Source organism: Talpa europaea (assembly GCF_964194135.1).
Source record: "Talpa europaea genome assembly, chromosome: 6".
NCBI lineage: Eukaryota > Metazoa > Chordata > Mammalia > Eulipotyphla > Talpidae > Talpa > Talpa europaea.
Genome location: NC_140072.1, coordinates 2,356,297 through 2,418,056, shown reverse-complemented (window position 1 = coordinate 2,418,056; position 61,760 = coordinate 2,356,297). Strand labels below are relative to the sequence as shown.

At 55.1% G+C, this 61,760-nt stretch overlaps 1 protein-coding gene across 2 annotated transcripts; it reads left to right on the top strand.

Moving 5' to 3' along the window:
• Positions 1 to 7,634: 7,634 nt before the first annotated feature.
• On the top strand, positions 7,635 to 59,996 carry MBOAT2 (membrane bound glycerophospholipid O-acyltransferase 2; the record flags this gene model as incomplete). 2 transcript variants are annotated; one of them, XM_084235160.1, is made up of 13 exons in its annotated part: positions 7,635 to 7,709; positions 32,730 to 32,875; positions 33,200 to 33,277; positions 41,747 to 41,842; positions 45,126 to 45,181; positions 46,951 to 47,005; positions 48,670 to 48,853; positions 51,921 to 52,113; positions 53,908 to 54,011; positions 54,936 to 55,000; positions 56,298 to 56,430; positions 58,288 to 58,439; positions 59,654 to 59,996. In XM_084235160.1, 13 exons carry the CDS (start codon positions 7,635 to 7,637, stop codon positions 59,877 to 59,879), a joined length of 1,563 nt encoding a protein of 520 aa, XP_084091286.1. In that variant the 3' UTR covers positions 59,880 to 59,996. The 2 variants fall into 2 exon arrangements, with proteins under 2 accessions (XP_084091286.1, XP_084091287.1); XM_084235161.1 differs by lacking the exon at positions 41,747 to 41,842.
• Between the last annotated feature and the right edge of the window lie 1,764 nt (positions 59,997 to 61,760).

Here is a 61,760-nt window from a genome sequence, read left to right as displayed (position 1 = left end):
TTTTCTCAGTGTTTCTCAACCTTTTCTCTTTTTGTTATTACTTCCTGATGAGTCTTTTTAAGCATTTATTCCCCTAATTCCACCACCATAAAAATTTAATGCTACAGAGAGACAACAGATCTCTTAACTGCTTTTTAAAATTTTCCCCTGGACAACCTTGCTAATGTTTGTCTATAATTACTTTGTCATCATCGGATACCTCATATACAAAGATATGCATATTATTTATAGGTCTTGATCTAGATAATCTTCTGTAAAACTGACCATGGAGGGCCTCCCCTGGTGGTGCAGCGGTTGAGCGCAGCGCCGTGAAGCTGTCCGCAGCCTCTGCAGTGCTGGCTCCATCTCCGGTGAGGGTCCCACATGGCGAGCAGACCTCTCCAGTTGCACCCGCTGCTCCCCTCAGCAGTGTGTTTCGTCAGTCTGCCTGTTCTGTTCCCCACTCTGTCTCTGGTGTATCCTCTCACCCTCCCGTGCATCTGGCCTGTACCCCGATTCTCGTATAAATAAATAAATAAATCTTTAAAAAAAAAAAACTGACCATGGAAGTAAATGTAAATTCCCAAATTCTCTTCCATTAAGTGCTGTGTTGCTTGAATAAGGTGTTTGCTGGTTCTGGCTCTCGAATGCAGATCTCAAAGTGGGCGATTTCTGGTATTTATCTTTCTTTAATAAACACATACAATCAGTAAGAACTTACCCTGGCAATTCATTTTGATTTCATTTGCATGATAAAATAGTTGTCATGGTTACTGTTATTACTTAGTGGATTTAGTTAATATTTGACATAGGAAAACTGTTATGGATTTATAATTTGTAAATTCGAAATTCACTTAATAAAACCTAGTTAAATTATTTGGTCTGGTATAAGAATCAGCACCTGTGGGTTAGTTCTGTATTTGCTTACTTACATGAAATTCTTAACCAAGTAAGAGTCTAGAGCAATGGTTCTAAATTTTAGTTCCTGCTTAGGAATTATCAACAGAGACTGGATAAATGCAGATTCCAGGGCCCTGACCTAGAAATTCTGATTCTTTATGCATTTTGTATTTTCCAGGAATCTGGACTTTAAACCAGTCCCCTGAGAGATCTGGTAAGAGGGAACCTGAACGTGGAACCCCCTCAAATACATTGATTTGTGGGTTTGGATCAGATATGCTTGAGTTGATTTTCTTTTTCCTTTAATTTACTTCTCAATGACACTCAAGCAGCTCCACAAGGAACAATTTTAAGTGCTCTCTCAGATAAGTATCCAGGGACCAGTAGCCGAATATATTTCACACAAAGAGTTGAGTAGTTCCATCAACCTCCTGGCTCCTGTCCTCGAATAATGTGAGACCATTTCATTGCTAACCAGCTGGATGATAACCAAAAAAAAAGATAAATATTTGTGGATTCGGAGATGGTATTTAAGGTAATATTGTACAAAAGAATGAAGTTTAATAGTGCCTGGAATTTTCTAAATCATCAATCAGAATAATAAATTTAAATGTATCATAAAGTAATGCTCCAAATTATAAATTACACATTCATTTGCTTAGTGATGACCCATGAAATCCTTATATAAATTACTGTTTGTCATTCTTTTTAAGTCCCTTTTCTACTGTGTAGGTTGTAAAGGCTCAGAATAGATGCCAACAGTTAGGAAGCAAAGCAATCTAATTGCCACAGCGTGTTCCACATTGAAGAGGAAGAAAAAGTTGAGAATGAGTTGTCACCTTATCTGTTTCTGTAACTACAGAGTTCTGTTAATCCTTTCAGGTGAGGAAGATGGGGCTATAAGAAAACATTTACATTGATGTCCTCTTTTTTTTTTAAAGATTTATTTATTTATGGGGTATAAGCCAGAGGTGTGCTGGGTGAGAGGACTCACCAGAGACAGAGTGGGGAACAGAACAGGCAGATTGACTGAAATCCACTGCTGAGGGGAGCAGCAGAGAGACAGGAGAGGTTTGCTGCGCCCTGTGGGTTGCTCCCTGGCTGGGGATCGAACTAATGCAGTGGCTGTGGACAGCTTGAGCTTGCATCTTAACCCCTTGCACCACCAGGGAGTGTCCTCTTTACACTCCAAATCTTAGCCCTGGGTGGTTTTCTTTTCCTCTGAGCTTGGAGAGATAAGCTGATGAAAGCAAGCCCTTGTTAATACCTCCTTTTACCTGTAGTAATTGGATGTGTGCACCACAAGCCTGAGCCTCTATAATAACTCTGGTGAGGATAGTAGAGGTGGTGGGGGTTAATATTCCCTGCTCACAATGCAACAGCATGTGGTGAGTTATCTGAAGGGCACACATCATTATTACTCCCATTTCACAGATGAGAAGGTTGAGGCTCAAGGAGGTTCAGTTGCCCAAAATCAAATAACCAAGAAGTAGTTTCAAACTCAGACTACATGGTACGGGGGGCCCAACTTCTTAGCACTTTCTAGAATTCTCCCCTCCCAATCCCCCTCCAAGGTTGGGGATACTATTTCAAATGAAGACTCCAAGAAAGGAACTTCCCCTGGTGATTCTGTCCACCTGACTTAATCCTCATCATGGACACGGTAACCCGTCACTTGTAAATCTAATAATACAATTGGTTTAAGCTGCCTTGAGAACATTTGGAAATCTCTTTCATTATGGATTTCCCCATAATTTTAATGTGTTGTGATTTTAATAAGCTCTGTGCTGTGATGCACAATATTTTAAGCCTCAATCAAAATTTACTCACAAAAACCCACAGAAGAGGGGATAACTACCTGCTTTCAAATGGAGAACAGATTACAAGACAATTTAACAAAATCGAAACTAGGCCATTATCTGATGATAAGGACATTCCTTAGCAGGCACCTCATGTTTACCCAGAAGTGTCACCGCTGGTCTGGAAGAGCAAGTCCTCTGGCCCTGGGACCGTGGGGACCTGGCAGCCCCAGCCTGTCTGCAGTGACAGCTCCCATTGTTAATCCTTGGCTGCTTAGGACTCTGGCTTTGTATCTGTGGACCAAACCCGGCCTCAGAAAAATGATGTTAATGGAGGAAAGGCTTAAGCAGAAAATACCTACAACAAAATACATACATTGTGGGCATATTTACCCACAAAGTGGGAAATTTTCTGAGAACAGCAGGCTTCTGGGGCTCCCCAGAACTCTTTGATGGGCGAGAGAATCACCAGTGGTTTTCTTTTTGTTCCGGAGTTGGCCACAGCGGAGGCTGGCTAGATCCTCCCTCCAGCAGACGGGCTCTTCAGGAGACAAGTGCTATGCGGCCATGTTTAAGGACAGACTCTTCTCATGACTGTAAACAGAAATAGCCTCAACTATGGGTTAGAACTGGGAAAAAATGAGGCCGCCTTCACTGAGCGCAGCACTGCGAGCCCTGGATGTGCTCGGCCCTATTGGGGACAGCGACGAAAGCCGGGGGGGGGGGCATGGTGACTGCATTTAGGATGTTTCATAATTTGGACGCAGATGCCATTTTGCAAACACATGGAGTCGGGAGACTTTGCCTACTTTGCTTTTCTGCTGCAGGGTCCGAGGGCTTGGGATGGGATGCATCCGCATAAGGCACTGAGGCACGTGCTTTTCAATTTCATGAGTAAAGCCAAATAAATCCATGAGGAAAATGAAATGCTTCTCCAAGGTGCCCAGACACAGCACAGAAACCAGCACAAGTCGCTGAGAAATAACAGGCATGCTCAAGAAGCAAGGCTGACTCCAGGTGTTCGAAGGTAGAGGTAGTGGTGACAACAGCAAGCGGCGGGCGAGCAGCGCAGCCTCCTAACTGACCCGCAGTGGGCACCAGCTGGCCCCTCTGAGCCAAGGAGACCCAGGCGGAGCGCAGGCTCGGGGAGACAGCTTACAGCTTTGGAGGAAGAGGGGTCGGGGACCATTGGAACATTTAATTTTTAATGTCCTCGCCTGTAGCTAATGAAACCGAAGAGCGGCAACGGGTTCAGTGTCCCAGAACTGGCCGGTAACTGAACTGGATGTCACGCAGGTCTCCTGTTTCCTGTCTCTGTGACTCTCCCTCGGTCTGTTTTCCAACGTCCTGGATGAACCATCTGAGGTCTTACAGGGCAACTTTGTGAATTTCATTTTGCGGTGGCAGGTTAGCGTTAGCTTGTAGGTGCTGGGAGATGCCAGCCAGTGAGCTGTGCTCTTAGCATGTGCCTCGTCCGATGCCTTTCATCATGAAAGCTGCCCCAAGCTAGATGGGCAGAGAAGAGGCAATATAATTGCCCGAGAGCTCTAAGTTTCATGACACACGCTGTGTTAATGAAACAAACGCCGGCTGGCAGATGATTCCTTTCTCCTGAGTGGTTTATTCAGAGTTAAAAATAAGTTGGGAAGGAAAAATTTCATTTTTTTCAATCTTTAATTGCCATAGCCATTTAGGAGGCAAGAATAATGAGGCCACAGGACAAGAAACGGGGAGACGGGCATTTCATTCTGCCTGAACTGTGCTCAGAGCTGCTAGGATTTGGTGCAGTGAGTTACTGGGTAAAGCATGGCTACACAGGAACCCTACTTCCTAGCTTTTATTTGTAAAACTAATATCTTTAAAAATACTTACTCTCACGCTCATAGTCACATTTCTCCCAGGTAGGTAGGATGAGCGGGGGTATCTGTATCCACGTTTAACAGTATGGATGAGAAACGTATGGGACCGACAAATGATGCACATTTCTCAAGTTCCTATTTCCAGAAAAATTCAGGGACTAAAATTCAGGTTTTTTGACTTCCAGTTCAGTTTCTTTCTCGGGACATGATCTTTTAGTTTACCATTAAAATAAAGGTTCCTCTTTAGTCATTTTCTTCTTCTAACAGTCACTGTCTGTTTTGGGTACAGGATTTACTCTTTTGCTGATGAGCATCCTTACTCTTCATAGCATTGCACACAAGTCCTTGAGCATAACAAGCACTGGGTAAATGTTTCTAAGAATTAAGAACATGTGAAGCACCTTTAGAGGACCGACATTATTTCAGGTAGGACGATGGGGTGTTATACATCGTGTTCTATCCCTGCCCCTGGATCACTGTTTAAGAGCTTCTGATCTAATTAGCAGATACCTGTCTGAAGGCCTGCATCCAATCTACACCGTCGTCACAGAGCTTTTAGCTTACAACACGGGTCTCTGTTCCTTCATTACAGACAAGACGTGGTATCTCTAACTACATTTCCATTTTATACTTCTTGGATGGTAAGCAATTGTTTTAAAGAACCAGCATGGTTCTGAGCTCTTTACATAGGTAAGCTTTTATAACCTCATAATCCATGCACTTGGTGCTATCCTAATGCTCATTTTTACACACGAAGAAACTGAGGCTTCAAAAGATTAAAGTACCTTACCCAAGGTCTTGCAGCTAAGCGACAGAGGCAGCCAAAAACTTAGGCGTGTCTGACTCCAGAATCTAAACTATTATTACTACCACACTGTATTTGACCTACAGCTTTTTGACTCTCACAGCCAAATTTTCCAAGTTTTCTAAAATCCTTCCCATTCTAGACAGTAATTTCACCTAGTCCCCGCCAGTGGAGACGATGTTCTGTCCCACTAAAATAAAAATTCACTCGAAGGAAACTCCTTTTTGTAGACCTCACTTTGTCCCAGTGCTGGGATTGCTGCTTCAAGTTGTGATGTATTCCCAACACCCGTGTTTGAAGTTTGTAAAACGGCACTTGCATTTTTCATTCGGTTTGTATGCCCAGCCACCTGCATGCTTTCCTGTGCATCCCCAAAGTCGGGCAAAGGAAAAGCATTTCTCAGATGACCTTAAGAGAGACTCCAGACTACTGGCCCACGCGTGTTAATGAGTGACTGGCGGCCAGGTTTGCTAATTGACCACAACCTCCCGCTGAAGCACCACCGGGGCAGGGGTGTGTGTGTGTGTGTGTGTGCATGTGTGTGTGTGTGTGTGGGGGGCAACAAAGGTGCTGGCTTTTAAACTTTTCCCTTTGCTGTTATTCAGCAAGGATTGAGAATCTACCAAATCAGAGAATGCCAGGTAGGAAGGGACCGAACTGACAAATCAACTCCCTCCTTTCCAGAGACCCCTGGGGTCCCAAGTGAGGGAAGCCCCCCTAAACATGCTGTCTGGCCTTCATCAAGTAATTCCACCACTGATGATGAGGACGTCAGGAGGGGCTGCAAGCGCCAGGAGGGGAAAGGCCGCCTGTTTACAGAGGAAACCGAAGGGAGGTTACTTGGGTCTCCATCCGTTGCTGTTTGTTAGCGCGGCACCCGGGCCAGCTCAGTTTCCTGGCTTGGCTGAGGCTGGTGGCGGTTCCTGTCCCGGCGGGTTGCGGGGACTGGGTTGGCATCCCTATAGAGCAAGTAGGTCCCCATTAGTCAACACTCCATTTTGTGTGTTTGGTTTCCCAACGTCAACTGGGGTCTGAAAGATGTCAGGTGCTGTTACATACCCGGAGAGCGGGCGACACCCCCCCAAGGTACATAGTACCCATGTTCTACTCTGTCATCACTGTGTCACCTGCCTGCACTGTGACATGAAACTCATCGCAGGTGCGTGCGTGGAAGAACCGTTTATGCAGGGCGGGGGACCTGAGCTTCAGGCACCCCACGGGGCGTCTTGGGACACACTCCGGGAAAGTTCAGGTGACTGCTCTGGAAGCAGTGTGTAAGGCAGCAGAGCAAGAGGCGAAACCCCTGCCTCCAAGAGTTACCGCCCCCCCAAATTCCAGACTGTTCAATCACTGAACTTTGAGTTTCCCTGCCAGTCTCCGCCAGCGGTTCTCCCCGAGTCTGCTGACCCCAAGCGGACACCTGCTGACCCTGACACCTGCCAAGCCTAAGCTGACACCTGCCGACACCTGCTGACCCTGACACCTGCCGACCCCTAGCTGACACCTGCATTTTCCAGGAACTCGAAGGGCTGCCGTGTCTTAGGCGCCGCAGGGGAGTGGGCGCGCGTGAGCCGGGCCAGCGCGAGCGCGGGGGGCGGGGGGCAGCGGCCTCCCCCCCGCAAGCGGCGCCCGGAGCCCGGCAGGTGCGGCGCCTGCTCCCCGCGGGCGCCGCGTCCCGGCCTGAGGGCCCCGGGGCCGGGGGCGGCGGGCACGGAGGACGCGAGCCGGCTCAGGCCCGGGCCTCTCCGCGGCGACCCCGGGGCCGGCGCCCGCTCCTGGGGTCCCTTTTGGGGGGCAGGTCCCCACAGGCGCTGTCCGGCTCCCCAGCGACCGCTCGACGGCGCCGCCCACGCCGCTCGCCCGGCCGGGGGCACCACGCGCCCCCTCGCCGCCCGGCCCCCCGGCGGGGTGAGGGAGCCCGGCCCCCCGCCCGCCAGCCGCCGCTCGCCGCCCCGGAGCCGGCGCGGGGGGCGGGGCGCGGCGGGCCGGCGCCGGCTGATTGGCTGCGGGCTCGGGGCGCCGCGCCGCCATTGGGCCGCCGGGCTGTCTGGCGGAGGGCGCGGGCTGGGGAGGGGGCGGCTGGAAGCTGCTGGAAGTCGGGGGGCGGGGCGCGCGGGCGCGGGCGGGGGCGCGCGGGCGCGGGGGCGCGAGCGGGCGCGGGGGGCGGGCCCCGCCGGCCCCCGCCCCCGGCCCCGCCCCGGCCCCGCCCCGCGCTCCGACCGCGGGGGCCAGGCGGGCGCGCCGGCCGCATCCCCATCCCGGCCGGCGGCGCGCAGCGGGGGCGCCGGCGCCATGGCCCCCTCCAGCACCACGGGCTCCACCCTGCTGCAGCCGCTCAGCGCCGCCGTGCGCCTGCCCATCGACCAGGTACCGCCGCCCGCGCCGCCCCCCGCCTGCCCTCGCGCGGGGCCGGGCCGGGCCGGGGGGCCGGGGCCGCCCTGGACGCGGGGCCGCCCCCGGCCCGCGCCCCCCGCGCCCCCCGCCCCCGCCGCCGGGGCTCCGGCATCGACGGCCCGGCCCGGCCCGGCCCAGCGGCGTGCGCGCCCGGGGCGGCGGGCGCGGGGCCGGGAGAGCGCGCGGGGGCCCCGCCGGCCGGCCCCGGCCCCTGCCCGGCGCGCGCCCCCTGCGCCCCGGGCGGCCCGAGGGCCGGGGCGGGCGGTGGGCGGCGGGGCCGGGGCGGGGGCCGGGCCGGGCCGGGCCGGGCGGGGGGCGCGAGCGCGGCCGCGGGGCGGCAACAGTTGGGAGCGCGGCGGGAGGAGGCGGAGCTGGTGCCCCGCGCCCGGCCGGGCAGTGCCACCCGGCGCCGCGCGCCCCGGCTCGCCCCCGCGCCGGCGGTGCGCCCTGCGGGGCCGGGGGCCGCGGGGCCGGGGGGGGGGGGCCACGCCGGTTCTGCTCGGGAGGGAAAGTTTAGGAGTCCCGGCGCGCCGGGCGGGGGGGTGGGGCCCAACGGCCGTGCCCGCCCGGTGCCCCGAGCCGCCGCCGCGAGGCTGTCCGGGGTGCCCTGTCCGGGGTGCCCTGTCCGGGGTGCCCGCGGAGGGTCCCCGCCGGGCCGCCCCGCCCCCGGGAGGTGTGCCGTCCGCTGCCGAGGCCTCTGTGACGCAGGGCGCCCCGTCCCCCCAGGTGCCCCCAGGTGCCCCCAGGCCCCGCGACCGAGGCCGCCAGCGGGACCGTCCAGGACGCCGCGCTTGGCTGCCCGAGAAGCCCGCGCCCCGGGCGCCACGGCGCGTGCCCCGCTCGGACCCGAATTCCTTTTTAAAAAAAAAGATTTATTTATTTACGCAGCAGGAACCGGGCGCCTGAAGGCCTCGCCTGCCCTTTGCGCATAACTTCTGGCTCCCGGGCAAGGCCTGCCCCGCGGGCCCGGGCAGCGGCCTGATCCTGGAGGAGAATGGTCCCTCCGGCCAGGGATGCTTCCCCGTGAGACGCTGTGTTACTCGCCGTGACTTGGGGTCCTCCCTCCCCTCAGCCGTGGCTGGTTCTCACTTTTCCGAGCTGCCGTCCAGGTAGACCTTCGAGTGGATCGCACCCCCGACTTCAGCAGGTTGCTGCCAGGGCGCAGCCAAGGGGGGCTGGTGTCTGTTCAGAGATTTTTTGCTGATGAGTAGCGAGGGGGAGCCTTACTGCACCTTTGCGTTCATTTTCGGGAGGCAGGTGTGTTGGTCTCTCCCCCCACCTGGCTGGACTATCTTCTTTCCTAGGCTGCTGCTGCCTTTTAGCTTATGTAAAGCTTGTAACTTTAAAGTGACAAACATCTCAGCCATCCGGAGGAAGTTCTTTTCAGAGCTGAAATAACCGGGCGGCAAGGCCAGCTGACAGGACTTCGCATTTCCACCGTCCTCTGTTCCGCAGGCCCTGACATGTGCCTGGACAACCCCTTTCTCTTGGGGCAGCTGCCTTTGAACAGTCACCTGTGTCGTGTTTTGATTTGTTTGCTCTCCTGCAAGCCGTCTTCGGGGTGTTGACACCACAGGAGCCCTAACTTTTTTTAGTGATAATAAATTCTTTACTCAAGGCACCAAAAATATTGAATTTTTTTGTTGGTAAAGCTCTTGGAATAACCTTAAAAAAAAAACTCATATTGTAAAATTGGATGCATAAGTAGTCATTTAGCCATTATTTTAAAATTGAGCAGAATAGAAAGTAATTTTTGTAACCTAGAAATCGTTTCTGGTTGAAAGCCTGGGAATTGGTTGTAATCAAGTGGTGTGATTTAACAGGAGAAAGACGAATCCCGAAATGAAAAGTGTGAAAATATAACTTGTTATATGTGAATTTGGTCTGTGCTAATTAACAACGTTTTGGAAATTCAGGAAGTTAGAAAAGCGGTTGTTTGATGTCAGAGGAGGAGAAGGACCGTGGGGCTGGACAACCCGCTTCTCTGTCTTACGGGGTGTAGCGTGCAGGAGTGGGGAGGACGGGCAGGGAGGACGGGGCCGGCCTGGGGCAGAGGCGCGTGCTCTGGGGAGGCCAGCGAGGCGAGAGGCAGAAGATCTTCTTCCTTAGGGCTCCGGTGGTTTTATCTTTCCTCAGAAATCCAGTGACCTTGTGGTAACCGTAGTATTTGTTCAGGAGACTTTAAATTGAGATAAAAATAGAAAATCTAGTATCCAGCGAGGTGAAGTATTGCTTTGAGGTAGGCGATAGCTGGCGTCTGGAGCTCCCCTCTGGGCCTCGCGCAGGGCCGCGGTGTCCGGGGAGCCGCGGAGGGGTGGAGGCTGGGTGGTGGTGGGAGGGCCTGGACACGGTCAGCTCCTGCAGAAGCCCTGGCCCGGGCGTGCCGTCCAGTGCCCTCAGGTGGCCGAGACCCTGCTGTGTTCTTTGGTAGCTGCTGATGTGGTGAATTTTTTAAAAGACCCCAAAGTGAGTTCCAAGTCAGAGAAAATACTAATTACCTGTACCAGATCAACCTCTTTTTCTGTTTTGTTTCTACCCCGTCTCCTCCTGCACTGGCCGTCATTTGCTTTCTCTAGGCGTTCTAAGAGGCTGCAGCTCCTGCCCAGCCCCCTTCTGTCTCCTGTCCCCCCTGAACCATTTTCTTATTTCCCACGATGCTGTGGTGACCGTGAGGCTGGAGGTGCATTTCCCTGTGATGGGTGCCCAGGATGGCAACCTTGGCAGAGGGCCAGTTGGGGACGAGAGGTCTGTGCACGCACCAGCTGTCCTGAGCGTGGCCCCTGTCCTGTTGGGGGCAGGGGAGGGCCACGAGGGAGACCCAGGACATCTGAAAGGTTGGGAGGAGGGAGAAAAAACTGGGTGGGGGCCAGCCTGCAACCTGTTAGGTTACTAATCCTGCAAAGTCAGGTCGTAATTATAATGTAACACCTTCTAGTTCCACATCTCTTCCACATGCCTGGTATTATTTAATTGAATCCTTACAACAACTTATGTAGTCAGGAAAAATTCAAGGCCTGAAGTGTTTTTGCTGCTGATATATATGTGTGTGTGTTTCTCCATGTGTGTATGTGTGTGTGTGTATATATATATATATGTTTTTTAAAGGATTTGAAGATTTATTTATTTTTTTATACAAGCACTGGGTACAGTCAGAAGCGCGGGAGGGTGAGAGGATTCACCAGAGCCAGAGCGGGGAGCAGAACAGGCAGAAGGACCGAAGTACACTGCTGAGGGGAGCAGCGGGCGGCAGGAGAGGTCTGCGCGCCATGTGGGACCCTCCTCCGGTGGCCGGGGAGCAGCCGGGGATCGAACCGGCGCTGCAGAGGCTGCGGGCAGCTTCGCAACCCAGCGCTAAACCTGCTGCGCCACCAGGGAGGCCATATATATATATACATATATATAAAGGGTTTATATATGCATACAAGAACTGGGGTGTAGGCCAGAGTTGCCGGGGCGGGGTGGGGGGGAGTGTGTGTGAGAGGATTCACCAGAGACAGAGTGGGGAGCAGAACAGGCAGACTGACTGAAACACTGCTGAGGGGAGCAGCGGGGAGACAGGAGAGGTCTGCCGCGCCATGTGGGTCAGCTCCCGGGCTGGGGACCAACTCAGGCTGCAGTGGCTGCCGATAGCTTGATAGCGCCGAGACTATCACCCCTGTGCCACCAGGGAGGCCTTTTTTCATGTATATTTTGAAGCTATAATATGAATAAAGTAAAAATGTATTTTATATATGGTATTAAGCACTTGAATAAAAGGTCAGCTTTAATCTATGATTTGACATGGCAAATACTTTCTGTAGATCGTCATTTAGATCTGGTTTGCCAGTAGTTTTTGGAGAGAAGAGAGAATGAATTCACCAGTCACTGAAGCGCTGGTGGGAATGGTTGGGATGGGGAAAACCGTGTGTTGTGTGTTGGAGAAAGCAGTGTGGAAGCTTCTAGAATCCTTGTTTTCTTTTGGGCCCATTTGTTGATTGACCCTCCCAGTGCCCCCCCCTGCTCCCTACCATGCAGACAACCAACCAAGGGCATTGTGGGGGGAGGGGCTGTTGAAAGCCAGAGCTGCTTTAATCCTCCTCCAGTTCCTTTTGCTGCTGAGCCCCATTTTACAGGGGGGGAGTGAGGAGGCCCTCTGAGAAAATGACGTAGGAGGAGCAGGTGGACGGCCACCAGATAGGCACATCAGGCATTTGTTTTCTTTTAAGTGGCATTGAGTGCGGGAGGGGTGGGACCTCAGTATATGGATGTGGAACCCCGTTTCGTCCCTGTCTCTTTATCCCAGAGTGAGCATAAGTCCTCATAGTGAGAGCCCCGAGAGCTGGGCCCCCCTGCTGGAGAGACTCCTTCTAAGAAGGAAGGCACGTGGGACGGGACATCTTGAGTCTGTATTTTAGACCTGTCAGTCAGCTAGTTTTGGACACGTCACTGTACAGAAAGGGGTGCCCTCCCGTGATAAACGTGCGTTGTGCTCAGTTTTAAAATTCCACAGTTCCGTGTTTCATTAACTGAAGAAGCCGCCCTCAATTCTCGGTTGGAGAGAACTAAGTGAACCCTCTGGGGAGGAAAGCAGACCAGTACATTTCGAAGAAGTTGTCAACAGTGAGAGCAGAAACCGTCCTTCTGCTTAATCAGAAGCAGCAGACAACACCCCTGGTGTGCTGGGGCTGCAGTGGGGGGCTATGTACCCCGCTTCCCTCGCCGTGGAGTTTGCATGGGAGCAGGGACAGGCTCGGGTTTCTGACCTGTCCTTGGGGCTCTTGGGCAAGTTACTGGATTTTTCTTTAAGCCCCAGTTTCCTCATCCGTGAAATGAAGGGAATGATACGTGGCGCCTCCTGTGGGGGGCTCAGGGCTCAGGGCCCCGCGGGAGGTGCTGACCCTGTGCACGTGGGACGTGGCCCCGTCTTTACACATTGTGAGCTCCTGCTGGACGGGGTTTCCGTCTGCGTGGCTGACATCTGTTCATCTGCCCTCCACGTCTAATCTGGAGCTCGGCCCTTCAGGAGGGGACGTGTGCCGCTCGGGCTCGGTCATGTGATTAAAGTCGGATTAACGTTGAGTTTTGAATTTGGAGTCCTAAAGTGGTTTTTCTGCTTCCTGGCTGCTCCAGGAGTTCTTTGTCCCGCTTTAAAAATGCTCCGGTGTTCTGACTGCCCCGCAAGCACAAGGAGCGCCATCTCTGTTGGCGTTGATTTTCAGGATGACTTTCCTGGAAATCATCAAAACCACAGGCAACAGGGGAGCAGGTGGGCCTGCCCGACGTCTGCGAGTGCGGCAGGTGCCTGGCCCTGGGCGGGCGCTTGGGCTGAGCTTTCCAGTGACCTGGTAAGTGCTTGTGTGGGGGTGTGGGGTGTGGGGGGAGCTGCTGTCTGAAGAGACAGGATGAGGGGTGGGGCGTGGGGCAGGCCTTAGCCAGGTGCCCTTCCTTCTGCCCTCGTCCATCCTGGCCTTCCCAGGCCCGCCTCTTGCGTGTTCATCTTTTTTCAACTCCCGTCTGATGTGGCTGTTTTCTTATTGGTACCACAGAAGTGTTTGGGATTTGGCTCTGTTCTGGCATTTGTATTTCGCTTACTGTTACGGGTATCAGGCAGGGTTCTGGTGGGAGATGGAGTGAAGTAGGTAACCAAGGAGGCTTTAGGTGATTTACTAAGATCGGGGCAGGTTTGTGGGCATCAATGAGGGATCATACTGCCCCTGGCGCCTGCGCCGCTGGGACTGGAGGAGCAGAGGGCATGGGAGCAGAGCCCCAAGGGGGACCAGGCCCCCGCGGGGGACCAGGCCGCAGGGGCTCCTCATTCTGCTGCCTGAGGGACACACCAGTTGTGGGCAGCTCCGCGTGCTCGCCCCGTCCTCTCTCTTCCGTGCCTGCATTTTGAAAGGGTTCTTTATTTCATCAGGTGTGGAAATGAAAATGGGGTGTAGCTTTTAAGTGTTTGCCTGAAACACTTAAAACAGTTAACGTGTCTCCTCCTTGGCAGGATGCAGTGCGGCTGCACCCTGGGCCTGTGACCTGGATCTGGAGAGTGACCCGCCATGTGCCCTGGCGGCCCTGGTGGGGAGCCAGTCTTGGCCTCGCCCGGCCTCAGGCACACAGGTGCCTCTTGCCGGGGAGACAGGCGACCCCCACGGTGTGGCAGGTTTGGCTCCTGCTCCTGTACCTCCTTCTCCAGTACAGACCCCAGTTTTTGAAGTCCCTGACTTGGACCAGTGCCCCAGCAGGAAGGTGGCAACCCCTCTCGGGTGGCGCTGCCGTGAGTTGCTCTAAACACAGCGTAACCGCAACTTCCCTGCCCTCCCCGCCGCCCCTGTGCCCGGGCGCTCGTCCGTCCATCCTTGGGCTGTTGTTCGGTTGTGATTTGGGTGTAGACATGTGGAGGGCCGAGGGGGTGTCTTCACTCTGCCGTCGCCTCGCTGGACCCCCGGGTGCATCTTTCTTAGAAAGGAGTTAGTGGGGACATTTGCCCCCTTTCGATGGCTGCTTGTTGGCGCCCTTCCAGCTCAGAGGCGGGCACAGCACCTCGGTCCTGGTCCAGGTGGTTTGGCAGCCCTCGTCGAGGAGGCCCTGGGGCTTCCTCCCGGCCCTCGCCACCGCCAGCTCCTGTGCACTCAGTTTCCTGCGGGCTCCACGTCCCTGAGGAACGGGGGCCTCCCCTCATGTTTGTGACCTGCTAGGCCCATCCGCGGCGTGGAGTGTGTTGGGGTAAGCGGGACTGTGATGAGGGGCGGGAACTGGCTCAGCCTCCGCTTGTCACTAGCTCTGTGGCCTTGACGCTGGCTGGCCTTCAGCGAGCTTGTTTCCTGCTCAGCTGGACGAGCAGGTGGCGGGCCCCGCCTTGCACAGCCTGGTCAGCACCGCAGAGGTGGTACAAGTTAGTCTGACAGCTGGTGTCGGTTGGCTCGCGGAGGTGGTGCAGGTTAGTTAGCTGAGGGGGGTGGTGCGGGTTGGGGCGGCACGTGGTGAATGTGCGGTCCTTGTGGGACATGGGCGAGGGCCGAGGTGCTTTTCCAGGCATGGTGGAGGACCGTGTTGTGTGAGCTTCCGCCGGTCCCTCAGGGTCCTCGCTGCCTGCTGGCCCGCCACCTGGCCCCATGTCACACGTGACTGCGTGTCAGTGTGCCAGATGTGCAGCTGTGAAGAGGATCGTGGCTGTGTCCAGTGGGGTGGTTTCCAGGCTTTCGGGAGCACAGCTGCTTGGGGGTTGGTCGCGGGGAGGCTCCTGGCCAGGGGGCCCGCAGACGGAGCTGCTGGCTCCTGGCTCCGAGGGTCCTGCTCCCGCAACACTCGGCTTTTCCACTCTCTCTCACTGTCCCGCACCTCCCGGACAGGAGGGCAGAGAGTGGGAGATTCGTGGTGACCCCCCTGGACCCTGCTTCCCGGCGTGCGCCCTGCACCGTCTCCCGCTGATCTGCTGGGGGAGGCCTTGGGAGTGGGCGTCTCTGCTGGTGAGGGCAGTGAAGGGCCGCCTGGCTCCTTCGGACACCTTTCTGACCTTTATTTCTTCAAGAGGGTTACTTAAAAGAAGTGCACAGCGTTGCAGAGTTGGCGGGGATGGGACTGAGGACTCCAGAGGGGACACAGTCTCCTTGGAGGTGCCTGTGCGCAGCTGGACGGCCGCACGTCGGGGCGGAGCTGAACCGAGAGCGACTGGGAAGAGGCGTGATCAGTGTCGTCAGGAGACGCCACGCCAAGAGCCTGTGGACTGCACCGCACCTTAGTCCACACGGCACAGGGCATTGCTGTCCTTTCCGGGGAGACCTCCAGAGAGCCTCTTGGGACCTGTCTTGTCTTGCAGGTCCCGACCAGCCAAGCCCGGGAGGCCTGGCTTCGGGAAGCAGCGGTGAGTGCCTCAGCACAGCCCCGACAGCTCAGGGCAGCGGTGCCCTGTGAGCTGTGGACAAGCAGAGCCAGAACACCTGGCCACCGCGGCCATGGGCCTCGCTCCCCGAGACGCCCACTGGGAGGGCTCGCGGCTCCTGCCTGGGCGGAGGACAGACGGAACCTCCTTTCTGTTTGAATCCCACAGAAATGGCTTTTAGTTTGGCAGGTTGTCTGTTCTAAAGGAGGTTGTGGAAGGTCAGAGTCGTGGCGCGAGTAATTGTACATGAACTTAAGATGCTCGGGGCCGCGTACATTAAAATAAACAGCTCCCTGATTACACACATAGGCCCAGAGGTCTCAACCTTTCATTTTATTTTTGAAACTAAATTATAGCTGGAATTACAAGACATGAGAGACACCCCGTGACACTCACCTTGCTGACGCGGAGGGGAGTGAGAGGCTCTGCCTTTTGCAAAGCTACTGGTTGCAAAACCACTTGTCTCCCGGGTGCTCAATAAGTAACTGGATTGAATGGATCTCAATTTACAGTATCAAGTTTCATAGATAAATGTGAAGACTTGCAGTTGAGTTCCAGAAATTAATTGCCTGGAAGGAGAGGCGCCGGAGCCCAGCATTTGGCTTTGTGAACAGCCCTGAGAGCTGCTGTTGATGACACAGCGTGGCTCATCTGACCAGGCCGTGGCTGGGGAAGCGGGGAACGCCTGTGTCAACCCTTGTTCCCCTGCCCTGCGGACCAGGCAGGGGCCAAGAGCGGGTGTCCCTGCAGATGCCGCGTGGGGACATCTGAGGTGGGGACAGCGTGGCCACGGGGCAACCCTGCTCACTCTACTGATGGTTTCTGGAGCTTATTTTTTAAGGGAAGTCACAAATCTGAATTTGTATGTTTCTTAATTTGAATGGACTTTTTTATTACTATTTCAGCTATATCATTTTTGTTGAGGAAGTGGGTTACAACGCTGCATGGTGACTTTGGGATACAGGTGCACACTTGCGCACAGGCCTGTGAGCACAGCACCCTCCGCCAGCACCCCGCAGTCCTGCACCTGCCGTGGGCCTCTCCTGCCCCCTACCCCGCTGGCAGTGCAGGGAAATCTGAATTATTGGTGCAAATAAGGTCTTCTACATTTATGGCTAAAATTCTCTTTTCTCTGTAAGCCTGAACAGCACACCCAGCCAGACTTAACTGATGGGCCACAGGCAGTGGGCAGCGACTCCGCTCCAGACTCAAGTTCCCCTTTCTGCTCTGAGACTCGAGGGCTGTTGACAAGCCAGGCTCTGACTCGAGCAGGATGGTCAGCACCGTCCAGGGCTGGACTGCAGCCTGCGCTGGTGGCGGTGCAGTTCTTACATTTCTTCAGTTAGTAATTTCATCCTTCAACGGCTGACAGTTTTAAATTAAAATTTATCTCACTCATTTTTTTCATCTTGGAAATAATCTTGAAAGATAACACTGCGTTAGAGTGGGGAGTTTGGAATGCCACACTACTATCATTTTATTCATTGTGCACATCCACTAGTGCAGTTATTAATTGGCTGCTGCTGTCAGGCTATTGTAGGGCATGTGACAAAGACCCGCTTCTAGCGAGTGGAGGGTAAAGTAGCGTCTGCAGGGCCTTGATGGCCTCATGAGCCCCTATCAATTCTTCTTTTTTTTTTTTTTCAAGTGTATGTTGACTTGTGTGATAATGCTCAGACTTTGGAGTCAAGTGCAGCCTGCAGTGTGCCCCTGGGCGTGTCCGCGTGCCCCTCCCCGGCCGGTCTCCGCCCCGCCGGCACAGCTGCTCCCGCGGGCCGCACGCCAGGGGCAGCCGCCACCGGCCGTCTGGGGCCCAAGTCTCGCCGAGGGGCAATGGCTGGAGTCCGTGCCCTTGGAGATAGCAGAGGGGCCCTGTTCCAAGGTTATACTCGTGGTCCTATAATGGCATCCCTATCCGTTTCCTAGCGCAGGAGAGTGTCTCTTCTGTTCTTGGAAAATACCTTTAAAGCCTCCTAGCAAAGAAAAATCTTGGTAAATTGACCTCACAACATTGAGATTTGAATGATAAACTAATCAGAACAGAAGAGTAGAATTTTGGGTGTTCTCTAAGTTCATTACAATTTTCAGTGTGAATGGGAGGGATGAATTTTTTAAAGAGCTAGTTTGTTTTTGAGGCGTAGAAAATCAAATCCGTGGGAAATACGCTGCCCCGGGAAGGCTCTGTCACAGTCAGTCTCACCGCGTGGGTCTGTGAAGTCATCTGTAGAGGAGCTGGGTTAGGACTTGGTCCTCGACAGGTGACATTTGAGTAAGTTTTTGTAAATTTTTTTTTTCTTAATTCTGTTTGGGATTTTTTCCAGCAAAGACAGTGGCCTGGAGTGGAGCCGGAGGGCGGGTCTGGGGTTGGGTCCCTTTTGGCACTGATTTCATTGAAGGCGGGAACCTGGAGAGGGTGGCTGTGAGAGCCTGCTCCTCCCTGCCTGTCCCTGGCTCCACGCCTGGTGAGTGTGGGGTGTCGGCTCCTGCAGAGGGCAGAAGAAAGGGGCCTGGCCCACGGCCAGGGCTGGGTGGGGCTGTTGGTCGGTGCGCTGTGCCGTGGGGCTAGCTCAGGTGCAGACGGGGCGGGGGGTGGGGGGGTGCGGTCAGCTTGAGACCCTGGCTGGCCTGGAGTTGGGAGACCGGCTGGTGCTGGGCGGAGAGGACAGGCCTCCCGCGCGGGCTGCATTCTGCTTGTCCAGCCCCAGTGACCGAGGGCGCTCTGGGCGTCGCTGTGCGTGGCCGTTGACGGGCTTTCAGTATCACGCAGACATTAGGAGTTGGGTGGGGACGCTAGGAGGGCTAAGTAGGTGCCTCAGCCCAGGATGCGGGGAGCCAGTGCCGCCGCACTCGGATTCCAGTGTCGTGGGGAGAGCCGGGCCCAGTGTCGCAGCCAGTGAGTGTCAGGAGGGGCTCAGCTCCAGTAGGGGCTGCCTCGGAGCGGCCCAGGCACTTAGTGACGGGAAGATCATCAAGGTTTGCTTTTCTCATATGACTGTCGTGATGCAGATGGCCTGGCTGCTGGATGGTCCCCCTCTGCAGCACACAGAGACCCGGTTCCTTCCACCCCTGGTTCTGCTCCCTGGGGCCTTGGCCTCAGGCCACCATGCTCAGGGCATGGCCCTTCCTCTTGAAGCTGCTGGCTTTTTGGTGTTAGTTTCTGAACCCTCCAGCTGCGTGGGCCTGGCAATTGGCAAGGCTCACGGGTGATATTGCCGCTGCTGTTCCGGCCACCAGACTGCCAGACCACGGAGACTGCCGGGGGCCAGCGGCCATGGTTGCTGACCAAAAGGGCGTGGTGTGTCACCTCCTCTCGCATCCTCTTTGCTGGAGCTTGGCTTGTGGCCGGAGGCGCAGCAGGAGGCGGGCGGGCAGGTTGGCGCAGAGGCCCAGCGCCGGCTCTGGGTCTGTAGTGGGCAGAGTGGAGCGGGCAGAGCAGAGCGGGCTGCCCGCACCCTGGGGTCATCTAGGAGAGAACAAGGCCAGCTGTCATGGACCGCAGATCTTGAAAGATACATTCCCTGGCCTCGTGTGTGGAATTGCCTCTTGCAGCTGGGGAAAGAGTGTGCGGAGGAGAGCGTGGCAGGCTCCCTCCTTCGGTAAGTATCGGTGGGTGGGCTGGCTTGGACGAGACTTTGGTCACAGGGATTTGAGAGGGGTGGGCAGGCTGGTGAGTAGCTGATATAAATCAAAAGAAGGTTCTAGCAGTTCAGATCCGGGCGTGGGCTCAGCAGAGGCCGCAGGAGCAGGCTGGCCTCTCAGTGTCGGGAGCTGTGGGTTCAGGGAATGGCTCACTGTGTCCTCTGCCTGGCGCGGCCTGCACAGTGGCCCTCCCTGGGCTCTGCCTCCGCTGCCAGCCACTCTGGTGGAGTAAACCTTGCCTGGGACATCTGGGTGGGCAGTTGTTGGCTACTACTGAACGGAGAGCTGGGGGCAGCTCTTCTCTGGGTGACGGTCCTCGTGGGGGTCCGCCATCTCGGGGGCCCTTCTGGAGTGGGCGGAGGTGGACTAAATAAGCCTTTCGGCTCAGGGGGACATTCCGTTCTTTTTCACATGCTTGGATGCTTTAGTAAATTACGTATTCACACCCTGCACCTCTGGTGATCCTTACCCCTCCAGATCGTGGGCCGGTGAGTGAACACCCGGTGCCCCCGGGAGCCTTGCCTGCCCTGCTGCTCTGCAGGGTCAGGTCCCCAGGGCCACCCTCCACGGTGCTGTAGTGTTGATATACTTGGTTTAAAGATGTATTGCTTTATGTCTGTATTATTTCTGATATGTATTAAAAGTAAAACTGCTGACTCTGCAATAAGCACGCTTTCCAAGTTGTACAATTGGGGCAGTGGTAGGAGCCACCAGTCGTATCCCGAGTGCCCAGGCTCGTGACCCAGCGGAGGCTGCTCTGCTGCCCGGGGAGGGAGCAGGTGTGAGAAGAAGCACAACCGGGGGACAGGGTCAGTGCTGGACACGCGCCGTCCGCGTGGGCTGTTTAATCAGGCTGCCCGTCAGGCTTTTGGACAGATGTCTGTGGCGGGTGTTGTGGTCAGCCTGGAGTCAGCGGGCACTGCCCGGGACAATCTCAAGAAATATTGTGTCTTCTGGAACTCCTGAAATGCCGGACAGTGTCCTTGACTCATTTCTGCAGATATTTGTTTCCTTTCATAGATGCAAAGCAGATGGGAATTCTCTTAAAATATCCTATGAGGAAGATCATTGACTTTAGGTTCAAAGTGAGAACACAGTATGTTGGCATAGCCCAGTTCTTCCTTTTTCTCTTCATATTCTTGTGTATTTTTATTATGTTTGTGTGATTCAATGTGGATACCATCGTGTGTCAGTTTAAGATTTTTCTCCTTGTAGTTGAGAAGCTGATTATTCTGCTTTTAAATCATTTGCACAAGATGTATAGAATTCCCAAAGCTTTTTCATTAAAGAAGGGTCATATCTCACTACTTATGTGGAACTAAAAAACTGAAAATTGAATAGTGTTCTTCAAGGTTATTTTGTTTTTATGTTCTATTATGAGTAATAGATTTATAGAATAATATAATCCATTATTTACTTAGAATTTGTAGACATTTGATGCAAAGGATTAATGTTCTTAAAATTGCCAAGTGAATGTTAAATAAATGTCTCCATGCGCATTTTCATGCATCTGTTCTCCTGTTCTCCAGCCATGACATCATTCTACCCTTGCACGAACAGGCACGCTGTATGTCCTAACTGATAAATATTAATATGTAAATCATCTAGGTCATTTTACTCCAAGTTAAATGTAGAATGTTTGTGAATAGCTGAAAGTTAGCATGCACACATGAGCAATAAAGATGAACGGTGGGTGGTCTTTGTATTCTTCTGCTGCTCAGAAACAAGGCTGGCCTGGGCTGTCTGCGTGCTCGCTGACCACTGGAAATAGCAGGGGGCGGACACCAGCCTCTGATGGAGACTCCTGACTCTGGAGGCCCCCCAGCTGGTGGAGCTGGCACCTTCAGGGCCCCAGGGTTGATCTGTGCTTTCCTTGCACTTGGTCCAGGCAGCGGGTCTTAGGAGGAGGCCTCTGGTGCAGACACCCTCATCAGCTCTCTGAGGCTGCCTGCCAGGTTCTCCCTGCAAAACCCCTGACTCCCCCAGACCCCAAGTCGTCCCCTGGAAGGCACCATCCTGAGCTGTCCACTGTGGGTACAGGCATGGGATGATGGGACTGGCTGGGGGCCACTGCTGGGGGCTGGCCTGGCTGGCGGTGGGTGGGATGGGACGGAAGGGCTGCGGCTTTGGGAGCGTGGGAAGGGGCGAGCGTGGAGGTTCCCCGTGCTGGGGGAGTGTGATGCCCTTGGACTATGAAGCGGAAATGCTGAGTCAGGAGCCCTTGCACTTGTGAGCCCAGCGCTCAGGGCAGGCCTGGCTGGGAGGGCGCCCACCGCTTTCAGCAGCGCACAGTAGCAGCCTGTGGGACTGGTTCACATGATAAGGAAGCTGAGAGCCAGACAGATGTGCCCTTTCTGGGATTACTGGGGATGGAAGTTGGAGCAGGACACAGGGAGCGTTGGGTCTGCGCCAGGCCTGTGTCTCCTCTCGGGCCAGCAAGGCCGGTCGGCAGCTGGACATTCGGGCTCTGCTTGGATGCCTGGAGCCGCCGGAGGCCTTGCTTCCCTGCAGAGCTGTCCGTGTATCGGAACCGCGCAGACAGCGTGCGCCCTGGCGCTGTTCTTTCTGGGAGGGAAGCTGGGTGGGAGGGGTGGCCAGTGGGCTGCAGTGATGGAGCTGCCCTTTCATCTTCTCCCAGGTCTCTCCCCCGCCCGGCCCTTCCTGCCCGACCCATGGTCCTGTGAGCTACCCCCGCCGTGCAGCGCCTGGCTGAGGCCTGCAGGTTTGGCTCCGCAGCAGGAAGCCTTCGACATACTTGGCAGCCACACCTAAGATTTCCTGACATTTGGCCAGTACTATCGATGACTTCAAGTTTAAGCGGCTGTCTAGAAATTAGTCCATTGTTCTCTAGAAAATAGAGTTTAAGCTAATGATATTGAGGGAATCTAGTTCTTTCTTTTTCTTCCCTTCTGCTAAAGTTCTTGACTTATTTTTAGAGCTTTTTGTACTAATTCATCTTCCCTTTTTGGGGTAGTTTATTTAAAAAAACAGATTTGCAGGAGACACAACCCTATGTGCTTGTAGAGAATGGGGTGCCCCCCGCCCCAACTTTGCAACTCCGGAAAACTTGGCCAAGACTGCCAAGACTTTGGAATCTGGGCTTTATCATTTCCTTGCTTTTCTTCAGTAACCACAAATTATGTATTTTTAACCAACATTATGTTTAATTTTGCTCAGCTTTGACTTTTGACCTTGACAGATGCAGCTCAAGGTGTGTTTCCCTTCGAGCCTGGTATCGGCCACAGCGCGCTGCGGGCATGTCTGTGCCGACCGGCTGCGGCCACAGGAGCGCTGGGCCCGCATGGCTCATCCTGTCCATCTGGCCGCCTTCCCGCTTCCTTCCCACTGCTGACCAGAGCCGCCTTGAGGGCCCCGTCCGCGCCAGAGCCCAGTGTCTCTCGAGGGTTGACGCTTCCATGGCCGGAACTCGTGGCCGGCAAAGGCGCTTGTGGCCTCCCGGGGTGGTCTGCCCTCCCCCGCAGGCCAGAGTGGGGGTCACAGCCTCGCAGCGCCCACAGTTGTCCAGTGGCACATGTTAGCCAGGCTCTGGGTATGAAAAGGCGTTTTGGGGTTTCTCTTTTCTTGTTCCTGAACGCCGAGCCTGCTGTGTGTCTCTGTGGTTCTCGGCCTTTTGTAACTGAGTGTGAGTTGCTTCTTCCTGTTTCTCCTTGTTTAAGAAAATTGTCTTTTTCTCATTGATTTTTAGAGGTCCTCTCTATGGTTTGTATTTAAATTCTTTACCCATTGCACATATGCATAAAATACTTTTCCTAGTTTGTAACATGGTTTCCATTTTTATATTGTCTTTTGATGAAATTGAGTACTTTTAAAAAATAATTTAAAAAATTTTAAATTGTGGGGCCTCCCTGGTGGCGCAGCGGTTGAGCGCTGGGTTGCGAAGCTGCCCGCGGCCTCTGCGGCGCCGGTTCGATCCCTGGCTGCTACCCGGCCACCGGAGGAGGGTCCCACATGGCGCGCAGACCTCTCCTGCCGCCCGCTGCTCCCCTCAGCAGTGTCCTTCGGTCCTTCTGCCTGCTCTGCTCCCTGCTCTGGCTCTGGTGAATTCTCTCACCCTCCCGCGCTTCTGACTGTACCCAGTGCTTGTATGGACAAAACAAACAAACAAATAAATACAACATGCCTCTATTTAAAAAAAAAAAAAATTAAATTGTGATGATTTACGACATGTAACATGCAACATCAGATTTGCCATCTCAACCACCTTTAGCCGCGTGGCTCAGTAGCATCTCAGTGTCTCAGTGTCTCAGTGTCTCGTGGGGGTGGCTGCGGGGAGCGCTCTGGTGTCAGGAAAGGGGCAGGTGGCTGGGGGGACGCAGAGGTGCCGGAGTCTCCAGCCAGTGTTACAGCCCTGGCACGTTGCAAGCATCTGCATTGAATCAGTGGGTGCAGAGCTGGGTGATGGCAGGCTCTGGGGAGCACTTCTGTAGGAGCTGCATTGGTGATACTGGGGCGGGCAGCAGATGGAGGGAAGGCTGTGTCGGGGCTGGGGGGGTTGGGCAAAGTGCCTGCAGGTCGGGGGCTGGGGGGTCGTGCACAGTGCCTGCAGGGCTGGGGCGGGGGGCCGTGCACAGTGCCTCCAGGTCAGGGGCTGGAGGGGCATACACAGTGCCTGCAGGTCCGGGCCTGTGGAGCTGACTCGTCATAAGCAGGTGGGGCTTTCAAAGGAGACGGGAAGCTGAAGACCCAGAAGCAGTATTGGCTGGAGCGTGCATGGCAGGTTTGGCCAGCACCTTTAATTGACTTTCTTGGGGTAATGTCCTTGGTCCTGACCGACAGGCGTGCTGGCCTCACTGGGTCTCTTATGTTGTGCCTTCCAGGTGGGTAAGGAGCAGTTTCTCGTGAAGCTTGGTGCAGCTTTCTCCAGGCCTAACCTACTAGTCTTTGCTTAAAGCACACGAATGACAAAACTCAAAAACAGCTAGGCTAGAAACGTGCTGGAATCACGGTGAGCGTGAGAGCAGTGTCCAGCCACACGCGCCTTCCGGGCTGCTGCCTCTCCTGCCACCGCAGCCTGCCGCTGCGGACTCCTGCCCAGCGCCCCGTTTTACAGACCAGGCCACCAGATCTGGAGCAGCCCACCTGGCCCCCCATGGCCCCACAGGCGCCTGGTGCCCAGCTCTGCAGCTCAGCCACTGTCATGGTGCACCCGAGGCTGTGTCCACACTCCCAAACATTTAGTTTGACCTTTTATTAAATGAAAAAAGCCCAGGGACAGGTCCTGGGAAGTTCTTACGCAATGAAATGACACGAGCCTTTGAAAGCCAGTTACAGAAACCCCTCCAGATGCAAGGACTGTCTCCCCCGACTGCCCCTCCTTCCCGCCCTGGGCCATCACCGGTCTCTGCCTTCTCTGAGCGCAGGCTTGGTCCCCCCTGCTGCAGCGCAGGATGCACCGGCAGCAGCTCCCTTGGTGCCGGCTTCCCTGTGGTCCCGGGTAAGGACAGTGTGTCTCTGGGGGGGCTCTTGGACCTGGGGCTGGGGCAGTACTTTGTGAACTCCGTGGAATGGGGGCGCTGACGGGATGACAGGTACTACCTCATGTTGATAAAAGGTGTAAGTTGATGGGTGAATGCGATCATTACTGCTCACCAGCTTGATCACGATAGACTCCGTGCCCCGGGAGCTTGTGGTCACAGAGCTGTCCCGCCGTCACTTTCCAACCGGGGCGCTTCCATCCCCAGATACACCGCGCACCCGCCAGCAGGGGCGGTCTGTCCCCCGCCTCCCTCAGCCTGGGCTGCCCAAGTCTGCCCTGTCTCTGTGGCTTGGCCTGTTATCAGTGGGATTCACAGCCGAGGCCTCCCGCGGCGGCGTCTCCCGCTCGCTCGTGCTGTGGCTCGGCCGTGCCCCGTGCGGCTCCCTCCATCCCCCGCTCACGCCGATGCACAGGGCGGCTCCCACCCTTTGGCTGGGTGAGCTGCCGCTGCGGACATTTGTGCAGAGGTTCCGTGTGGATTCGAGTGTTCAGTCCCCGGGGACTGGCTGGGCTGGGCTTGCCAGGCGAGGCGGAGGCGGAGGCTGCGCTTTTCCGACCCAGCATGGGGTGCGGCCGTGCCGGGTCTGTCTGTCTTTCCAGCGCTTGCTGTTCTCTGCCCCTGGAGTGTCGCTGTCGGGCGGGTGGGAGGACAGATATTTGATCAAGTGTGGTTTGGTGTGTAGACGCCTGTCCTCGAGCTTGTGCTGGGGGGCCTGGGCTTGCCCCGGCCAGGTAGGCGGGCTGTGTCGGGTCGAGGATGAGACTTGTGTGCGGCGTCTGGTCGTCTTTCTCACTGTAAGCGTCTCAGGCCGAAGGCCACAGGGCAGGTTTTCTGATCCAGCACACGGGGTAAAGGAGGGAGTCCTGGAGCCCTCGGTGGCTTTTCAGGCTTATTGGGATTTACCGGGTACACGGCAGGCAGGGGTGCTGGGGGGCCGGGAGGCCCCGGCAAGTCTTCACTCTTTCTGGGCTCTCTGGTGGTCTCTGCTGCTCTCGTGGTTCTGCTTCTCTCGGCTTTTCTGTTCTCATGGTTCACTCTGCTTCTGTTTCTGCTTCTCTTCTTCTCGGCTTCTGCTGGCGTCCCCGTGACATGGCCCTTGAAAGCCCAGTCTCAGCCCAGGTGAATCCCATCTACCTAGGCCCACCCCTGCTCCAGGTTCCCGCCATCAGGCCTGCATTCAGGACCGCAGATCCGTCATCTATCCTGATGGCGGGAGGGCAGAAAAGCCTGATGCTTTTACCTCACCCTACATCATACCTGCCCGCAGCCACCTGGCGGGCCGGAGCAGGGTTTGCATTTCCGGCTCATTAGATCTTCACCCACCGCCGGCCTCACAGGTGACTGACTGCAGAGGAGGCACGCCCGTCCCTGCACACCCGCCACCTGGGGGCCCAGCAAGCTGGCTCGTCTCTTTGTGAGAAACATGGGGGTAGGTGTTCTGGTAATGACCTTTATTAAGTGGACCTTTAACCTTCATTATTGATTCCTCCCTTGCACACGTCAGAATGAGCTCGTCCCTGCAACGACTCATCGCTTAATGGCGGTGTCCTTATCGGTGTGTGGGGCCGCGGCCCGGCTCCCTCGGAGTCCATGTAAATAAAATACCTGATAATCTGGGGCGTGTAGGTGGCCATCCTGCCCAGCCGCAGTGGAAGCCGGGTGGTGGGACCACTCCCATGGGTGTCCCGGCCCAGTGCCCTCCACCACGGGGTCTGTGTTACTCTCGTCATGGACTCGCATGCCTCTGTGGAGTGTGGAAGTCAAGTTGTTCACATCAAAGAATTACTTTCTAGCTGGTCTTAACGCTCAGTGGTATCCGCCACCAGGAAGAAGACACCGCACGTGAGTGTGGGGTGACGCGGCGGTCTGAAGACGGAAAACACAGCTCACGTTGCCCGAGTTCTGGCCATCGTCGGGCGGGGCTGCAGGATGCGGCGACCGAACAGGGAGCACCCTCACGAAGTGTGCGTCCCGCTGGGGACCCGGGTGCTCGCTGCGGGGAGGTCCCCGTGCCTCATCCAGGGCGCGCCCGCGGTGACCCTTCCATCGCGTGTCTGACAGATGTCAAGTGAGCTTGCAGGGGTTCGTAGCATGTGGCCTGCGTGCTCCGTGGCAAGTGCTCCAGGGGCCGGTGTCCCCTCCTCACTAGATGTTAACGCTGTTCCCTGCACAGTTGCCTGGGCTGCCCGGGTGTGCACTGCTTGTCTGGGGAGACTGACGGTTTCAACATCAGACGCGGGTGTTTGGACTTGGTATTGAGCTGAAACCGGACAGCAGGAGGCGCACAGGTAGCGTGAGGTTGTGCTTGGCTGGAGGCCTTATAAAGTTAAATTGACTTTTAATCAATCGGTAGTCGAAACTGATCCTCTTCATGTGGGCGCCTTTCGCCCAGGGAGGCCTGGCCCTGCTGGACGCCTTATCCTCCTTGCTGGGGCTGAGCTCCTGGAAGTCAAAGAAGAATTGAAGGAATGAATGAGGTGAATCAGTAAACAGATACATTTTACCAGCCAAGGAGAAGCAATCTTAGTAAAGTGCTGTAAAGCGGGGGTGGGGGGCAGGGCACCAGCCGCACTTCTGAGCCTGTGCAGCCTTTGCAGGGTGACGCAGGTGACGTGTGAGTTCAGGTGTGAAGGGACGTGGCTGCACTTGGCGCATTCCAGGTGCTGGGGGCGGGGCTTTGGCCTTGGGGTGGCGATGAGTTTGGTGTGTGGGACATCAGCGTGGCTAAAGGGAGCCAGTGGCTGGGACGTGGCTGGTGCGGGGCCTGCTTTGCGGGCAGAGGAGGAGCTGAGCGTTGACGAGGCACGAGCGTGACTGCCCGGCAGCTGGACGCTGGCTTGGTCACGTGTGACCGCGGCGTGTGACACTCACCTTGCAGGCAGTCAGCCAGCAGGAGACGGTGGTGGCAGTCGTGATTGGGACAGAATGCAGGGCTCAGGAGCGTGGAGCGTGAGACTGAGTGGTGGGCAAGGTGGACTGTGAGGTTTTGTGGAGCAACTGAGTTCATGATGGTGCGTTTGCTGAGCTGGGCCTGTGTGGAGGAAAGGGCTGGGGGAAGGTGGGGCTGAGCCGCAGGGCGTTCCAGAGACTTAGCCGACCCCCAAGGGAGGAGGTTTGTGAGCCCAGGGGAGAGGCAGGAGGGGCCGAGCCCCCCTTGGAGGGGGGTTTGTGTTTCCTTCTTTAAATCGGGATGTTGGACTGGGTGTTCTCTAACACCCTTTCTTCCTGGAAACCCGATGTTCGTTGAACGTTCGTTGAGTTACAGCAGACATTGTGGAAAAGTGCGGCGCAGACCAGAGGACCCCGGGAGGCTTCAGCTCCAGGAGCAGCTGGTTTTTGGTCTCGCAAGTGCTGTGAAGGCAACAAGGATCTGCATGGTCAGACCATGGCTGGGCCTCCAAGAGGAGGGAGCAGCAGAGTGCAGTCAGACTAGCACTCTGCACAGATTCAGGCTGGACAATCAGCTGTACTCCCGGTGGGTCCCCATCCACCAGGACCCCCAGTAGCCTGGTTCTTCCAGCCCCTGGCAGCAAACGTGGCCACCTCCGTGCAGCCCCCCAGGCAGACGCCAGGTTAAGCAGACCCTGGACTCCAGGACACTTTTTAAACCACTTCTAGAGAGCCCCGTCTCTCACCAGGCCACAGGCTGACTTTCCCTTGAGACTGTGAACTTGTCAAGGCAGGGAACAGACTTCGCCTCTGCGTTCCTACCCACACCAAGTGGAGCCTCTCTCTGGTTACATCTGTGCTTTTAAGTTAGTGAAAAAAAGTGGGAAAATCATGCCTTGAGCTTGCTTAAAATCAAGGAGAGCGGACCGTTAGGAACATAACAGCTAGCATTATGCTCCGTCTTTGCAAGGGGTTCTGAGCTGTTAGTATTCATGGCTACAGTTAGAAACTCCAGAGCCAACAAAAACGTAAGCCAGTGTTACCGCCATTAAAAAAAAGAAACTTCCTCAGTGGACATGAAAAAATAAATGTATAAGCAGAAAGAGACATTCGACTCCACGTTCAGGAAACACTGTGTAGGCGGAAGGAAAAACAGACCTGGACGCTTCTGAACCCCCGAAGTTGACAGAGAAGACTAAGGCAGACCCCGCTGATCAGGGGCTGGGACCTGCTTTCCGGGGGTCGTCCCCACCGCCCGTCTCAGCCCCCCCACCTTCCTCCCCAGTCAGGACTCACTGGGTCTTGGCAAGAAGCCGCTCCACAGGGAGCAGCACCGGGCACAGCCCTGTCCTCCCCCCCGGGGCACAGCCCTGTCCACCTCTGGGGCACAGCCCCCCCCCTGCCCCCCCTTCCCCCGGGCACAGCCCTCTCCTCTCTTGCAGCAAAACGCCCAGGGAAATGCAGGGCGAGAGCCCAGACACCATCACCTCCTACTCCTCACTAAATTTGATGTCCTTAAAAACAGGCAGACTCCCGGGAGTTATTAACTGACAGATCCTGAAGTGTATTTTCAGATCAGCCATAGAATCAGCCAAGAAGCAGCAACCTTTCCACATGCACCAAAACAGAAGCAGAAAGCAAGTGATTATCAAAGCACCGCCTGGATGAAAGCGGCTGTCTGCTGCCTTCCAGGGGACGGAGCCTCCCCTCGCTCACCGCCCTTAGTTTCAGCCCCAGCCACCCACGAAGATTCTCGTGAACTAAGTGACAAAGGATTTATCTACATTTGCCCATGAAATTAGAAGGTGCTAGATTAATTACATCCACAACTGCTAAATTATGAAGCTCCAGGAAAGGCTTAAATAAATTTAATCCAGATTAAAAATAAACTCGCCACACACACGTCCCAAAATACCACACCGGGCACAGACACAAAGGGCCGACCTGCCGCCCGTCCTCGGCACGTGCCAGACGCCCTGGCGGGTGACCAGGTGATGCGCTCGCAGCCTCCCCAGCAGGAGGGGCCACGTGGGGGCCACGTAAGAACAAAGAACTACCCCAGCTTTACCGGGAGGGAGACGGGGGGAAGGAGCGAGGCGCGTGTGTGTACTAGTCTTTCATGTGTTCCGAGCAGAACCAGCACATCCAAGGAGCTGCTGGGGAGAAGAGGGCTGAGAAGTCTAAACTCACAGTGGCCGGCGCGCTCCCGGGTACCAGGCCCCGGGCGCCTGCTCCGCGGGAGGGAGGACGCGGAGTCACACTGGGGGAGAAAACCCAGAAAGCTGAAGAGCATCTGCTACACAATTCTATTGGCATCAATTTCTAGAAAATGCCAACTCACCTATAATGACAACAAGCCGCCCGGTGATTGCCTGGAGGTGCCGGGCAGGAGAGGGTGAGGAATGGGCGGCACTAGGAAACTTTGGGGTGGAGACATTCGCGTCTCTGTCGTGCTGATGGTTCTGCCCTGTGGGCACAGCAAAACACACTTCACACTTGAAGGACAGTTTGTGGTGTGTCCGTTGTACTTCAGCGCAGCTGCTTACGTTGTTTTTTTTTTAAATTTTTTTTTTGTAGTTATATTAATTTTATTTTTATTTTATTTTATTATTTTTTTAAAGATTCATTTATACAAGCACTGGGTACAGTCAGGAGTGCGGGAGGGTGAGAGAATTCACCAGAGCCAGATCGGGGAGCAGAGCAGGCAGAAGGACCGAAGGACACTGCTGAGGGGAGCAGCGGGCGGCAGGAGAGGTCTGCGCGCCCTGTGGGACCCTCCTCCGGTGGCCGGGGAGCAGCCGGGGATCGAACCGGCGCTGCAGAGGCCGCGGGCAGCTTCGCAACCCAGCGCTCAACCGCTGCGCCACCGGGGAGGCCCTGCTTACGTTGTTTTAAATAAAACAACCCGCATTGGCCAGCATTTGGGTTTAACCGGAAACCCCGCAATGTGATAGAGAAAACTTTTGCTTTTGGAAAGACATTCTCAGCCCAGGTACTCATAGCGCCGAGTCTCCGGAAGGCCCTGCGGCTCAGCCTTGTCTTCCCACAGCCCTTTCCGCCACACAGGCCCAGCTCGGCAAACGCACATCATGATGAACTCCGTTGCTCCACAAAACCTCACGGTCCACCTTGCCCACCACTTCCTTCTCATGCCCCGCATTCCAGGGGCTCCTCCTCACCCCCCCACCAGGGCCTGCCTGCATCTGGCTTCACTCCGAGGCTGTCTGGTGGTCATCTCAGCGTCCAGGTGTGCAGGGAAAGCTGCTTTGTGAGATTCCTATGTAAAGGAACAGGTGGTCTGGGCTCCCCCCACTCCTGATGTCCTACAGATTTTTTTCTTGCATTGAGTTGCGCTGTTCCCTCCTCGCACTAGAATCGCCTCGTTCTCCCGAGCCTGTCCTTCCTGTCCTTCAGGGCGGGCCCGCCTCTCCCGCGCTGTCCGTCCTGCCCACACGTGGACCGTGCGCGGGCGTCTGCTGGGCCGTGTGACTCAGGCCCCCTGAGCACCGAACCTTAGTCTCCTTCCCTGCAGATGTGGTTTTCTGCTTCTGCTCTGGACATTGCACTTTAGCTGCTCGCACCAAACTCGTGGCCCACCTAGGAGGCCTGTGGCAATGTGAGGTGACCCTGGCCTCTGGAGCGCCCTGGGGCCTCCATGTTTCTGGCTGCCCATGCTGAGCCTGGAGCGGATGCTCTCTAAATTTTTGTTGAGGGCCTCCCTGGTGGCGCAGCGGTTGAGCCCTGGACTGCGAAGCTGCCCACAGCCTCTGCAGCACCGGTTCAATCCCCGGCCACCGGTGAGGGTCCCACATGGCGCGCAGACCTCTCCTGCCGCCCGCTGCTCCCCTCAGCAGGGTACTTCTGTCGTCTGCCTGTTCTGCTCCCCGCTCTGGCTCTGGTGAATTCTCTCACCCTCCCGCGCTTCTGACTGTACCCAGTGCTTGTGTAAATAAATAAATAAGTCTTTAAAAAAATTTTTTTTTGGTTGAAATAAGACCTATTTGAAGGAAAGCTTTTAACTGTAAGAAGCTTTTTCGATTACAGTATTCATTTTTCTGATGCATTTATTTTGTGTTTCATTAAAAAGTGCTGTTCGAAAAAGTGCTCGGAGCCTTTTGGAGAGATTCTGCTTGTGTCAAGTCTGTTTGGAGAACAGTGGCCTCTCAGACAACATGCAACAACGCCCGACTGTTGGGCCTTGCGGTGCGAGCAGCAGCACGCAGCCGCCCTGGCCTCCAGCGCTGGCCCCGGGCCGTGGAGCCCGTGGTGTTCACCATCCAGGGGCCAAGACAGGATTTTGTTGTTTCTTGCAAGTTGCTAATGTCACACGGATTCTTTCTATGTGAACACGTTCCGTAACACATTCTTTCTATGAGACACGTTCCGTAACCTTCCCGGAGGCCGTCCTTCCCGAGAGGGAGATGGGCTTGTTCTCGGGCCTGTGGCCTTGCTCCTGCCCTGCCTCCGTGGTGGGGGCAGAGGCTGCGTGGGCGTCGTCCCTGCCTGCGAGCCTGTGGTCTGTGTGGAAGGACGTGTGAAGTTCATGTTGGGGAGTGGGTGTTTTCTGAGGGCAGCTTCTCCTTGGGACCTGGTCATCCCCCAGACCAGTCCCCGAGACCCCCAGAGCCAAGGTGTCTGGTTCCTGCTGTCGCCATGGCTTTGGGTCTGGTCCTCTCCCTTGTGGAGGGAGAGGACGCGGTCTCCAGGTCCTTGGGATCCTGGCCAGGCCCTGACCCCGAGGGCTTCGCAGAACGGGGATCTCTGCTCCCCTAGAGTGACAGGGTTGCCTGGGTCGTGGGCACACGTCTGCTTCCGTCAGCCACAGGCACTTGCACTTGGCACTTTTGTGTCCTGCAGTTTTCCAGAAGCTCCTCTGCCTCCCCACGCTGGTCTGCCTGACCCTGTAGCACAGATGGGGGGGGGGTGTGTGCCCATCCCCCCGAACTTGTCTCTGTCACCCCTGGGAAGCCCCTGGCCTTTTTCTTTTGGTTTCTTAAACTGGAAAGTCTTTAATTTTCTATAACCTTCATGTTTTTGTCCTGAGAATTTAAATGTGACCAGAAGGAGGCTGTCAGGGCTGCGTTGCTAACACGCTCTCCCCTCTCGCCGCAGGTCAACTTCGTCGTGTGCCAGCTCTTCGCCTTGCTAGCGGCCGTGTGGTTTCGGACTTACCTTCGTTCCAGCAAAACCAGCTCTTTTATAAGACATGTCGTCGCCACCCTCTTGGGCCTTTATCTTGCACTTTTTTGCTTTGGATGGTGAGTCCCCATTTTCATCTTCTTTCAGTGACACTCTCGGGCTCTGTGTCTGCATTTGGAGAGACACATCACGCGGGCTTGCTCTGTTACTCCGGAGTTTCCTGCAGAGGCACGTGGACCTGCGTGCACTCCAGCTCTGGAAGATGGGCTTTACCTTTTATCGCCTCAGTTTGGGCTTACCTGGGTGGGGGGGCAGGGACCCGGGCGGGGCGCCCTCCTGGCAGTGGCAGTGCTGCCTCCCCCGAGCCCAGCTGTTCTCCTCTGTGCAGCTGCCTGGGCCTGTGGTCTCCGAGCGGCCCCTGCTGACGCACCCACCCCTTGCAGGTACGCCTTGCACTTCCTGGTGCAGAGCGGGGTCTCCTACTGCATCATGGTGCTCGTCGGCGTGGAAAGCATGCACAAGTAAGTGCTGCCGTTCGCACGTGAGTACGTCACGATGGTGCAGTTGCACCAAAATGAGGTTTTATTGCATTAAGATCATTCTAAGTTGTGATACTTTTTTCAAGAACTGTCCTAAGTACAAATGTGAAATCGCTGGTGTGTGCTGGTCTTGGCCCCAACGCTGCTCATGGCCCTGTCTGGACCGTCCCCCGCAGGACTGTCCCCTGCACTGGGGAGGGTGCGCGGCAGCTACCTGGGGCTCCTGCCATGATGCCAGGAGGTGTCACCCACACTGTGGCAGCCACAGTGTGTTTCAGGGCCAGGCACTTCAGGCAGGGTGCTCCGGCCCAGTGTTGAGCTGCCCGTGGGGCATCAGGGGAGCGGGTGGGGCCAGTGATGTGCGTCTGGGCGTGAGGGCATCGGGCTTCCTGGGCAGGGCACCTGGCAGGCCCTGTGGGCGGCAAGACATGAGGTGGGGCAGGCTGGGCCTCAGAACCCAAAGGTGCAGGTCCCGGGACAGTGGCGCCTTCCGCGCCACCTTGGGTTTATGCGGCCGCCGCCAGCACTGGCCGCCTCTTTCCCCGCGGAGCAGACCAGACGAGGCCTCGGTGTTGGTGGCTTTTACAAGGGCGTGAGTATCCCGGGTGTTTCAGGGGAAGCGATGTTTGCGCTGTTATGACCCTGTTTTTTAAACCTGTTTTGTAAATGTCAGCTTCGGAGTGATACTGCATCTGATATCTGATTTTTGAAAAGAGGTGAGCCTTTTAATTGGCTAATAGGAAACCATGATCCTCTCACTGAAAACCCGCCCCGCTCGCTTAAACTCCAGTGGTCGCTGGCTTGGATTCGGCAAGTCAGTCGCTGGGGCGATGGAGTGACACGCCACACGGGTACAATGGCCAGGGCTGGCGAGGATGTGGAGGACCTGGAGCTCTCCCCGCTGCTCGTGGGAAAGCGAGGTGCTGCAGCCACTAGGGACAGAATCGTGCAGTTTCTTAAAAAGTCACACTCACACTTGGCAGAATGCGGCCTGTCCTAGTGTGACTCCCTGCCTGGGCCCTCGTGGACGCTGCAGCCGTGTTGTTCACAAGAGCTGAGCTGGGGCCGGCGCAGCGTCCCTTGGCTGGTCAGTAGGTCCGCGACATGCGGCATGTCCAGAGGCTGGCGTGTCGCTGAGCAGTGAAGGTCGCAGGTGGCACCCGGCGAGTCTCAGCCCAGCCTGGCAGCGGGAGCGCTGCGGGACCCCGTGGGCTTGAGGACAGACCTGTCGGGTGGTCTGGGCGCCGGGAGCCTTGGCCGGGGGTGGAGACGGGGAGACCTCGTGGTACGGGAAGACTCTGGAACTGGATTGCAGTGTTGATGGCAAAAGTGAGTGTATGATTTCACTGCAACTCTCTGAATCACATCCCTGAAGCTGGGTTGGTTTTATGGCCTATGGATTTTGGCTCAGTGAGAACCGTTAAACCTCATGAAGGGCCGCACGGAAGGGGACGCCACAGGGCAGGCTCCGGGCCCACTTCTCGATTTTGCCTCTTCTCATTGGGGCGTCACTGCAGACAGACGTTCAGGAAGGATTGGAAGAGTGACGGATGAGAAGGAACACTGAACAGCCGAGGGCCCTCCGGGGAAGGGGACCTGGGCGCTGAGGGGAGACGCGTGCCCTCCGCGAGGTTGTCCAGTCCGTTCTGTTCTGTTGCGTGTGTGCTGGTGGACTCGCCTGGGATTCTCCTTTCCATCTGTTTGTGGGGGTTTATAGGCACTCGTGCTGCTGGCCTCCAGTGACATGTGTCGTGGGGTGACAGGCAGCTGCTCGTGTCTCCCGCCTCCCTCACCACTTGCTTGTCTCCCTGTGGACTTGGGCCCTGGAGCAGGACGGGTGGGGGAGGCCCCTGGCAGCTGAGGTGGCCTCATCTCCACCACCGTGACCTGGAGGCCAGAGGGCGCAGGGGTCCCTTTTCACTGTTTTCCAGGACCCACGAGACCTCTGTGGTACGGGTCCCCAGATAAAAATGTCCTTGGTGAGATTGCCCTAGCCAGGGAACACCTCCTGGCTGGCAAAAGCCTCGAGTTGCTTAAGGTTTGTCCTCATGAAGTTAATTAGTGGTGGTTAGTGGCTCAGCAGGGACTCTCAGGACACCCCATGATCCCCTGAGAGAACATAAAATGTGGCAGGAAGGAAACTGGGGCTTTTCCTCGGTTCTCTCCGTGGCTGAAAACCGTCGGTGGCCGGGGTACAGGCGCAGGCCCTTAGCAGTCGCTGCGTTGCAGGTGGGGTTTTGCCTCGGAAACCCTAAGTGGTGCTGACATGGATTTTTAGTGTTATCTTCTCATAACTGTCAGTGTTTCAGCAGTTACTGTCTGCCAGGCACTGCCCAGTTGTATGTGGCGGCGGCAGCCTGGGAGGGGTGCGGAGGGCTGGCGTGAGGCTGGCTTGGCCTGGGTGAGCTGGGGCTGCAGCTCCCTTCACCTCCACCAGGCCGGCCGAGGCCACGGCCTGAGATTGCCTGTAAGTACTGTGCGCTGTGGCCTTGAGAATGTGTCTTTGCAAAGAAACAACCTCGATGGATTGAGGTTGGGTCCTGAATGAAAGCAGGGTTTGCGGTCAGCACGTCAGAGCCACAGACGCACCCCGGACGGTCCCTCAGCAGGCGGCGCAGCGAGCAGGAGACTTGCAGACTAGCGTTGCTGGTAAGGGGAGTGAGGCTGTGAGGCTTGGAGGCTGAGAGGGAGGGGGACAGCGCCCAGGTGTGCAGGGTGGCAGGGAGAGTTACTCAGTGGCCTCTTGGTGGCTTGGGTCACGGGCGGTGAAGTGCTCCGAGCAGAGCCTGGTGTGCATGCGGCGCTGGTAGCTGCTGCCACCCCCAGACCTCGAGCCGCTGTTGTCCGCAGCCCTGTGTCCCGCGCTCCCGTCTCGCTCCTGCCCCTTGGTGTGCCCGCTGGTGGCCTGGCCCCGTCTGTCCCTGCTCCGCTCCCAGTCTTTGTGGGGATCTGCCGGCTCCGCTGCAGCTCTTCCTGGCGCTCTGGCCTGGCAGCCGCGGCCCCTGCACCTCTGCCCGCCCCAGTGCTTGCCCATGGTCATAATGGGCTGTTTGTGGCTCCCCACACAGGCCCTACTGTTGGGCCCTGGCGCCTTTGTGTGTGGGGAGCCCCGCCCCCGCCCCCGCCTGAATTCCTGCTGGTCTCGGAGCTCTGCACCCCTGACCTCTGCAGCCAGCCCCCTAGCCCCCCTGGATTCGGTCACCTTCACCTCACAGGCCTGCCCCTCTCTCCTGGTGCTGACAGATGTGCTGACAGATGTGTAGCTGGCTGCGGCCGCTGGGCAGCTTTGTGACCTGCCTGGTGGCCTGGCTTCCCTGCCCGTCCCCCACCCGGTCCTTGCGGTGACTTAGGAGTAATAACAACACCCGCCTCAGCTTACAGCGAGGCCCAGTGCCCCCCCCCCCCAGCACTCTGTGGCGCACTCAGTATGCGCTGCCTTGTCGGAGCACTCTTGTTTTTGTGCCACTGAGAGGGTTACACGCCGCCCGCTGCGCGACGGGAAGACATGGACGTGCTCCAATATCGGGGCCTCGTTCCGGGATGTGGAACCTGAGCAGACTGGCGCGGGCCTCGTCCAGCCCGGCACCCCCGGCACCTGCCAGGCCCTGCGAGTGGCTGGAAGGTGCGTTTAGACACAGCTGAAAGGTTTCTGCGCTCGAGCCTGTGGCGGGAGGCAGCTGCGGTCTGCCCCGCCTCCCCTCTCGGCGGCCCCTCCTCTCCCTGCTTCTCGGGTCCTTTGCAGCTGAGCCGGTGCCTGGTCAGAGGAGCCACGATGCACTTTGTCCTCCGCGCTGCCCTTGCTTTTGAGGGCAGTTTGGAGAATTAATTGAATCATTGTTCTTTTTCTGCTCTTTACCTTGTATTTTCTCTCCCTAAAGAAATGGTGAGAAGAAAGGGGAGCGGTCTCTTGTGTGGGTGTGAGGGGAACAGGCTGCAGCCCCCGAAGAACAGGCTGAGGGGCCCAGACCTCCTGGTCATGGATGCCGCAGGCCCTGACCCAGGGAAGGGTAGGGGCGCTGACGGGCTCCTCCAGACACCCCACCTGGGGTCCTGGTTTTGGTGGCAGTTACACTGGGGTGAAACCTGGACGCATTTGATGGACGAGTGTCTTTTTCGGCTGCTCGCCATCCGGCGGTGCTCTGTCTACCAGGAGTAGTTGCTGATGTTGCTGAAAGCTTTTGAATTTTTCTTCTTGCTTAGTTACTGACTTACTTGGAGAAGCTGAATCAGATGATACTTTGATCTGGAGTCCACAGGCCCTCAGTCGTGGGTGTAAACTACAGTAGTCTTGTATTTTGAAAGAGAAATTAATCTTGCTTAAAACCATCAGTCAAAACCCGATTTCATTTGTATACTTGAGTTAACTCTAAATATTTTCTTGGTAAAGAACCATTCACTGACTTCACTGTGCTACTGAGCCAGGTGTGGGTGCAAAGCAAGACAGTCGTTGGGTGACTGGTATATTTCTGTCACCTGCGAGCAGAGCAGGGACAGGGGCGTGGCTGCTGGTGCCACCACAGCGTCTGGCCTCACTGCAGCCCAATGCCTGCTGCTGCTGCCTCCTGAATAAGGCTTCTGTGAAGGCACAAACAAAATCCCTCATGTCTTTTATTGTATTTGCAACTCGTTGAGCTCCCTTGATTCCAGCTGAGAAACACCTGGCCAAGGCAGGGCATCACCCACCAGGCCCCGGCCCCGGGGCGGCAGAGTTCGGCTGGGAGCAGTAGATACCTGCAGGGCTCTGGGGAGGAGTTAAGAGTGTGCTCCGAGCCAATGTCTTGGGCAGATGCTAGAATCTGGGGTTTCTGTCCTGGGGTGCTGGCAAGGGGGGTTCTGTGGCATTTGGAACAACTGGAGGGACACCGAGTCTTGTCTGAAGATGCCAGGAGTATCTATTGCTGATAAAGCAAGTGGTTTCCAATTTTCCTACTAGAGTAGCAAGGGTAGAGACGATTTTCCAGTGCCAGGCTCAGTTCACACTCCCCGGCGAGGCCGGCAGTCTTCTTGCCGCCAGCGCTTCACCAGGTGTGGGTTTTCCAGGCCAGAGCTAGGTGCTGATGGGCCTCTGCAGCTGTGGTGCTTCTGAGCTAGCCTGCAAAATCCCATTTTCATTGGCGGAACTTCCAGCTATTGAGGAGCGAAAAGGTCCACAAATTTTCTCATCCCCAGAGTAGCGGTAAAACTGAAAGAGTTTGTCAAAACCATCGCAGGACCCTCAGCTTCACCAGAAGTGAACAGCATTTTGAGACGCATTGAAAATAAACCCAACCTGCTGACCTCAGAATAGGAGCAGTGGGGCTCTGTGGTGTTTCCTCCTGGGGTTACTTCCACCCTCCTTCCTGGGCAGAGTAACTCCCTTGGGCAGGGCTGGCCGGGACCACCGCAGCTCTGATACCAGAGGCGACTGACCTGATCCTAGTGCAGGCAGGAAGCCAGCGCCCTGGCTGACAGAGAAGGCCTCGGCTCACCCTAGCAGAGGACGTGGTCTGTAGTCGGGGCCTGGAGGGGTGTGAGAGGGTCTGCGCACAGCCCTGGCTGCCAGGAGGGGGCATCCACGCTCAGGGGACGCTGAGAGGAAGGGCTGGGGCCGACTTGGAAACTACTGAAATTTCAGGTGAGCTCCAGCCACATGTGGTCCATCAGCAAAGGGCAGAGGCTTTACTGGCTAGAGGTGTTTGAGCACAAGCACTAATTATCAGCCAACGGCTAAGATTTGAAGACACAGGAATGACCCCTAGAGCCAGGCTGAAGGCAGAAATTTAGGATTTCAGAAACTGAGCAGACACTTCAGCTGCTGCAGCACCATGGGTGAGAGCCTCAGCAGACTGAGTCCTAGCTAAGAGACATACAAAAACAGTACAACAGCAGTGCTCAGGAGTAAAACGACAGTCAATGTATTGTCAAAATTGCCCCCAAATGAAGAATTATGTTATTTGATAGCGCCAGGTTTAAGCAAATATGAGAAATGACTGGGGGTGAGGGGGCAAAGCAGTCCATTGACACTGTCACTAAGTGGGACTAGATGTTGCATTTACTGCAGACTTTAAAGCAGCTACTGTACTTTCAAAGAATTAAAAGAAGATATAATGACCATGACTCGACAAAGAGGGAGTATCGGTAAAGAAATAGAAACGATTAAGAAGAACCAAAGTCCTGGTGTTGAAAAGTAAATAACCAAAATGAAAAATTTACCAGGTATGCTCCATGGTGATTTGTGAAGGTCAGAGAAAATATCAGTGACTTTAAAGTTGGAGAGTGGATACTATCCAGCTATGGAACAGGTGCAGAATACTGAGAAAGAGCGAATGGAACTGCAGAGACAGCAGCGCTTAGACAGCAGCACTGAGGCACCAGCATACAGTGATGGGTGTCCCCAAAGAGAGCAGAGGGAGTGTTTGGAGAAATCGTGGCCAGCAGCACCCCAGATATGCTGAAAAGCACTAATCTGCCCATCCAGCAAGCTCAGCAGACCCCCTGGTGCAGAAAAACAAACAGATACTCACAAATCTGAGATGCATTATTGCCATGCTGCTGGAAGACAAGACAATAAGAGCAACTTGACAGCAGCAAGAGAAAAACACTCATTATGAGAGAGGAACAGCACATTTCACCAGGCACAGCGGAGGCCGGAGGAAGTAGAAGGGCATATTCAAAATGCAGGGGAAAAATTTCAACCACAACTTCTATATCCAGCAAAATTATCCTTCAGGAATGATAGTGAAATGCAGACATTCCCAGATAAACAGAGACCTGGCCTTTGGGTCCGGGCTGGTATACCAAAGGGTGACTTGAATTCACAGGGAGAAAGGAAGCGCTCCAGAAAGGATAAATACGTGGGTAACTATTAAAGATGGTCTGTGTGTCTGTTTTCTTCAAAGACTTAAGACAGTGAGTACAACATTGTAGCATTATATGATATAGATGCCATACATATGAAATAATAGCAGAAAGTGAGGGAGAAAGAGACCTGTGTAAAATTACTATATCTTATCAGAATTAAGTCAGTATTAATTAAAAAAGGTTGTGATAAGATATATATTGTTATCCCTAGAGCCACCACTGAGAAAAAGAACTAAGATGTACATAGTGGAAAGACCAACAGAGAGATTAAAGTAGTAACTAGCAAAATATTTTATACAAAAGAAGGCAGTAAAGGAGGAACCAAAAAATACCCAAGACATCTAAAACGATAGCAAAATGGCAGATGTGAAGGGATCATATCAATAATTACATTAAATAAGAATCAGAAAACAGCCTGAACTATATGCCTGCTACAAAAGATACTCTGTATTTTTTTAAGATTGATTTATTTATGCATACAAGAACTGGGGTACAGGCCAGAGGTGCGGGGGGTGAGAGGATTCACCAGAGGCAGAGTGGGGAGCAGAACAGGCAGATTGACTGAGGGGAGCAACGGGCGAGACAGGAGAGGTCTGCTGTGCCATGTGGTTAGCTCCCTGGCTGGGGATCAAACCCGTGCTGCAGAGGCTACAGACAGCTTTGCAGTGCTGTACTCAACCCTCTGCACCACCAGGGCGGCCCCAAAAGATACTCTTTAGATGAGAGGACTCACACAGTTTGTGAGAAAGGATGGACACATGTCTTGCAAACAGCCACCAAGCAGGTGCTGGGGGAAGGCCCGGGCCAGTGAGCGCCGTGGGAACCTGCAGGCCACAAGATGGGCACGCAGAGCCCGTGATGGCTGTCTGCTGCAGGTCATCCGAGAGTGAGAACAGAACAGCTGCATCTACTGCATCAAAAAAAGAAACCTGGGCCTCCCGGTGGCTTAGCGAGTTGAGCGCCACGCTGTGAAGCTGTCTGCAGCCTCCGCAGTGTGGGTTCGATCCCGGCCTGCCCGTGAGGATCCCACATGGTGCGGCAGACCTCTTGTCTCACCCGCTGCTCCCCTCAGCAGTGTATTTCGTCAGTCTGCCTGTTTTGCTCCCCTCTCTGTCTCTGGTGACTCCTCTCGCCCGCCCACACATCTGGCCTGTACCCCAGTTCTTATATTAAAAAAAAAAAAATAAAGAAACCTGAGATAAATCTGATAAAAGAACTGCACGTATACTTAGAGACTGCAGACCTCCGAGACAAGTGAAAGGCAATTACGTGAAGTATTTCCTGTTCATGGGCTGGGGGATTTTCTGTTGTTAAATATGGGCAGGCAGGCGACTGGGAGGCATTGCAGTACACACCTTGGTGTGTGGAGGTCTTCAGAGGGGAAATATGAACAGGCAGTAATTAGATGTATTTACCTGTGACGACGGCGCACAATCAAAGTACAGTGGGGCAGACTAGTGCAGCGTTTTATAGTGGGTTGAAGAAAGTTGTTTGTGGAGTGGTCCGGTGACAGTTCTGGAGTTCTATCATCTAGTTAATAAATTACTTTAAAATGTGTCCTTTAATAAACCGATCTTTCATTGTCACTAACGTCGCGGGTCTGTCCTGCAGATACTGCTTCGTGTTCGCGCTGGGCTACCTGAGCGTGTGCCAGATCACCAGGGTGTACATCTTTGACTACGGACAATATTCTGCCGATTTTTCAGGGTAAGAGTAAAAGTTTGATTGAGCAGCTTGTGGCGTCTGTTCTATCTTGTTGAATAAAGGACAAAATACAGTTGTGTTTAGTGCCCCATGGAAATCTAATACTCAACATTTCAATGACAGATTCCTTTATGAATAGAGAACTCCCGTGCAGAGGTCTCTTAGGATGCTGTGTTACATCACGAAGTAACCTATTCTTTTAAATTAGGTAAAATTTCTAAAGAGAGAGCCATTACATGTGTTGTACGCTCTCCTGGTGGGAACGTGTCCCGTAACCATTGAAAATCACCCCACATCTGCGCCGGACTCCCCTTTCCTTCTGTGTGCCCCAAGCCCCCCATGCAGACAGTTGCAGCTTTTTTGTAAGACCTCATTGCTCGGTCTTGCTTCCTGGCACCCATGGGGATTCTGTGGCCAGGGTGCGGGCGGAGCCCTGCCAGCCTCAGCTCCCAGAGCAGACACTCGAGAATGTCTCTCCCTTCCATGCCTTGCGCCTTTACGGGGTGTTCGGCCTCCTCTCCAGTGTCTGAATAGCAGCAGTGACTTGGGACTTTCGTTCCTTAAAAGGGAATTCCGTCCCCCCGACCCCCGTACTCTGTCCTGTTACACAAGCGACGGAATGTCTCTCGTGAGCTACAGGCCCATCTTTGTGACGCCGTGGTAGTCGTGGGGCATGTAAGATAGAGCTCCATGTTCTTTATGGCAGCTTTCTCAATGGAAAAATGCACAGAGACTTGCTGTTAAATTAATTTTGAGTCATTTGAGTAAGATAAGTAATGACCAGGAAGTTCAACGGAAGGACAGAGGAAGTGGGAAAAAGAAAACAAGGTGGCATCTGTGGAAAAAAATTGGTCAAGAATCAAAATGGATCAAAATTGTTTGAGCACAGAGAAAGTCATGGCTGGACAAGGGGGATTTTAAGAGGTGATGTGTCTCCTTAACGAGATTATTAAAATAGATTTTACTTTTATCAAACAGATTTTTAAAATGGGCTTGAATGAAAGGTGATTGTACCCAAAAGAACAATCAAAACAAAACTGATTAAATGTGCAAAAAAATCAAGTTAGTTAAATTGGCCGTTCATAGAAGAGGACGGAGGGGCGTACCTGGGATTCGGGGCAGGCGCGCCAAAGCTGGGCTGCCGCGTCGCGGGTGCGCTGGAGGAGACTGCATGCTGGCTGGGAGCAGAGTGGGGGGATGGGGGGGGGCGTGATGCACTGGATGACGCAGAACAAAGTCTTGGGGAACTTGAAGAGGCAACCAGGTGATTTGTTACCTTCAGAAAATAACAAAATTAAGACCTAGTTGTGTAAGTTGGAAAGAATAGAAATAATTTAGAAAATGTGATCTTCTGGGGGCCTCCCCGGGGGCCTCGGGGTTAGTCTTGGGCTATCACTGCTGCAGCCTGAGTTCGATCCCCGGCCAGGGAGCTGATCCACATGGCCCAGCAGACCTCTCCTGCCTCCCCGCTGCTCCCCTCAGCAGTGGATTTCAGTGGCTCTGCCTGCTCTGCTCCCCACTGTCTCTGGTGAATCCTCTCACTGCCCGTACCTCTGGCCTGCACCCCAGTTCTGTGCTGTGTTCACCTTCGTGCTTAGCACATGGTGGTAAACGAATGCTTACTGAGTCGGTGATGAGATTTCATTTGAGAAGAAAGTTAAAAAACACAGTGAGGAAAAGTACCAGATACAACATAGAAAAACCTGAGCATCCGGGGCACGCTGTGTTTAAGAGGTAAGTTCTCTTATCTAAGAGATAAGTCACAGCTTTGAAAAATCACCATAAACGAGCACAAGAGCAAGCGTTTAGGATATGATAGAAGCTCAAGGGATGTGCCTGATGAATTCAGTTTATGAAGGTTGACAACAGCTCTTGACATGAGCAGCTGAAAGTGAATAGGTTATGAGGTCCTGACTCTTCACACGGGCCTTTGGGGTCCAGGACCCGCAGGCTGATACCAGGGCATGGAGCAGGCGCCCTGCAGCCCCCGCTTGGCTTTGAGCACATCTGCTCCGGCTGTTCCGTGCCCGGCCTATCCTCCAGCTCGCGGGACCGCCACGTGCTCTCGCGGGACCTTCCTGCCAGTCACCGAGCTCAGCTGGAGCAGAGGGGAGAATGTGGCCCGGAGCTGCCTGGGCCCACTGCACTCCTCTCTGGGTCCCACCTCTGTGGGTTCCTTCTCAGTTTCCCTTTGCTCCTGGAAGCGCCCCCTTCTCCCCAGCTAGGGGCGGGCTCTCTGCTGCTAGACAGCTTGATCTCAGTGGCTGGACATCCCAGGAGCTTTTCTCACTCGCATTTCAGCAAGAGGCACCCCCTGCCCCAGCCAGTGGTTTAGGGAGTCAGGTGCCTCCTTTCTATGCTTCCACCTCCTTTGGGGTCTCTGGAATCCTCAAAGAAGCTGGCAGAGCCATGCGGCAGGCAGGGCTGGCCACGCAGCCTGGAGTAGAGGGCTGTTCACAGCCCAGCAAGTGCTTGTCCGAGACCACGTCTGACCCACCCGTCCTCTGTCCCAGCGCCCCACAGGCGGACCAGCCCAGAGCCAGTTCCCTGCCTGAAGCCTCAGTTCCCAGCCCCAGGTCAGAGCCATGTCCTTACAGCTCCCTGCAAAAGGCACAACTCTGAGCTCCTGGGCCACTGTCTCAGTCCCTCCTCCCTCCCCGGCCTCCTGGCTTCCACCTGCAGCTCTTCACCTGGCTCTCCTGTCTTCAGGCTTCTGCAGGGCTTGCTCCCTGGCTTACATTCTCTGTTTAAATGTCACCCTCTGGGTGAGGCCAGTCTTCACTCTGTCCTGGCTCCCTCTCCCCGGAGCAGCTCTGTGCTTCTGCTGAGCGCGAGCAGCCCTGGTGTGCCGTGTGCCTTGCATGCAGCTGTTACTGCTCTTGCCATGGCCTCCCCACCCCCCTCCTCCCCCTTCTGCTGAGCCTGAGCAACATCTGGCCTGGGATACACTCGCCGGTCTGTTCATCTGTGGTCTTCCCCTCAGCAGCGTGGGGTAAACACCCTATCAGCAAGTGCCGGCCACGTCCCGGCGTGGCGCAGGCCCTCGTCAGCTGCATGTTTTCCCCACACAGGAGGAGTATGAAGGAGCTTCTTGTGTGAGATCATCCCCTGGACCTGACCCAATTTGGGGCACAGCAGCCCCAAGTTCGCTCTGAAATTCCTTGGATGTCTTTATTTCACGTTTAGAAATGCCAGCATTTTGTAGCTGTGTGATCAACTATTTTACACGTCACAAGTGTTATTTTAAATTCCCTCCATTAAGATACTTGTTTTTTATTTGTCACAGCCCGATGATGATAATCACCCAGAAGATCACTAGTTTGGCTCATGAAATTCACGATGGTAAGAATTTCAAAGTTGATTTTTCATCCTTTGGTGGAGATACTGCGTCACTCCCTGCTGTCTGCTCGGGGCTAGAGGAGGCTGCGGGGAGACACTCACTCTGCAGAGGGTTGTTAAGAGACACTTGCTTCCCCTCCCTGTTTCAACCTAATTTTGCATTCAATTCAGTGACGAAAACAAAGTAAAATTGTATGATTCAGCCCTGTGACCCAAATTGCTTGCAGTTTAAAGTAGAAAGTAGGTAGACGTTCTGGGTTTAAGTCAAGTCTTATGAATCCCGCTTCATCTCTGTGTTACACCGTCATGAAAAATTCCCTCTCCCGGGCCTCCCCGGTGGCGCAGCGGTTGAGCGCTGGGCTGCCCGCAGCCTCTGCAGCACCAGTTCAATCCCCGGCTGCCCTAGGAGGGTCCCACATGGCGCGGAGACCTCTCCTGCCGCCCGCTGCTCCCCTCGGCAGTGTACTTTGGTCCTTCTGCCTGCTCTGCTCCCCGCTCTGGCTCTGGTGAATTCTCTCACCCTCCTGCGCTTCTGACTGTACCCAGTGCTTGTATAAATAAATAAGTCTTTAAAATAAATAAATAAATACATACAGAACAACCCAAAATTTAAAAAAAATAAAAATTCCCTCTCCCTATATACATACAGACATCTGTGTATATTTTAGTGCAAATATTTATATATTCGTATTTCGTGTCTCGAATGAACGGGACCTTGCCGTGGAGACGCTGTTGGCCAGACTGCGAGCGAGAGGGCTTGAATGGCCCCTTCCCGGGTCCACAGTCGACTTGAGTCTGTTGTTTGCATCTTCATTTCGGCCTCCTGTGGCCTCTAGGCAGCCCCATAATCTAGCAAACTGACGGATAAGCAAGAGCAGCAGCCTCCTGTGCGGAGAGGGGAGCAGGGGAGCAGACGAGGTGCGGGTCCAGTTTGCAGCCCGAGGCCATCATGCCAAGCCTTCCTGCTCCCCACCGGCCTCGGCCACGACTATCACCTTCTACGGGAAACCACGTCTATCACCTTCTATGGGAAACGCATGTGCCACCCCCCCCCGCCCCCTTCTGAAATGGCCTGGAATTTACCCTTCCATGTGGTGGCCCTTGGGAGTTTTTAACTTATCAGAACCTCCCTGAAGGAGTCCAGTTCGACCCAATGTAGTTATTTGAGACACGGGTGGGGTGGGGTCCCTAGGCCCCTCCGTGCTGAGCCTCATCCAGCCAGGACGAGTGGAACCCAGCACACCCCAATCCCACTGAAGTTGGGTGTGGGGTAAATAATTGTCAGGCTTTTCTGCCCTCCCTCCATCAGGATGTATGAGGGACCCCTGCGGTCCTGCACGCATGCCTGATGGGGGCACCTGGAGCGGGGTGTGGGCATGTGTAGGTTGGGTGCACCCGGGCTGAGACTGGGCTTATAGGGGCGGCGTCACGGGGACGCCAGCCAGAGGAGAACAAGCGAGGGACGGGAAGAGAACCAGCAGAGCAGCAGCGGCCCCAGGAGAAGGCCGGAGAGCCCAGGAGGAGTGAAGATTCGCCGGGGGCTGGGGGCCTGCCAGCCTCCGGGCCCCCAGCACCCCTGCCTGCCGTGAACCTGGTAAACTCAGTAAAAGCCTGAGAAAGCCACTGAGGGCTCCAGGACGCCTCCTTTGCCCGTCTGCTCCAGCTCTGCCTTTGGCACTACATTGGGGTGGAGCATGAGGCTCAAGGGAGCGAAGTGAGGGAAAACACCGTTCTTTAGCCGTGATTGACCGAAGTGCCTGTCTTCCCCTCAGGGATGTTCCGAAAGGATGAAGAGCTGACTCCCTCGCAGAGAGGCCTCGCTGTGAGGTAGGTGCGGCGCCCGTCCTGCCTCCCTACCTGGACCCCCAGCCGAGACTGCCTTGTCCCCAAGGGCAGCCCTCGCCCGCACTCGCCAGCGGGGCCTCGGGCCCCAGAGCCCTCGGTGGAGCCACGCGCACCCCGTGCTCCCCGAGGCTGCTGTGGCTTCCCCCTCCCGCGGGGCCAAGCTGCTGTCTGCTGTGTGGCAGCCCCGAGGACAGGGCAGCCCAGAACCAGAGAGTCTCACTGCATTTGAGGAATTCTCTCAGAGTCTTGTCCTGCATCTTCTGTCCGTTCTTCTGGGCTGGGTCTGTCTGAATCTAGTCAAATCAGAGGCCCACGCTCATCCAGCCTCAGGGAAGACTTCCTCGGAAACGCCCGGTTTCCTTAAGCCTCCAGCTGCGGGTGCTGGGCCTGGCCGGTGGGCCCACCGGCGCGGTCGCCTGAGCCCCGTCCTTAAACTCATTCTGCCTGATGTTCCCTGCAGTCGGTCTTCACGTGTCCGTAACTCACTCGACCGTCCCTAGCTGATGGAGGGCAGTTTTCTGGACTCGTCCCCTTGCCTCTCGGGCCCGCTGCAGGACACCAGACCTTCAGTTCCGTCTTCACCACAGGGGCTGTGGGGCAGAGCACTCGGTCTTGCTGAATGGGCTCATTTAGAATTTGTGACCCTAAATTTAAAATTTGGGGTGCTGGTACTGCCAGCAGGTGTACCACATTCGCCGAGTCCACCCACCACCCGGGGCCCCAGACTCCCAGCATTGCCTCCCTGACCCCTCATGTTTTGGAGGAAATAAAGGTGACTGTTGCACTCTGCAGCCACCAGGCCCTCCACACAGTCTGTAGCCTTGACGCAGGCCATTCTCCGGGACCAGGTGCTCACTGTCCAGTGTCCAGCCCAAGGCCAGCTCTTCACTTCCAGGCTCAGTCCAGCTGCTTCCTTTGTACCAAGGGCTTTGCTTTGTTTTCCCATCTCTTCGCATCCGTCCTCAGCCCCCCTCCCCGTCCACACACGGCTGTGGGCCCCTGTGGGGCACAGGTCATTGAGAACCCCATTGTGCTTGCCGGTGCACACAGAATGAAGTCCTGGGTCCTGCCGTGGCTGCTCTGGCCTGGGTGGGCTCCCTCTGACCCCTCTCCCATCTCTGTCTGCTGGTTGAGTCCACTCCAGCCTCCTGGCCACCGCCGATGTGCCCCCTGCAGAGGCTTTGCAGTCACTGTGTGGAACCCCGTCCCGGGTGCCCCTCGGCCCGCTCTTGCTGGAGTCTGCACAGACATCACCTTAGCAGCCAGGCCTTGTCCCCTCGTCCACGTTGAGCCCTCCTCTTGACAACACCGCTCTGGGGGTGTTGACTGCCGCGGGGCTCCGTGAGCACAGACATTTGACCACTGTGTCCCCGTCCCTGCACCATCTGCCAAGCATGGGTGGCACCCGCGCTGGGAGGGTGGGTGGGGAGGATCGGCCCTCCGTGCACTCCCGCCCCTTGGCTGGCTTCATGCTGAGGAATAGACCAGAACCCTTCACCGCTGCTAGTAAAGACCCCAACAGAAGCTCTGTATCCAAGAGTGCTGCTGGGAGCCCCACCCAGCCTTTGCTGCTCAACTGCAGATGGGGCCAGAACTTGCCGTGCGGGGAGCGGCGTGGGCGGCTCAAGCACATGCTTGCATTGCAGGCGCATGCCCAGCCTGCTGGAGTACCTCAGCTACACCTGCAACTTCATGGGCATCCTGGCCGGCCCCCTGTGCTCGTACAAGGACTACATCACCTTCATCGAAGGCCGAGCATACCGCACCTTGCATTCAGGTGAAAACGACAAGGAGGAAGCGCAGCACGGGAGGCTGGAGCCCTCGCCAACCGTAAGCGCCGCACCCGAGCTGCTCCTCAGCCTTCTTTCTTTAAAGACACTGCTTCCCAGCTTTGCCTTGACCCATCTGTTTCTTTCAGGCTGCTTCCAGGTAGCTGCCTGCACAGGTGCCGCGGTGCCCGGTAGCCCAGTCGTTCCTGCAGGCCAGGCTCTGGGCACTGTCCCGCGGCCAGGCCTGGGCCTGTCCTGTGCCTTAAGCTCCAGTGTGCTGAGGGCGTGGGTGCTCCCTCCTGCCCTCCCTCGCTCCCTGTCCTCGCTGGCGTTTGAGGCCCCCTTTAGGCACTGCCCTGTCCCTGCGGCCTGTTCCCCCACACAGTAGATGAGGTTGTGCTGGTGCCGCTTGGCTCCGCGTACCCAGGGCTGCTCTCTCTGTCTCACCTCGCTCTTAGGAGGCAGGTGCCGTTACTCTCACTGCTAACAGGTGGGCAGCTGAGACTCGGGGGCTAAGAAATTTGACCAAGACTTCCCAGGTTGGCAGTAGGACTGGAATTGAAGCCAGGGAGTATCTGGGGTCTGTGCTAAATTGTCTCACAGGGTGGTCTATGCGTCCCTCGAACGGCTGGGCTGCTGCAGCCCCAAGCAGCTGCTTTACAGAGAAAGGGTCTGAGGGCCACAGAGGGGCCCTCACAGAGGGGCTGGTGGTCTGAGCAGGGGCGAGGCCTGACCCTCCTCACAGGTCACTCCAGAGGCAGAGTGACTGTGGAAATGTGTGCCCTTCCACAGCTCCTGTCTTTTCTGCCCTCTGTCTCATTGTGCTCTACTCCAAAAAGGGGCTTTTGTCTTATACTTTCAGTTGCTGATTAAATGTAAATTGAGAAATAGAATCTCAAAGGGAGTTGGATTTCAGACTTGAAATTGGGTCTCATCGGATCCCTTCCAGGACCGCTTTGTGTCTCCAGGCGACCATTTAACCCTTGGGGGGGGGGGGGTCACTGCCAGAAGAGAAGAGAGATAATTAGAGGCAACTCTGTTCTGCAGAAGGGTATTCTGGGATATTGGGAGGAGATTGAAGGCCTAGCAATCAGGGTACCAGAGGCTCACCCCCCAGCTCAGCTTTGTGACTTTGCCCGTTGCTTAGCTTGGGGGCCCCTTCTGCCAGAGGGGCGTCTCGGTGTCTTCCCTGCTTTAGACCATGTGTCAGAACCAACATCATTTAGTACAATATTGGAAAAATAACGAAGGGCACAGGCACAGGAGCGGTAGTGAACCAAACCCACGAGGGAATAACACGGATCCATGTGTTCTGTCACTCACTGGAATGTTTATGGGATTCGCACATAAAATGTCACTTGCTTCTTCTGGCTTCAGACATCATAAGTCAGAGTTTGCTAATGGTGGCAAAAACGCCTGCTTGTTGCCTCACTACTGTGTACTTCATTGCAGTCCCATGAGGATGCTGCTCACATGCTCGGTAGTGGTAGTTGCAGATCACTCCGGGTGTCAGGAAGTGCTTTGTGACCTGTGGGGCAGGTGGACGCAGCCCCGAGGTAGGGCAGCCGAGGCCACGAGGGCGCCACCTTTGGGCACGCCCAGCTGTCTTGCCTGCACCAGGCGAGACGCAGGCCTGGCTGTGGGAGCAAGGACCGGAGTAGCGGCCGGAACGAGGTAGGAGTCCACTCTCCTCTCAAGTAGCAGCTCACAGGTGGGGCCCCTTGCGCACATGGCCTGCCGTGGCTTCACTCTGAAGTCGCTGCCACCCGTGCGTGTGTCCCCCGGGTGTATGTTGATTTTTTCTTTTCTGTTTTTAAAGATTTATTTATGCATCAGGAACTGGGGTATAGGCCAGGGGGTGAGAGGATTCACCAGCGACAGAGTGGGGAGCAGAACAAGCAGATCCACTGAAACCTACTGCTGAGGGGAGGGGTGGGGAGACAGGAGAGGTCTGCTGCACCCTGTGGTCAGCAACCTGGCCGGGGATCGAAACTCAGGCCACTGGGGCGATAGTGCTGAGACTTAACCCCTGTGCCACCAGGGAGCCCTGTTGATACCTTTCTTTACCTGGCACCTGGCGCCTGTGCAGCTGGCCCACAGTTTCCGTGTGTCACTAAAGCCACATGGCTGATTCTGGGTCCATGCGTGAGGCCTTTCATTTCCTCTCAGTTCATTTACAGTTGTGATTTTTCTCTAAATTAGGTAACTACCTAATTTAAATTCCTTTCTACTGAAGATGTCAAATAGGCTGGATATTGGGCAGAGGAGGAGTAAAGGAAATAGTTGCCTTATTTTATTGGAGAAAGCTTTAAAAGACAAACAGGAAAGGAGTCCCTGGGCTTCAGCCCGCCTGACAGGGGGTGAGTGGATCTGCAGACGCCCCCCCACCAGCCGTCCTCATGGCACCGGCCTGCGGGCCTGCACTGCCGGCTGAGTCCGCCTGGGGATGGCACGGGATCGAGGCCCCAGCACTTCCCGCCCCTTCTCCCAGCCCTGCCTGCTCTTCTCCGCTGGCCTCTTCCCTTCATGACCTGTGCAGTCTCCTTCCTGTTGGATCAGATCAGACATTCTGGCCTGCTTACAGCACAGAGGCAGCACGCGTTGGCTTCTGTCGGGGTGTTGTGAGAACGGCCTTCTCTTTCCACCAGGCTTTGGGGGAAACCTTTTCGGTGTCTTAGGCATGTGGCTCTTTTGGTTTTGCCATTCTTGAACAAAATTGCATTAAAGAACTTTCACATTCAAAGAAACATATAAGTCATTTATTGTAAACATAATATCCATGAAGGGCCTAGAATTTGCAAATAAAGAACAAGCGCCGCTGAGGAAACCAGCAGCTCTGAGTGTGTGTCCGCGTGAGGCATCGTGCCTCGCGCCATCCGTGCCGCGCTTGTGAGCCCCTGTGATTGCTTTTAGAATCTTTTTGTTTTGTAGTTTCTGAAAGTTCTGAAGCTAGGATTGAGGCTTCTGGTGTGGCTTTGGCATGATCCAGCCGTGTGCAGAGCTGGGGCTGGGAGCGGCAAGGCGGCTCTGCCCGGGTCAGGCTCTACGTGGAGAGGCTCACCTGGCAGCTCTTGTGACACGGGGGAGGCGCGTGGCTGCAGCTGAGCCGTCTCATCTCGTGCTCCCAGGCCGCCGTGGTGCAGAAGCTCCTCGTGTGCGCGCTGTCCCTGCTGCTGCACCTGACCATCGCCCCGTCGCTGCCGGTGGAGTACAACATCGACGGGCACTTCCAGGCCACCGCCTCGTGGCCAGCCAGGGTCGTGTATCTGTACATCTCTCTCTTGGCTGCCAGACCCAAGTACTATTTTGCGTGGACATTAGGTAAGTAAGCCGCGAGGACTTTGCTGACCTTCTGGGCAGACGTGTGAGTGCCCTCTTGAGCGTGTGCAGCTGGAGACCTGCCGGAGGGCTGAGGGCGGCTGCTTGAGGACGCAATCCTGCAAGCTGGATCAAGGCCCATTTTCTTACACTATCAGATTAAAATCGGGGTGAATTAGATACTAGTTGAAGGCACGCTGGATGCAGAGAGACCTGTATACAGGTCCCCCTCCCTCTCCCTGCTGCCTCTCGTCAAAATCAACTCATCGTCTGGCTCTCAGAGTAGAGGCAAGTCTTTCTGGAGGGTCAAGAATGTGGTTTCTGGGAATCCAAGATTTCCAAAGTGATTCTTTAGTTTTTGCATTTTGACGGTCATTTTAGGAACGACCGTTTGGGCTCGTGTGGGTGAACACTTGCGATCTCGGTGTCACCTTAAGCGTTTTTGGGTTTGGGCTTCCCTGGTGTGTCTGCTCAGAGTAGTGTTAAATGTGTCAGTTCGCTTTCTCAGAAGAGGAATGTGGCTGCCAGGTCTCCCCCAACTGGTGACCTGCTCTCTCGTCTAAGTCGCTTCTTACAGTTTTCCCCTTTACCCGAGTTCGAAACACAGCGGCTTAGCCCCGGGAGGGACAGATGGACGCTCCGGGAGATGTCAGGGCCAGTGTTTCTGAGCGCGTGTGTTTCCTCCCTCGGCCATGTGGGTTGCCGAGGCTGGGTCAGTGGTGGGGGCTTGACTAGGGCACATGGGTGGGTGACACCCGGGGTGTGGTTTCCCTGGCTGACCGTGCCCTGGGTCATCCTGCCAGGCGGCGGGCAGGTCCAAGGAGCCGGCTTGCTCTCAGAGGCCAGCGCGGGTGGAGGAAGTGGACGAGAGGGGCTGTGTGGCTGCTGCAGGGGCGGGTGTGCTGCCCACGTCGTCGCTCCTTGGCGCGTTTATTTCTGTTGTGTATGATGTTCTGTTGATGGACTTACCTTAAAGGTACATATTTATTTGACCAGTGACTGCTGACCTCATTCAACCTGACAGAAGGATAAAATCTTGCTTGTTCACTCCTTTTTCCCAAGATGTAATTTTTTTAAAAGCCCATCCGATGCGCTCGGGAGCACTCCCGGGCGGGCGGCTCACGGGTGGGTCTGCGTCGCGTGTGGCTGGGTTTCAGCTTGTCCGTCCTTTGGCCGCGATACGAGTAGCGTCGATCATGAGAAACCTCCAGGGGGCTGGGAAAGGGCTCGCTTAAGGGAGAATTTTCCCTTGCGGCTTAACCAGATGGGTGTGTGGAGCAGAAATGACTAGTCAAATGTTGCAGCAAAAAGGATGAGAAAACAAGTCCTGGAACCAGACGGAGTGGCTCTGGCGAACCCAGAAGGCAGGAATACTGCAGGGAAAGATCCGGCTTCACGTCTGCATTCTTGCCTCTGGTGAAGATTGGGGGTGTGGGGAGCAGGAGCTGGGTCCCCAGGGGCCCTGGCCGGGCCCCTCTAGCATCTGTGAGGTGGAGCGAGCGCCTGTGCTGAGCTCCGTCACCGCAGCATTCCGGGAGGTGGGAGCCGGTTGCCTGTTGGCCTGCGCGGAGCCTGCGGCGTTGGTCCCTGGTTCTCAGCAACTTGGAAACTCCTGCGGGCCGCCTGGTGGCGCAGCAACCGCGTGGGCCTTCCAGGCCGGTGTTCCCTCTGGGGGACGCCGCGTTGGGCTGCGGCTGGGCCATCGGCTGTGGTCGCGTGACCTCGGGGGACGCGGGAGGCTGTGAACGTGGCTCGCAGAACCTCACGCCTTTTTCTTTCCCACTTTGTTCGCTGCAGCCGACGCTATCAACAACGCTGCGGGCTTCGGCTTCCGAGGGTATGACAGAGACGGAGCAGCTCGTTGGGACTTGATTTCCAACTTGAGAATTCAGCAAATAGAGGTTAGTGAGCTGCCGGAGCAGTTGGCTGTGATGCTGTAAGGACCGAAATTCACTTTTCCAGGGTGTGGTGTGAGGCCCCGGGGGTGTGGAAGAGTTCTTAGCGCACTTTCTGTCATCCTGCCAGTATTTTGCTCCTCACTGGACTGTTGAGGGCCCAGTGGAAGTCGAGGAGCGTGACTTAGGACAAAGGCCTACGGGGGTGTGGTGTTCTGCACCCCTCATGTGGATGTTGCAAGTAGGAGAGGTGAATGGTGCCTTGATCTAGAGTTAGGATTCTGGTAGGCAGGTAAATTAAAAGGAAAAAGAAACAAAGATCTTGAGAATTTTGACTAGAGCAGTGAACAGCAAGCCGTGGACTCTGAGGTGGTGAGAAGGGAGAGCAGACTAGAGGGGTGCGGCGTTGGGGGGCAGAGACCAGGAGACCAAAGGCTCCCTCCAAGGCCAGAAGGGCAGCTTGCAGTAGGGGTGGCGTGAGTGCCGAGGCTGGGAAGGCGTGAGGATTCTGTGCGGCTCTGCCCTCCCCAACTAGTGGTTCCAGGGGACCCACATCCAGGGTGGCAGAGAGGGCGCGGAAGTTGCTAGAAAGGTGTGCAGGGGGGTACCTCAGGATTGGGGCTCGGGCGTCGCTGAGACCATGCTGTGCTCAGTGCACGAGTCTGTGGGGATCCCCGCAAGGCTACCTGCTGCTTTAGCAGGTGTTTTTTGGGATAACACCACAGCACCCCGTGAATGTTTATGTGGAAGGAAAAAGCAATGACCCACCTTGCCGTCGACAGTCCTTTCCCGGCGAGGTGTCCTGTGGGAGCGAACCCGCCACGGGAGGAGGCAGCACATGGCTTCTCTGCCTTGCCTGCAGCAAAGTGGCATCATGTCTCTTTAAAGCTTGGTGAGTTTCGCCAAAGAAAACCTTCTTTTGTTTTGCAGATGTCTACAAGTTTCAAGATGTTTCTTGATAACTGGAATATTCAGACAGCTCTTTGGCTCAAAAGGTAAGTTCCTCTGAGTTGAAGTTCAGATTCTTGAGGAAATTAACAGGGTGCTGAGTGATGTTGTGACCTTGGTGTCAGTCCAGAAAGGTGACCGTCCTCCAGTGCAAGGAGCACTAAACCAGAACAGGCCGCTCACCTGACGAGGGGTGTCCCCAGTCTGAGATGGCTGGGTCCTCTGCCTCTCCTCCACTGGAGATTTGGTTTCAAGAAAAAAGTGATTTTACAAGCACTATATATGCCCTAGATTTTCCAGACAAATCTGATTTTAAAATATTTCAGTTCAACATCTTGATACGCCCAGCAAAGTGTGCTTGGATGAGCAGGACAGAGGGGCCTGGCCTGCAGGCAGAGGGTCGGCAGTCCTGGGGAGAAGGGCCCTGTGGGCCACGTGCTGTGCCAGTGCAGGAAGCTGGGGAGTGGGAGGGGGCGCGGGGAAGCCGATGGATGGAGCTGTTCCTGGGAGTCCGACAGGTGAGGGTCTCGGGAGAGGGCTAGGAGAGGGCTAGGCTGGCTGGGCAGAGGGACATTTGCAAAAGACCAAGTTAGGGCTTGGCCAGAAATTCCCCAGAAGTCTGTCTTCTTGTTCCTGGTGAAACACATCGTCCCATCTCGAACTTCCTGTAATCCGCGCCTGTGACCGCAGGGTTCAGTCCTTTCCTAGGACGGCACCCTCTCTGGACAGCCTTTGTTCCAAGACAAGCTAAGTATCTACCCCTTGAGGTTTCCGAAATGCACGAGCATCATTTTAGGGTGCCTTGTGGTCTCCCCACTGGCTGCAGACGTGCTGAGCTCATCCGTTGTGGTGGTTATAGCATAAACTTGATACCTAGGAGTATATTATTTTCATCTGAGTTCTCTGCCCTGTGACAGAAAAATTTTAGACTAAGCACGGCTTACTTGCCAGAGAGAATAGTATTACTAGATCAGTTGAAACTTCTTAATCTTATCAAAGAAAATAATGAAACAGTGTAAAATGAAGATATTTAACTTAAAAATTTTTGTACACAGTATAGACTCGCGTACACAAGACAAGATTATTTTAGCTAAAACTTAACACCAGTAACGAGATGGAATGACATTTTTCTTTATGTGACACTTAATAGCTGTGACTCCCTTGAGATCACAGATCAAGTTATTGCCTAGAATAGGCTGCAAGGACTATACTTCCAGGGATCATTGCTATAGTTTTTTGCTAAAATAGGCCGCGGTCATTTCCCTGGCCCGCCCGAGCCTGGTCGGGGAGTGAAAGAGTGATAGTCGTGACCCCCCACCCCACCCTGGCGCTCTGTGTTTCCAGGGTGTGCTACGAGCGAGCCTCCTTGAGTCCGACCATCCAGACCTTCATCCTCTCGGCCATCTGGCACGGGGTGTACCCGGGCTACTACTTGACCTTCCTGACAGGCGTGGTGATGACGCTGGCAGCGCGCACTGTGAGTACCAGAGTCCGCCCACCTCACGCTCGTCCTGAGGCCGCCCGCCCCGTGGCTGGAGCTGGGCGAGTGTCAGGCATGTGTGTTGGGCCCTCCCGGCGGCGCCACACTGGGTTTGCCTGCGGAGGCACCCACAGATCGTTCATGGCCTTTGCAGAGGTCTCTGGAGGAGAGGTAAAAACTGAGCCAGACACAGGCGACAGCGGGCGGGCTAATGGAGAAGTGTTTCTGAAAGCGGCCACCCCCGAGTCCAGCTGGAGAGCAGGACATGGGCAGGCCGGACAGGGTGGACGGGCCTCCCCACGTCATTAGATGTGGGCACAGCCCTTGAGAGCGATGTTCTGGGAAAGGATTGGCGTCAGCGGGTGGACAGTGAAGAACAGGCGCATGCTGTCCTGGAGGGCTGGTCGGAGGGGAATGACATGGCAAAGCTGCGTTGAACATGCTCATCACCCTCCTGGGGTGAGGAGGCCGCGTTCACAAATGAGCAGGTGCTCTCTGTGTTAACTGTATGGTCTTTGGGGGCATATTAGGGCGCTGGAGTAGTAACTGAGGCTGTGCCTTCTGTAGCAGTGTTCTGACTCACAAGGACTGCGAAGTGTGTGTGTGCGTGCGTGCGCGTGTGTGTGTGCGTGCACCTGTGAGTAGGCATGCGCAGTAGAGACCGCCGCTTTCATAGACAGCAGGTGCCGTGGATATTTGGAGGGGAAAGGACCCCCTAGATCGGGCTGACCCCAGGACTGGATCTGGGCTTTGAGAGACGACAGTTACCTCAGCGGTGGGTGAAGTGTGTCAGGGAGAAATGAGTCCCGGCATGGAGAGGATGTTAGCAAAACCCAGAGGGAAAGCGCAGGCTGTGTGTGGGAGTGGCGGGGGAGGGTGACGAGCGGAGACCTCATGCGCCTCCGGAAAGGGCTGGGGAGAGCTTGGCCCAGAGCTGGGAGGGCGCCTGCTTGGTGTCTGCACATCAGCGCCCGGGGCTTCTGAGCTGGGGGTTGCGGGATGCGAGAGCCTGGCCTGGGGACTGCTACGCTATTGGGGGACAGGCGTTGGCAGGGAGGGCGTTGGCAGCAGAACAGCGGGGAGCTGGGCGAGATGTGGGGTTCTGGATGCACTCTGGCCCCACGTGGGAGGCCTATTGCTGCCCCACAAGGCGTGGAGAGCCCGCGTGGTGCCCCCATGGCGGGGCAGGCCCGCTCCACCTGGGCGCCCTGGGCCAGGACGTCAGGGGGCACGGCAGGAGAAAGACGAGAATGCTCGGAAGTCTTTGCCCTTCAAGCCTGAAATATTTGACTGTTTTGGAAGCTAAAAGTGAAAATAGTGGTTATTAGAAAACATTTTTTTCCTGAGACGTCCTTCCCAGCTGCTGTTAGCGAGTGTAATTCCATGTGATGAGCGCGCTGAGTGCGGGAAGTGGTTCTTCCACCAGTGCAGAGCTTTCCCAGGAGGTGAGCGTGTCTCCCGGCAGTGATGGAAGAAGGGAAGGTCGCTAGAACTCTCTTTACAGACTGTTGTTTACCAGCTCGGACTTAGGGAGCTCCCGACGGGCTCATTTTTAACTTCTTGGGCAAAGTTTTAACGTCAGCACAAGTTCAGATCTCCAGAAGTTGCAAAGAACTCCTGCTTGCCCTGTCCCCAGAGTCACCCATTCTGCTTCTCTTTCGCCGTCCTGTCTCTGTACTTTCATGCAGACACATACTGGGTTTCTCTGAACGAACTTTCCCACAGCAGCAGAAACATTTTCAACTCCTGCCAAGCAGCGCCTCGGTTGTGCCCTCCCGAAGCAGTAGAAGCAGTCGGTGTCGTTTTAGAAGCAGTGACGATAATAAACTAAATATTTTGTTTCTCTTATTTCAGATGAGAAATAACTTTAGACATTATTTCATCGAGCCTCCCCAGCTTAAGTTGCTGTATGATGTTGTGACGTGGATAGTCACTCAAGTAGCAATAAGTTACACGGTCGTGCCCTTTGTACTTCTCTCTGTAAAACCATCATTCATGTTTTACAGGTAGGTGAGACGGTGTGAAATTGTGCTGGTGGGCGTGGGGCTGCTGAGTTCCAGCCGAGTCACGCGTCCCGGGGGGTTTCTGGGAGGGCGGCGGGAAGACGCCTCCAGCCGACCCCAGGTGTGAAGCTGGGGGGGCCGCTCACCCCGGAGGGGCGGGGAGGGACGGGTTGAACTGAGAACAGTAAAGGCGACGATGCAGTGGAAAAGAAGGGAACAGGGAATTGCCGAGTCTCTCAGTTTCTCCAGTCAGAAGAAAATGAGTAACTTCTAGTTCATGTTTCCTTTTCACAGTCTGCGATGGTCCACTTGTTCTCTGTGGCGCAGACATTGCTGTCTGAAACGCGTGTATTTTGTTTATCCGTTTGTCTCCTCTCCCTCCCCCGTCAGCTCCTCCAGCCCACTTTAGGTGGTGCTGTCTTGGAGGTCCCTGGGAGAGTGGATTCTTCATCATCCTGGCATTTAAAATAACACATGGAAAAAAAAATAAATAAAAATAAAAATAAAATAACACATGGGGGCGACATTTTGAGTTGACTGTGCCGGGGCTCATCCAATCAAGTCATTCCTGCTGACATTTCCATTTGAACAAAATTCTCCCGTAGTTGCACGTGTGACTCAGCTGCTGGCCAGGTCTCTCCCAGGCTCTTACATTTGATTGCTTGAACTTAGCCGTAGGAGCAGAGGGTGACTTGGTTTCTATTTAATTTGGGGTTGATATGTCTCATGATGTTTTAAATCTTGCGGCCTTCCTTTATTCTATGACAGTAACGTCAAGAAGCGACAGGACTTACCTGTCAGTCACTTTAGTAGTAGCTTGTAACTGAATCGGGGACAGTGACTAGCAGGTGATCAGAATTGAAGGCTTTTCTGTCCCTGCGTTTTCACTGTTTGCTCTACATTTGAGTCTGTGGACTTAGGAGATTACGTTCAGCTCGCGGCAGCTGCTAACCAGGACGCTTCGCTTCGGTGCTCTCTGGCTGTGATCTTAGGATCCCCACACAGACTTGTAGCATGAGCGCAAGCGTCCTGCTGGTCACTGCCCTTTAGAAATGCCCACTGGCCTGCTCTGCGGAGCATCTTCCAGCGGGTGGGGGGTGGGGGCGAGAGGCTCACAGGGTAAATGTGCGCCTTAAGGGTGCCACGTGCAGTCCCAGAGCATTGTTACCACAATGTAGTAAAACGAGCTTTTCCCTTTTTTCCCCTTTCTCTCACAGCTCCTGGTATTACTGCCTTCACATTGTCGGGGTATTAGTGTTACTGTTGCTGCCGGGGAAGAAACCTCAGAGGGGGACGAACACGCATGAGAATGCCCAGCTGCCACAACCCAAAAAGTTCGATGACAGAGACGATTCTTTGGGGCAGAACAGCTTTTCCACCACAAACAATGTTTGCAATCAGAACCGAGAAAGAGCCTCGAGACATTCCTCGTTGAGGCAATGATGAGAACGCCTGGGCCGGCAGTTTCTCCACATTAACGGAAACCTTTCTTAGCACCTTTCCAGGGGGTTGTGCGTGTTTGCAGAGATGCAGTCGGGGAGACCAGGCATTTGTAGGCGGGGAGTCCCCTGTACGCCAGGTCAGAATGGAGGGGGACCTCGCGGGCCACGCCTTATAGAAAGTGCTCCCATGAACGACCGGGGAGCTCAGGGCCAGCGCGTGTCCACGGGGGCGCTGCTGCCCTGCTCCTGCCTGTGTGTCCAGTCCCGAGGCCCGGGAGGTGGGAGGCTGACGGTGTCCATCTGGATGATTGAGAGAGATGATCAACTTTTCAAATGAATGTCTTGCCTTAAACCCTCTATTTCCTAAACTGTTGTTCCCAGGGGTCTTTGCAAGTGTGAGCTTGTGAGGATGCGCCTTCATGTCTCCGCAGTGTGCTGTGAAGGAACTGGGGGGCCCAAAACAGGCTAAGATTGTGGAGACTCCGAAATTGCAATAAACATCTCAGTATTGAAGGGTTTTCTTAAAGTATCTCCAGTGACCGCAGCTCATGGGGAGCCGTAAAGAGAAGCAGATGCCAAATCACAGGGACCTGGTTTTCCTGAGAGTGTGATCGTGTGTCCGCCAGAGAGCCGGCAGGGAGGGTTTCCTGGCCACCGTGGAAATGTGGTATTTTAAGCTTATTTCCTTCAAAACAAGAGCGAAGACGAGGAAGGCAGGCAGGCAGGCAGGCAGGCAGGCAGGCAGGCAGGCAGGCAGGCAGGCAGGCAGGCATGAACGAAGGCCACCGGGGGAGGGAGGCCTGCGGGCAGCTGGAGGGGGGCACCCAGGCCCCCGGGGCAGGCCCTCCCTGTGGGCCTGAGGTTCAACCCCTTGTTAACACTTTGGACCTTTAAATGAAATTTATGAAACCAAAACCACCTAGAACTGGAAGGGGATGGAGAAGCTGCCAGACGGCTTGCCAGTCTCGAGAGACGCCCTGGGCAGGCCACTGCGCTCCGGCCACTCTCTGCCCCTTGACAGTTGGATTCGTGTTTGGGAAAGTTTGCGGGAAATGAAAGCGCTAAGTCACTGGCGAACCACACTTTTAGAGAAAGCTGAACATTAGCTTCTAGACTCGTAGCTTCTCACATTAAATTCGCTGTTAATGCTTGTTAATGGGTTTTAGAGTCTTAAGTAGAAAAATGAGCTTTTTAATTTTATGGGCCATTTTGCCCCTGTTGAACTCTCGGGAGAGCCCAGAGGCATGAGGGCTAGCGTGGCTGAGGCAGGAGAGTGGCTTGTGAGCCTGGTGTAGACAGGCCTGGGTGCAGATCTGATCAGAGAGAGGAGCTAGGGCCCTGGGTGTTCCCCTTCATTTGACCAATCTTTTGTAGAACTTACTTTCTTTTGCCTTAAATTTTTAAATGAAGTGCTAAATTGTCTACCTATGCTCAGTCTGTTTTGGGATTTCTGTCATTAATAAATTTGCGAATGAAGTTAAGGGCAGGACTATTACCTGGCATTATCTATGTAGCATTTCATTTAAAGAAGCAAGGAAAAGCATACTTGCTTGGAACATCTGAGCACTCAGCAGAAATTTATAGAACTTCAGAAATATCCTAGTCTTTGTTGATATGTAATGTTTTTCTTTTTCTCAAGGTAAATTGTTTCTATTCCCCCAAGAAAGGAAAGAAAGGACAGGTAGCTAAATCAATTTCTCTCTTTTTCTTTTTTTTTTAAAGATTTATTTATTTATTTATACAAGTACTGGGTACAGTCAGAAGCGCGGGAGGGTGAGCGAATTCACCAGAGCCAGAGGGGAGAACAGAAGGCAGATTGACGAAGTACACTGCTGAGGGGAGCAGCGGGCGTGGCAGGAGAGGTCTGCGTGCCATGTGGGAC